This window comes from Charadrius vociferus, unplaced genomic scaffold (genome assembly GCF_000708025.1).
Source record: "Charadrius vociferus isolate BGI_N301 unplaced genomic scaffold, ASM70802v2 scaffold1413, whole genome shotgun sequence".
Classification (NCBI taxonomy): Eukaryota; Metazoa; Chordata; class Aves; order Charadriiformes; family Charadriidae; genus Charadrius; species Charadrius vociferus.
In genome coordinates this window covers 70,471-132,060 of record NW_009647827.1, presented here as the reverse complement: position 1 = coordinate 132,060, position 61,590 = coordinate 70,471, and the positions used below count along the sequence as shown (strand labels likewise).

Here is a 61,590-nt window from a genome sequence, read left to right as displayed (position 1 = left end):
TCGGGGTTGCCCCCGGGGCTCCCAAAGGGGTGTTGGTGTGCTGCAGCCAGGCCGGCCGGCCCGTAGCTCGGGCGCAGGTGGGAGCCTCGGGCTCCACGGGGCCTGGTTGGGAGTGCCGAGCCGAATTCCCTGGTTATAGATTTGCAAACGTTTGTCATAAAACTGTAGGAAGAGGAGAAAAAAGAATGCTCTATTTTCAGGAAGCAATAATAATTAATATTCTTTGTATTTGCAGAGACAGGAAAGCTTTGCTAATGAACATTTTTGGTGATTTACTATAACACACTAAAGCAATACTTTATGACCAATGAAGTAAAAAATTAATATCATCTCATGTTGATGGTCATTCGTCATTAGTTTTAAGGAACCTACTTTTAATTTGGAGATTTTTACTTAATTAGTGTCACACATCTCAAGGCTGTCTTGTGTCAACTGTTGCAATGACTTTATGTCTATGTGCAATACAGAACAGGCTGCTAATAGAGCCTCAGCTTGAGAAAAATGATCATCAGGTGAACAAAAGAAGTGTTAATTACTTTCACAATTAAAGTACCTAATACCAGCAATATTGTAACACAGCAACACTTATGTTATAGATATTTACATATTGAAAGCGTATAAATGTCAATGGAAAAACGCATGTAGATGTTCTTCATAGAACAATACAGTGGTGTAACAGAACAGCTGGAGACAACACAGAATACGGTATCTGGACCTCTGCTGCATACCAGCTCTATTAGACATTATAAAAATGTGTTTGACTATATTTACACACATCATCCGTTGATATATATTCCGTTTTATCATATTGCAGCTGGGCTCTTCATTAGAGTGCAAAAATTCGGTTAAAATAAGGGGATGGTAGGAGTTATTTACTGGATCACATCTGTAACAAGCTCTGAAATGTTGATGGAAATCCTTCCACGGCCCCCATCTTATGAATGTTTATGCATCCACACACAACCTCAGAAATGTCTATGGATTGAGACAGAATTTACTAAGTTCATGTTTGCAGCAGTAGAATTGGAATTCAAACCCAGAAATAGTTCTCAAGTCACAAATAACATGACATTTCACAGGGTTTGATGAGATTTATAACATGACACAAGTCTTTTAAAAACCAGAAAGGACTAGAACATATACTGACACCTTAACTTTTTATTTTAAACCGCAAAAAATGAAGTTTCCATCTCATTTGCAATCCATTAAGGCTTTTTAATAGATGAAGTTAGTATCAACATGCATGTTTTATTTATGATTTTGGGGTAGAAATTTACCATTAAAATGCATAACTGTATTCTATAACAACATGAAAATTTAGCTTAGAGGGCCAACATTTTCGAAGTATTTGAGCTTTTTTTTTTAAAAAAAAAATGTTATTAAATCTGCATTACTTATTCATTTTAAAGATTATCGGTGTAGGTGCGGGAGAGCAGCCAGGGTCGGGCGGTGCTGTGGAGAGCTCCCTCCGGGGGCCGGCCCCGCTCCCCTGTGTCCTCTAGGCGGAGGAGCGGGGGCTTCTCGGCCCTGACCGCGTCCTCCTGGTGGTCCTGACCGCAGCTGCTGGTGGAGAAGAAAGAAGAGGCATCCATCGAGTGTGGAAGAAACCGCCAGGCAAGAGCCAGGGAGAGGAGGAGCAGAAGTGGACTGAAGAAGGTGCAAGAGAGAGGCACTCCTGGGCAGGGGATCTCCCTGTCTTGGGCGCTGCAGCATCCCTGGGCCTTTGGGGAGGTTTTCTGTGACCCTGAAGCGGTTACTCGGCTCAATCCAGTTCCCGAGATTTGTAGAAGCTGCTCCGATTCTGCGTTAAGATGACAGGACTTCCCCAAGTTGTCTCAAAACTGCTTTTTGTACCTTGATGTTGCTGCACCAGCTGTGGGGGGCGGAAGGGCTCTGCAGACATGCAAAATGTCCTTTGAGGCTGTGTGCGTGCCGGGGAATGAGTACTCGGGAGCAGCATTTTGAGGTGGTTTCCCCTGTTCTGAAAGCTTCTCTCCCAGCACCTGCACGAGGGAGGAAGCCGCTGAACCTCAGCCTCTGTAAGGACATGTTCCTCCTCTCTGTCCCCACCCTTTTCCCAGCTATTCAGTGCTGGGGGTACCCAATAAAATGCTTTCTCCAACAATGTGTTAGTGTGTTAGCTACTTTCTTGCGCAACTGTGCTTTAACTTGTGCCGACAAAATTGCACCTCACGTGCTGCTTTAACCTTCGGCAACCACTGGAATTTCGGCCGTGTGTGCTGGTCCTGGCTGGTTGCAAGGGGAATCCCAGGGAAATCAGGTGGTGGTTTCCAGAGACGAGTTCGGTGTAGGGCAGTGTTGCTGCAGGAGCGATGTCTGTCGGTTCAGCTTTGGTCTGAGCTGTAGCTGGCAGGGCACTAGTTCAGGGCAAGGGGATGGACAGTGGTAGGGGCAGAGCTGCGGTTGCACGTGTTGTGCAATGGGACTGGTGTGCAGAGCAAATTGGGGCTGGGTTTTTGAGAGCAGGCAAGGCCCCGGCTCTCCCTCACCATCGTAGCCTCCGTCTTTCTGCCTCTCGAGGCTGAGGAGGGCCACTGCAGCATTCCCATTCGCTTCAGAGAAGCACGACAAGCTTGTGCCTTAGGGAATTCAAAAGAAAGGGTCACAATTGCAAACTGGTGACTTTGAGCGCCACTTCCACAATTAAGGTGTTCTTCGGGGTGGACTGGGGTAAAACTGCTCCCCAGTCTGGGGCAAAAGCAGGAAAGGTTCCTTGAGCGCCCGCCTAGGTATTTCCTCGCTGCTGGGTTTTTTTCCGGCTGAAACCTACCCGCGGCCCCGGATGGCCGGGGTGGATGCCCGGCCGGGTTGGCGTGTGGGCGGGAAATGGGTCTGCCCGGTCTCCCTTCGGTGGAGCTCCTCCCGGGCCTGCGGCAGCTTGTGCGTGCCCTTGCTCCTGGTGGACGGGGGGAGGAGAGGGAGGTCCCGAGGGGGTGTCTGGCAGCGATGGGTTAAGCACTTATGGCGTTGCTCCGGGATGAGGGGTGAGGATGATGGTGCTTCCTTGGGAGGGGAGTGGCATCCCCCAAAGAAAGCAGTGAATGAAACACTCATCCGTACTTAGTGCTTAAATGGCAGAGATGCAAATACGCTTGTCAGTTCCTTGCCTAGTGTCACCTTGCTACTCTTGATCTTGTTACTGAGTTTTCTTGGTGCGTATTTGTATTTTTTCTTTGGACTAGATCATCTGGGAGCAAAGCAGGACAAGTTTGGGCCCCTGAAGGATCAACAGCCTTCAAGTGTCTCATCTCAGCCAGATTCTGTGCAGCTCTCTTAAGCAACATCTCAGATTGTGATGAGACATTTAACTATTGGGAACCGGTAAGCGGCTTTGTCTCCTTGGAGGTCCTTGGGAGCTTGTAGTTGGCCTGTGCAAATGCAGATTTATCTGGAACCTTGTGCAAATCTCTGTGTTTCAAAGAGAAATTTTCTTACTGAAGAATTCAGAGATGGGAAATGCAAAACTGTCTGCTCTGTGTTGCGTATTTATTTATTTATGTAATCATTTTCCATTGTAGACACACTACCTCATTTATGGAAAGGGGTTTCAGACATGGGAATACTCTCCAGCCTATGCCATCCGTTCCTATGCTTACCTGTGGCTTCATGCCTTACCAGCTTTGTTCCATGCTAGAGTTCTACAAACTAACAAGGTAAATCAGATGCATGAAAGCTTCTTTTGTGCTGAATAAACATGCCTTTAGTCTGTGTTAAACAGCTGCTTTGTTTGTCCTCAGAGGTAAGAGAATTAGTGTTTACAAAATACTAATTTGTTTACAAACACTAACCTCCCTGTAAAGATTTGCAAGGGTTTGTCAGCTGGCTCAGGATCCAAGGCAAGGTGATTGGGAAGTTGCAGGGAAATGCTGTCAGGCTCCACTTTGCTTGAGAAGCTGTCCCAGAGGGGCTGGTAGCTCCATGGCCTTTTGAGTGTGTGCAGGCTTGGGGACAGTTACCTGACAGCCGTGGACTCTCGTTCACCCCTGTGAGTTTCACCTTGATGCTTTAGAAGCCCGGATTGTTTCCTATGGCAGCTATCAATGACTGTTTTGATTTTTTTTTCCCATACACTATAAAAAATAAATTAGTATTTTGCAAGGGATATTGTAAACTGAACTCACAGAAATGTAAAAGAAAAAGCACTGAATGTGCAGTCTGCTTGCATATCCATTGCCATACTTGGCATGTTTCTGCACAACAGAAAACAGAAGAGGGGTGGTTCTGGTAAGTTCGGTGGACTGTGTTCACTTTCTGTGTTGTAAGGGACTTCAGTCCCCATCAGGGCTAGGCCTTGAGCTGCTGGGATCTTCAGCATCCCTTGATGCAGGATCTGGGTCTACAAGAATAGGCTCATCCACCACTGCCAAACTTGCTCCATCCTGTTCAGAACTTTTGTTTTTGGGACAGACTTGTTAGTAACAGGTACATAAGCTTCATTGCAAACCTTGGTCAGACTCTGAGTATGTCTCCTAGGTTCTTATCTTCTATTTCCTCCGATGCTTCCTGGCCTTCCTGAGCTGCATTTGTGAACTCTACTTCTACAAGTGAGTATTAGAAGCTGTCTACAGTGAACGTTTTGAAGCAACGTGAGTAACATATTCGGTTATTGCCACAGGAAATACACTCTGACGCTCATTTGCAGATGGGTCTGGTACATTGGGCTACTTCACAGTGAACTTTGAAAGTATGTGTTCTCATGATAACTTAATGAAATATTGGCCAGAATTCCACTGTTAGGACAAAACTGTATTTTCAGGTCTGCCACCCACATCTCCACTCCAGCACTTTGTTGACTACACGTGTTTTCTCACTGATACCAGCAAGCAGGGTGGGAGCGTTGCAAACTGAGCTCTGTTGGAGGAGAGGCTGGTGCCGTGTTTGCTTATCATAGTGAATTTTAGTGGAATACATTGATTGTTGCTGTCTGTAATGAATCTGCCAATGGTGTTTACATTCACCAAAAGCAGTAGCCTGAACATACAATTAGCTTGTCTAAGCTGGATTTTTTTTTTTTTTTACCTGCTGCCTTTTCATTTGTGGCTTTCAAACTATTACCTTGTACGACTTTTATGCTGGCAATAGCCTGGTTTTAAGAATGTGAGCTTTGGCTTTTTGCATGATGGGATTTTGCGAGGGCTGAAAATCTGAGATAGATTGATGTTGCTACAGCAGTGCAGACTCCCTAAATTCCTGAGATTTGCAGGAGCACAACTGACACTGGCAGAAGACTAGTCTCTTCTAGAGTTTTGCACTAGTGAAACTTAGGATGTGAAATCCCAGGCCGGAGGCAGTCATACTGTTCTTCAGGTGGCCTTCAGCAGCTGGGTAATGAGAATCACCCACCTTCAAGCTCTTGGGATGCTCCACGGGTTGTTGGTGGTTCTGCATGCATTGGGTACTGTTCTTTTATGTACTGAGGATATTTTCGTATGGTCTCTAATTCTCTCTTGCTTCCTTAGGGCCGTCTGCAAGAAGTTTGGGCTACATGTGAGCCGGCTGATGTTGGCCTTCTTAGTACTCAGCACTGGGATGTTTTGCTCATCTGCAGGTAAGTTTGCTTAGCAATGATGCTAATAATTACTTTTTCCATAGAAACCAAAGACCAAGAGAGAAGCCAAAGGTCCAGAGAGAAGAAAATCCACAGCGCTAAATACCTCTCTAGCAATTGTTTGTTGTGTTCTGTTCCAAGTATTTCTCATGGCAGGTGTGATGACAGAGTAAGTGTTGATTCAAATGATGTTCCCTGTATCACTCTCTTGTATGTTTCCATTTCCAGGGCATGTTTATTTCTATTACTGCCTCCAGCCTCTCTGCAATGGGCCATGCCTTTTAAACAGGGTCTTGGCCTACCTTCCTTGAACATATTTTAATCCAAGGAAGGAGGGTCATATTTTGGCATTGTCATTTGCCTTTGAGTCCTGTCCTTTCTGGCTGGTCGCACCCATCTGCCTAGCCAACCACTGTAAGACTTGTAAAACACCTGCTGTAGGTATTGGGTAAAGTGCAAAGAGACACTTTGAGCAAAGGTTTCCTGCATTGTATGCATACAGAAACTTAAAGGAAAATACCACAGCTTATGAATGCTGAGATTTGCTATTTTACCTTTTTTTTTTTTTATGGTGAGTAGAGACAGGACTTTCCCTTCATTGTTTTTGCAGTGTCATAGGTCTCCTCGTTCTTCAACTTTCCACCTCACATTCTCTGCTGACACTTGAGCAGGTTCATTTCACTTTTCTCAATCTAGCAGAATATAGAGAGTGCAACAAGTGTTTTAAGTGGTAACCATGGACGCTGTCAACTGGTCACCACTGCGGCGTGACACCAAGGAAAGAGGCCTTCATGCTTAAAGGAAGTATTTCTGGTCTTGGCAGAACAAGAAGAAGATTCCTCTTTTTCTTTTTTGCTTTCACTGAAATGACAGTGTCCAGTATAGCATGCCAGCTCCAGTGGAACAAATGAGAGATGATTAGCCTGATCTTGGCCTTGTGCAGTTCTCCCGCTGTGGGAAAGCTGTGATAACCCCTTTCTTTCCTTGTGTTTCAGCTTTCCTCCCAAGCAGTTTTTGCATGTACACCACGGTGATTGCCATGACTGGCTGGTATATGGACAAGACCTCTGTAGCAGTGCTGGGGGTGGCCGCTGGAGCCCTTCTGGCCTGGCCCTTCAGTGCAGCTCTTGGGTAAGGAGAGGGGGGCTCAGGAGTTTTGTACTTTGTCAAGTGTTTCTTGCCTGGCTGGGGAGAAGGTAGGTGCTGGAGAGCTGGAGGAAGAAACTAGCAGGGACTGAGCTGCCCACCTAGTCCAGGATCATTGCTACAGGCTTCCGTAGCCCGATTTCTTTGCTTTTGAAGAACTTAGGTTGGGAAAATTTCCTGACCCAAACACACTGAGAGTAAGAGTAAGACTCGAGTTGGATGACTAGAATATGGAGCCCAGTGAAGTGATGGTTCTCTTTCAGCTACTGCCTTGTTTGCTTTGAAGGGGCAGGAAAACCTGCAGTGGGCAAAGACAGTCTCCAGTTGATACCTGGTCTCTGTTTCAGGCTTCCTATTGCCTTTGACTTGTTGATACTGAAGCAGAGGTGGAAAAGTTTCCTAAACTGGTGTGTGGTGTCATTGATCCTGTTTTTGGTAAGTGTCTGTAACAACACAAAGAGGGAATGGATTGGGATTGCAATAGAAGGGGTGGGTTCCATTAAGAAAGTCACATGGAGTTTTTGGGCAGTCCAGCCAAAAGTTTCTGGCACTTTAAATAATAGATACTTTTTTTCAGGTGCCCTTGGTAGTTGTGGACAGCTATTACTATGGGAAGCTGGTAGTTGCACCTCTCAACATTGTTTTATACAATGTCTTCACCTCTCACGGACCTGATCTCTATGGTGAGTTTAAGATAACAAGACAGGAAGGGAGACGGCGGTTTTCTTGCTACTGTCTTGCCACTGTGACCCACCAGGTCTTGATTGACGATCCTTTTTCTGACGTACTCCAAAGCAAAAACAGCCTGCAAGCTCCAAAGGGCTGCAGTTCCAGCATTTTGCCATGTGATGTCTCTCTCGAGCTGGGAATCCGCAGGTAACTGTAGGATTTCTCCACGCTGCGAGTTAAGCTGCTTTTGTTCACTTTCAAGTTCTGTAAACGGTCGTGAGATGTCTCAGCGTCACAGCAGAGAACTGTTAGTAGCAAACGTGTCTGGATGCTACGCAAGATGCACAAGTGATACATGTGTGTGTTTGTCAGCTTTAATTGAGTTCTTGGCTGTTGTTCCTCATAGTCAGGGTGCAGAACTTTGGGAAAGTGGGTAACAGTGGAGAATCCATAGTTCTTTCAGTTCACAGACTTCCTAAGTCCATGCTGTGCCTTGGGAATCTCCTTGCGTATTGGCAGTGTATGGCCTGGCCTTTGCTAGAAGCGGAATCTGAGGGTTACCATAAAGGCATCTAATCGGCAGGCAAATACCTGGTACTGGGCATTTAGAATACTGTGTGACCCAAATCTCAGGCCTTGATGTCAATGCTGTGTTGTTTCTTTGGGAGCTGCCGCTGCACTAAGTTGTTCATGTCATGTACTTCTAGAGCTGGAAAGTAGAAAAGTATTATAAGCAGGGTTTCAGAGGGGCTGGTGGAGACTTCAAGGAGCTTAGGATGCAGGGTCTCTTGTCATCTGTGTCATCTGTTTAAGCCCCATTGAGATATTCTAGGAGGGATTCATCAGTGGTGAGCAGCAAGGCTTTCTCTGGCAGTGCCCTGCAGGCCATATTTGTTGGTTCATTTGAAGGGCTGTTTTGGGTGGTGCTGAGTGGTGATTTGTTACTTGTGCTGTGACACAGCAAGGCAACAGCTGCTTTGCCATGGTTCTTCATCTCTGCAGGAAGGCTCTGAAGCCTGTTGCTGTGAATTTTCTGTAAGGAAACTCCAGGCTCTGTCCCTGATAGGTTTTGGCATGGGCTTGTACCTGACCTTTTCCACACTGGTGCATGAGTTGTTTCCAGAAGCCTCCAGGGACCAATCTATTCTGAAGTGTTTTATTCATAGTGACGTTCATGTAACATCCTCAGGCTAGTAAAAGAGCCTGCTTGAAATTGCTCTCTAATGCAATGTGGCCAGGACAAGCTGTGTGTTTAGAGAGCTTCAAAACACTTGGGAGAAATAGCACTATCAGGGGAGATGAAAGGCTGGCCAATGCCTTTTGGCTTTGGAACTGGGATTTCCCAGCTTTCACATGATGGGAGCAGGGACTGCTGGAGGTTGTAGGGTCATCAACCCATATCATCTTCAGTGTAAGCACCGCAGTATTTTTTCTTTTGCCTGCAGACTGGAGTTCTGGAGACAAGGTTCGACTTTTTTTTTTACCTTTTTTTTTTTTTGTCTTTAGCAATATACTTCTTCTGGATCAATACAGTCTGTGCAATGCATATTTTCCTGGGGTGATTACATTTCTGCATCCAAGGGAAAGTATCTTCTAAGTGTACATCCCAAAGCCTGATTTTGAGGCTTTGGGATGGTTTTGGGTACATATGTTCTAAGAATGCACAATTTGTGACAAAAGTTTTGTCCCACTTCCTGTGTTCAGAGCCTTGGCTGTGACTTGCAGTGCGATGGCACTTTGGGAAGCTTTGTTCAACTTGGGCAGAATGTGCTGGAGCTGTTTGTATGACACCTCTCTCTGTTGTGTCCTGGTTCTTAAATAGAGTGAAAATAAATGAAATGCAGAAAGCAGACTGTTTATTATACTAGCACTGAATCAGACTTGCTTAGAATGAGGGCTGTGACTCACGATCAAATTATTGTGGCTTAGTTACTGCTTAACAGCTGAGCTACAGTTCCTGTCTACATGCAGGCTTTTAGCCTGTGACAAACACAGGGTGAGGCACCTTAGCTTAAGCCTATTTTACAACTCCTCTGCTTTGTCCTGTGCTGCCCTCACCATTGCTGTTGTCAGCAGCATGGTAGATTCTTAATTTCTATTAAATTGTGTTTGAGCTTGATTTCTAGAAGTGCTCCTGGAGTCTGTCACAGAGCATGAAGTTTGAACCAGTTTCTGGCTCAGTGTCTGACAATTGGCAATCCCCATGGAACCATAGTGCCATGAACACATGGGCCATAGTGTTCTTCCCACTGCTTTCATCAGTCTCTCTCCTACAGCCCACATTTGCTCAGCTCTAGCATGTGGGATACTTGCAGGAAGTTAAATCTTCTGTCATGGTCTGAAGGCAATGATGTGGAAGCGTGTTCCCATCAGTGCTGTGCATGGAGAGTTCTTTACTGTTCCTCCCTGCCTGAAAGACGTTCTGGGCCAGGACTTCTTGTATGCAATGGGGTTGTTCTTTTTTTATATTGCAGTTCTTTCTCAGATCACCTTGAGTCGTTGTGGATAACAAGAATAAAAGCATTTTGCCCTGGGAGGCATTGAGACTGAATGCCCCTGAATGGGTGAGTCATCACAGTGACCAAGCCTATTGCTTTTTGCCTGGTGTCTGTGAATTATTTAATATGCCTGTGTAATGCACTGTTCTCCTCCCATACTTTTTTTTTTTTTCTCCTCACTCAGAGAAGAAATTCCCTCATTGGAGAAGGAGGGGAGGTTCCAGTGCTTAGCCCTTAAGGGCAATTCAGTCACACTACAAAAAAATCTGAGAAAGTAGCCTTTTTGTTAAAGCTGTGCTTCAGACCAGCTGACCTTTTTATTAGCAGAGTCCCACGGGTCACCTCTGGGCCTTTAAGGCTGTATCTGGATTGTGGAGGAGTTGTGCTTCATGAAGTGTCCTTCATTCCTGAGTCCCAGGCTACCAAATCTACGAGAGTAGAAAGAGCCATAATTAATTTCCTTTACTTTCCATAGCAGCCAGGGCAGGTAGAAGGGAGACAGTATCATCCCTGGTACTGTCCTTTAAAGATCTGGAACTTGGCTGTGCTGTACATCTTAATTGTAGCCAGAAAACACTGGAGGGTAACAGTTTACGTCAGTTTCAGATGCTTTCTATCTAATCCTGGCATCTTTTATGATAAAGACGTTGTTGTTTAGAGCAGTGGGAGTGGGGAAGGAGCCTACGGAACCCAGTTCCAGTCCTTTTTTATATAAGGAGAGGCCTTGGTGCTCCACAAAAGTAGTTACTAGAGTGGCCTAACCACCGTTAACCCTGATGTAAGTCTTCAGAAACCTGTAGTATTGCCGTAGAAGAAAATCTGGAGGTGGCAGGGATGGCAAGAAACCAAAGCCCCCTTTACCCACACTTTTTCTCATGTCCATTGGAAGATTTACAGTGTGATACCCCAGGCAGGTTTTCCCTCACAGGTGTATCCCAGTCAGCAGCCCTGATTTTTAGGAAGGGTAGTATGCTTCAGTCCTAAAATTATCTGCTTTCTGCACACGTTGAAGACTTGTCACAGTGATTATTTAGAATTGCTGTCCTTAAATATTGAGAGTCACCAACAGAGTCTAGAGGAGGAGGAAGGGACATTGGCACTGTTGCAGTGTTGCCATACAGATAAGTCTGTCATGTCCATCACTTGACATGATCTTTCAATCTACCGTATCCCATATTCAGCCTTTCACAGGCTGAGGATTCTGCTCATGTGCGACTTGCAAAAATTATGAAGCAGGTGGAGGGAGAGAGAAGGTGAATTTCTAATAATTCACCTCCCTTAAGGCTTCCTACTCCCCAAAATCCAAATTGCTATTTGCTCTCAGCACTAATAGCTAAAGGTTTCCTAAATGAACCACAGTTGCTTGGACTTGTCCTTAGTAACTCCAGTGACATGTTTCTGACATTACTAGTGCAGCTTCTAATCATATTTAGCTGTAGGAGCTGCAGAGGTTTCGGGTTTTCCTTGCTGCTTTTCAGTTGTCTGATGAATTTCAACATGGACCCTATTTAAGTGGCTCTGATTGCAGGAAATTGCTGCGGCATGTGACACATGTCACAACAGTGCAGTGATTAAAGCCCCCGTGTGTCATTTACTGACTGATTGAGCTAATCACACTGAGAGAGTGGCAAATGTGTGGAGAGGAACTGGCATTCCTTATTGTTCAGGATTTTAAGCATCCTGAATTAGGAGTCCAAATAAATGGCAGTTGGACTGGAATTTCTTTCAGTTTACATCCTTCAAAGCTTGCAACCAATACCCGAGTATGTCACATTAGGAGGCAGAGTTGGCTTGCTCATGCTTGAAGCTACACAGTAAGAACGAATTGAAGTAGGGACATTTTAAATAGTGCTGACTCTAAGGAGGTACCAAAACTACCCTCTGGATGAACTTTAGTGGCAGAGTCTTCTTTGGGGTGAAGTGGGAACATGAACTTTTTTTCTTGTTCCCTTTTAGTACATTTTCTGTTTCCGCCAACATGAAGTATACGTCATCACTCCAGAATTATAATGATCTCTTATTAACATCGTGTGTTTTTGTTTTATTCCTCTGTTATTTCTCTGCAATTAGAAAGAAAGAATTTAGTGTCAAATTTCCTAGTTTTGCAAGTTTCCACCTCTACTTTCTTACTGTGTAGGCTTTCTTAACGCAAGGGTGAGTTCTGTGCCACTGTTAGAGTGGCCTATGGTTCATGAGCAGCAGATGTGACTATGATCCAGTGAAAAAGGAAGGAGAAAAATAATTTCTGAAAAGGAAGACAATGAAGTTTTTGGGGCAGACCTTATTGTGGGGTACTCTGCTGCTTTTGTATGGCTATTGACTAACTCTCATGCCACTGTTATGGCAGTTTTATAGGTGAAGGGCAGAAACATGAGACTGCTTTGAGATAGCTCTGGCTCATTCCATGGGACTGCATCCTGTGTCCAGCTGCAAGATCTTCTGTCCACACCTTTTCCATTCTTCATTTCCAGTATACTTGCAATGGGGAGAATTGACGTCTGCTGCTGATTATCTCAGTCTGTGTCAGTCAGAGAAGGAACAAAGCTGCTGTTATATCTAGATCTCATACATGTTTGTGTTTAAAAACTCTTGTTTCCTTTTCTCACCCTTTAGGTACGGAACCCTGGTCCTTCTATTTCATCAACGGCTTTCTGAATTTTAACGTGGCATTTATTTTGGCGCTGCTTGTGCTGCCACTGACTTGTCTCATGGAATGTCTGCTTCAGAAATTTCATGGTGAGCACAAGACAGCTGTGAGAGCCAAACACAGACAGCCTGAATCCCAGCCTTGTTACTAAAGGGAGAGCTTGCCTGCCAAAGAGCAGCTTTCCTTTATTGGAAGTGAAACTAGGTTCAGGGAAGGCCTTTGGAATAATAGGAAAGTTCCTAGATCTCATTACTCAGTTCAGTATTGACTTCAGAATGGAGTTGCTGTGTAGAAAGAGCATGCAGTGAGATGCATCTACTTAAGTGCTGTCTGCAGAAGGGCAGAAGCATGTTTTTCTCTTTAAGGATGATTCCTGTGTTCCCTGCCTTCACCTCAAAAAAGAACAATGTGTTATCAAGGCTGAACTATCCATACCCAGAGTAAGCTGAACAAGTTGTATGGCGCATAGCCTTCAGCCAGACATGCAAACGCATTAGAAATAGCCCTGTCAGAAATCTTGAGGGGGAAAGAAACTATGAACCCATTGTTGTTTCCATCTTACCTGCAGCTGGAAATGGTAGCCTTTATAGTTATTTGGGGAACCTTTTGCTGACTCTTCCATTGTTATTTTTTTATACCACTGCCAGAATGTTTTCTGCAGCAGCTTGAGAGAACAGAGGAGTTATTTCCTTTTTGATTGTTGGGGCTGAGCATACAAATAGGCATCCTCTGGTCTCTGCTGCTGCCGCTGATATTGGGATTGAACCTGGACTCTTCTATGCATTGTGAAAGGCACTCTTCAACTCGCAGGACTGAGCTGTGGCAGGACAGTCTTGCTACCCCATGCTTGGGGAAGTGTCCACATATGTGTGGATATACTGAGAGTAGAGAAAGGAGGAACCAGAATATTCCCTACTTCACGCTGGGCTTTTTCTTAAATAAAATGACATCAGTTTAAACACATGACATTTGGCAAGTGACTCTAGAGAGGAAAAAGGTGTTGAGGAAGCGTGAATTCTTCTCTGCTGTATTCCTATGGAAGATCCATTAAGCAGCAGCAGCAGCCTTCAGATTCTTCAGTCCAGTTAGTGCTTTGCTGTCTGATTTTTTACTGAATACAAGAAACAATAACATCCTTGCTGAAAATGTATGTTAATGGGTATTTGCTTATATCTGTTCCTTGGATATGGCTGATATACTGTCAGAAACCAGTAAAAGCTCGGTAGGAGATCCTGTAAATGCCAGATTTCCTACTGTTCACTTGGTGTTCTTGTACTTAACAGCAGGAGCGATTCTGCCGAGTGCTTTGTTCTTATTGTCTGTGAAATGCCGTTAGCTTAATTGCTTAATTCTGCTGTTGGGAGTAGCAAGGGGGCAGAATAGGGACTGAAAATTGTCAGGCACTGTAGAACCCTCCTCAGCGTGACTAAAATTCAGGGTAATTGTTGTTATTTTTGAATCAGTTATTTCCTCCGTCAAGCACAAGGTGCCTGAGAGACCTCTCATGCTGTTATTTTTGTAATGAAGCAATGAAGGTTGTGGAAACATCAGTCGCTTAACAACCATTTGTAAGTGGAAGGGTAGGTCCAGAGGAGATCCTTTCTGGTCTTTGTATGTATAGCATAATACATAGCAGGAAATCTAGTACTTCTGACTACCGGTTTAGACATGTCAGTACTTGATGGGTTTTGTCTCTTGCTTGGATTCAGTAACTCAGTCCCTTGTTTTCTGCTTTTGGTCTTCTGAGGTCTGTTGAAATGGTTCGTATTGTAGGAATCTACAAAAATTCTCTTATCAAAATTCTATACGGACTGTTTGCACATGTTACTTGGATTTTAGCAACATGGCTGATCAGAACATGGTGTGTTTGTCTTTGAAGGCAATGGTTTGGGTCTGAAGAATGGGCTATTGAATAGAGAGGGAATAGGATAAACTCATTCTTACATTACTACTTTGCTGAGTGTTTTTTTCTTTCAGTTCAGAATCTGGGCCGTCCCTACTGGCTGACACTATCTCCTATGTACATTTGGATTATGATTTTCTTCAGTCAGCCCCACAAAGAAGAGAGGTTTCTCTTTCCCATCTATCCCCTCATCTGTCTTTGCGGTGCTGTGGCTCTGTCTGCTCTTCAGGTAAGTTTTAGTGAACACTTTTTTTTAATAAGCTCATACCTTTAGGAAGCATAACTGCTAGCTGACTTCTTTAACATTGCTTCCCAAAGCTTGGGAACATTTGCAGAATGTCTGTGTCTGTGACACAATCTACAGTGATTACACAATTCAGGGCTGTCCTATGCATAACTTTTGGTCATTGTCTTTAATCTGTTAGCTGGTACAGTTTTAATTTTTGAACCATGTTTCACGGGTACATGTTTAGGCTGTGGAAGCAAAATGTACAGCTGTACTAATAGTGAAGTGTGTGTGTGTGTTGCTGATTTTACGAATTAAACCATAATCTTCCTGTACAGGTTGATTGAGAGTATGTGGAAAACTATTAGCCCACTGTAAGATGAGACATAAACTCCAAAATATTTGGGATTTCCCTCCTGAGTGTCATACAGAATGAGCTCATCTAATAATTTTGGACTTCAGTGCAGACTGCTTCACAGCCCAGCAAAGAAAGATCAAATTTCATGGTTTTATAAGGTGATCACATTAGGACCTTGTCTGGGATTGTGTGAAGTGATAAATGGTTGAGCATATTTCCTTGCCACTAGTTATTTCATGATGACTTTGAGTTGTTCTCCGATCCCAAGTGGGAATTTCTGGTGAGGAGCAGTTGTGATGTTGTAGTGCCAATACAATACAACAAAACATCCAAGAGGTGTCATGAGGATTAGTAACTTGCTTATAGCATTGTGCCTCCTTTGTCTGCTGTTATACAAGCTTTAAGGGGCAGGAATGTGTGTGTGTGTAGGAAATGCAATCTATTGTATCCTAGCAGGAATCCTTCACTGATTTGAAAAAGGAAAAGTGGTCTTGTTTAGGCATTAGGAAATTGTATCAGATATTTGGAAGAGCCAAAAATTAGATGTTTAGTAAATATCACTTGAAACACTTCATAGAGTAAAGCACTACTACAGATTGCTGTAAACCTTCCCAAAGCTTAAAATTATTCATCTTGCCTCTGTTAAAGTAGCGCAGGAATGCAGTCACTAGTCCCTGTTAGAGCCTGTTCCAGCTGTTCAGCCTCATTCTGCTATTACTCTTCTGTCCTGCTATGCACCACTGCTGGCTGTTCCTGTCCTGGGCTCCCCACCAGCATTGCTTGCACCCCTCAAATCACTCTCACTCTTCTCCTGGTCAGTTGCTATTTTGACTATTGATCTCTCATCACTGGTGATGCTTTGCAGTGCTCAGTGGGAGCACCTCAGATGAGTTTCAGTCCTTGCATTCGTACAGGATCAAGCTCTCTAATGTCAGCAGTTTTATGACTGAGCAGTTCTCTGACTTAGAATTGCTACGTGCCATCAGAACATTCATCAGAGGGCAGCAGTTTAGGACCTTTGCCAAATATGGCTTTAGGAAAATCTAGTGTATTATTTCTGTCCTGCATAGTTTAACACTGTTTGATGACATTTGGTCCATTATTCGGCATTCAGCTGAGAATTTGGAACTGATTGCCCACGAGCAGTACAAGCTTGTCAGAGTCTGCTCCTCCAAACCACGTGGATCTGGCTGTTGTGAGAAAAATGCAAACAAGACAAGAGGAAGAGAAACCAGATCAGGATAGGAAATGAGTAATTGCTCCTGCAGAAAGGCAGAGCAGGAGGGAGGGACCAAGCCAAGTATTGGACGTAGTTCCTCCTCAGTATTCCCAGAAAGGCTTTTAAATTTGAAAAAACCAAAAGGCTTTTCTTTTAACAATTTCAGAGTGGCTTGTGTTTAAAACTGGATGCAGAATGTGCTGTGTGTTCTTTTATCCACTTCAAAGCTGTAGTTTGTGCAGACAGGGTAAACAACCATAGGTCACTCAGTAAATCTGGGTCGTGGAACTGAGAGGAAGTCAGTCCAGTGTTGAAAATGAGGTCTGCCTGTGTATGGAAGCTCTACAGCAGTGTCTGAAAGGGACACTTGCTGCTGGTTCACCTGGGACAAACCAAGCTGGAGCCTTGGTAGAGAGCACTTTACAGCTTGACTAGAGGCCTTCCTGGGGAAAAGAGCTGAAAATGTCATTAAATACCTCGATTATCAGTTAGGAAATGTGACTGAACTGTGTGAGTTTCTGTGCATTTTTTATGGGTCTGAATGAGAAAATGAAGACCAAAGATCTCATGGGAGATGCAGGCACTCCTGTAAGGTCCTTATGAAAAATAGAATTTTGCTAAACGTATCAGTGTGTGAATAATTTTATACTCTCTTTTTTTAAAATCTTTCCTCAGAAATGTTACCACTTCGTATTCCAGCGCTACCGTCTGGAACACTACACGGTCTCCTCCAATTGGCTGGCTCTGGGGACTGTCCTCCTCTTTGGCCTTTTGTCATTGTCACGCTCTGTTGCCTTATTCAGAGGTTGGTATTTTAGACTTGTTCTGTGCGTTCCTGGGTATTGGTCTTGGCTAGTCTTAGGGCCCGCCAAAGTTAGCACAGTAGAAATAAGGAACATTGAAACTTTGGATGTCAGTGTTGCAAGGAAATGAGTAAGTTCTAATGGTCACCATTAATGAATGATTATATGTGTGTATGTATGTGTATGCATACTCATACGTGTATGTATGAACATATGTATGTATTCATATATGTACGAATGTATCACTAGGTCAGTTAAAAATCTGCTGCCCTTCACCTTCATCCAGTACAACTATACTGATATAAAACCTGTACCCAGACTAATATTAAAGCAGATACTTCAACTTTCAAATGTATGATCCCACTTGAAAAAGCATTTTCCTATTTAAAACTTGTAATTAGGTGCACGTGTACTTAATGAAGATGGATTAGATATGGTCCTTAAGTACTTTCTTGAATCAGAGCCATGCAGTCAGCCTTCCCACCTCATCAATATTTTTTTGATTGATGGTAGCCATTGACAGGACAGGAGACTGTCAATAAAGGTGGTGGGCTACAAGGCCTTCTAAAAGGAGCAGGAGCTTTGGAATCCAGCCACATTTTAGCATAGGCTGATTCATTTATTCAAGAAGTTATCATTTCAAAAGTTATGTCTGAACAATTTTTTGTAGTCTTTCAAAAGCAGTCATGTAAATATCACCTGTTTCTTTAGCCTTATTTACAACTTTCTGCTTTCCATAGGCTACCATGGGCCCCTGGACCTGTACCCAGAATTTCATAGGATTGCTACTGACCCAAGTATTCACACTGTGCCAGAGGGGAGACCGGTTAATGTTTGCGTGGGAAAGGAGTGGCACAGATTTCCAAGCAGCTTTCTCCTGCCAGACAAGTAAGTTGTTTAATGTAAAGGGTGCAATTTGGTGAGATTCATAAGGAGGGGCGCTTCTCATAAGAAGTATTTGTGGGAGTAACCTTCAAGACCTTGTATCTCTGTTGACACCAGTATATCCAAAACAAAGGATTCTAAAGTTTGTTTTCAGCGGATTATGTTGGCCATAAGGTACTGAAAATTTGTAATGTGACTGCTACTCTAGCAGGGCTGTCTACCCTCAGGAATGAAATGTCTTTGGTTATGCTTTTGGTTTTGTCCACACAAAATGTTACTAGCTCCTGCATTTTCCTGCTGGGCTTTCTGACACTGTTCTCTGCAGCTGGCAGCTCCAGTTCATCCTGTCAGAATTCAGAGGCCAGTTACCAAAACCGTTTGCCAAGGGACCAATGGCCACACGGATCATTCCCACTGACATGAATGACCAAAACAAGGAAGAGCCATCTCGATATGTAAGGATTATATTCCTGTTTTCTTTTCCTTACCTTAGTGTATAATTTGTATTAATATAATGCCTATGATTGGGTGTTCCCATCTGGTTTCATGGGGATCATACAAGTTACAGAACAAAAATGGGCTCTCTGCAGAACTTGGAAATTTCCCCATATATTTGAGTGGTTTCTGTTCGTGTTTCATCTGCCTATTTTTCATTTAAAGACATAATGATAATATGAAAAAAAAAGAAGCAGAAGAAGGAATAATTCCTAGTTATTGCAATTTTGGGTTTTGTATAATGTGTTACCGTGATCACAGGAAAGTGAACTGAATGAGTAGTTTGAAATCCCCCACAGAAAATGTTTGTCACTGAGCAGGGATTGAAATTTTCCTTTTCTTTTTAAATGTAACTGTATTCATCATATTTTCAACTAAGGAGGAGGAACTTAATTCGGAACTTCACTGAAACAATTGCATGATTCAATGGGACTCTGTTAAGATAATGTATACTGGTATTATTAATTTGTTACTTTTCCTGGTTGTATTGTGTCACCTAAACAAAAACAGTGCACGCATATGAATATTTTAAAATGATTGTCAGCTAACTTCTTTAAAATTGTTTAGCAGGTTAAATCTTAGCAGTGCACTAAAAATTCTTTGCAGTGCCCTAGATCCTTGGTCATCCTTTCTTTTTTGTCCTAAGGGTTGAATGAGAGGAACTGCCAAGAAACGCACAGTACTTTCTTCATTCTGTCTTAGTACCTTTCAGGATAGCTTTGGTATGCCCATCAGTATATAGGAAGCACTCACATGTAACACACAAGGTCTCTGGTTTATATGAGTGGGTCTGTCCTGGCTGAAGACAGTAGATGTGCTTGTTTATGTGGCTCATTACTTTGGCCTGTTAGACATTGTACAAGGATTTGTGATCTGCTCACAGAAGTGGATGGAATGCAGTATTATAACACAGGAGCAAACTGTGTGGGTAAAAGCAGGGATCAATCTTCTGGGTTAAAGCTGTCTTATTTTGAGCCTCATTATGTAGTTACTGGAAATGGGAAGGAGGCGTGTTCCCACCTGAGAGAAGCTGTCTGCTGCAGTGCAGTTAATTTACGAAATCTTAAACTGTGGCATATTTTTAGCACAGACAGCTGGCTGGTGCACAGCCTGTGACTAATGGAGCAAAACATACTTTTGTTTCATGGTTGTTTCTTAACGTCACCCTACAATTTTGTTATTTCTCATGCAAGCAAAAGGGCCTAGGACATTAGAAATCAGCTACTAAATGTGAATTGTAAATGGGGTTTTAAAACTTTTACTTCTGACCTGCTAATAACACCAAGAGAACAAGATATTTTCTCAAGTGTAGTGATCTTATGACTGCAAGCATACCCAGATTTTTTTAAAAAAAAAAGTTAGCAAGCATTGGAAAGGACCATCATAGCAAATAAATCTAAACAGCATGAGTCTGTTGGGCATTTGAAGAGGAGCAAACAAATGGTTCAAAAGGATTATCTGAGCCATGGACAGCCTAAAACCAATTAATGGTTGCAGAAATGGGACTGATCTCTGTGTTTCAAGTGTAAGTATCTATTACTGCTCTGCTTGAAAATTGAAGAGTAAATCTCAGTGTTTCTGTTGCTATGAGACACTGGGGAAAAGAGTGATTTGATCTTCTTGTTTTGCAATTCTTCCTTCCTTAATCATGTTGAACAGCACTTAACTTGTACTTGTCCTACTGGGGAGATGCATTTGTCTCTGAAACTGCTAAGAAAGAGATAAGGAGTATGATCTCTTACAAAGATGTATCCAAGCAGGAACAGTAGATTAGGCCTAAAAGCTGAAACTGATAAAAACTCCTGATTTCAGCAGAAGTTTTTTTAACCACTTTATTTTCATTTCTTTTCCTATTCCCCTTAGCTCCGTTTTGAACTGTTGGAACCACCTGAATCTTGGTCTCATTTTTGAAATATGTGTTTGAGTGATCAGTAAAACATCTCTGGTTTTGCTCAAAACAGTTGAACTTTATCTGTGGTAAACCAGACAAGCTCCTGTTGTGCTCTGTGTGGCCAGGCTAACATCCATCCAGACACCAGTGAGAGACATGTGGCTGCAGCAGTACAGCAGCAGGCTGTGCCCTTAGCTCCACTTCTGTACTATACCGTCCCCTCTCCTGTTATTCAGGATGTGATCAAATGTAGTTCTCCACCACTTAGCATAGCAGTAGCATCAAATAAAAAAAGAGCGGGAGGAGGAAAAGGGAAGAACAGAAGAGGATAGGATGTAATTTAGAAAATCCTTGCAGCTCCATTCACTAAGACTGACTTCTTTCTACAAAGAAACATTTCAGGGGCTATACACCACCGAAGTCTTGTGTAAATTCCCAAATAAATGCATAGGTGCCATGTTGGCCCTCTGATGAGGATGAATATTATCCTTAGATTCAGTGTAAATTGTAAGAATGCACTGTGCTCTACTTGGAATGGTAGAAGGGAAATCTCTCTTTCACCTGGCAGATAATTCATGTGCATTGGAAGTGCTAGTCCTTTTAGGGGAGCGTTTAGAATGAAAGGAGTGAGATCAGTCTTAGAACTTGAGGCAGTAACTTGTCTTTCTCTGAATGATTCTACGTCATTTACAGAAAAACTTGGTTAGTGGTTTGGGAGTCTTTTTGCTAATGAGCCAGAACCTCTCTTAGGGCCTGGAATATTCTTCTCATACAGTGCAAGAAATGGATTCAACGTTCTCCTCAGCTGAGTTTCCTATGGTGTAATCTCATTTGCCACTCAGTTGTGATGCCAGGGAGCCATCTGGTATCCACCTAATTAAATTGTTTCCAGCCTAAATTGTTACAATAAACCCCAAAGGTGCTTTCAGACAAGTGAATTCAAGCATGTCCAAGGAAGTTTGCAATAAAATTTTGTGGGAGAGCAAACTGAAATGTGGGATACCTCAAGGAAGAGTTTGAGGGAGTAAGACAGAATAAGATGTAGTCATCCTGGAGAACCTCAGTTGCCTGCATTTAAGATAACTGATAGGTAGAGGCCTTTGGAAACCTGCCATAAGGGGCCTTAGCTTTTCATTTGACTTATCCAGCTATAGCTGCCCTGCCTTTTTCTTCACCTTCTCAATCTGGCAAACTCATGCAGTGACTCTAAGGAAGTTTGTTCCCTTGTTGAAACACTTGGGCGTCACACATCACGTTTTTTCTGACTTGATGACATGCATACACTTGTGCAGTCAACAAGACACAACTGTGTATGTAGTGTTCTGCCATTGTTAAGTAAAAGGAAAACTGCCACTTGGGAGAGCTGGCCTCCTAAGGAGAGTATATAGACCGCTCATGAAGGTCATGGGCCCTCTCTGTAAAAGTCAGTGAAACCAAATGGACCAGGACTTGTTGCTCCCCAAACTTGATCATGTTCCTTCCACTGGGCACATAACTTAACTAATGTGAGTCCTCCTCCCAATAGGGTCCTTAGTCTTTCCCTTCCAGCCCCTGGTGCCCTGACTGTTTGCAAAAAAAAAAAAAAGAAAGAAAGAAAGAAAGAAATCTGGAGGGGCCTGTAATTTTACAAAGGTCAGTGATGATCTAACCTTGCAAGAACTCCCTCATGGCGTGTGCATTGAAAAGCTTGTGCATGAAAAACACAAGATTGCAATCTACATTCTGTTCAGGGCCCCTGAGGGATGAACAAGGACCAAGAGTTTATGTCACCAGCTGAGAGACAATTTTTTTTGTGTGTGCACTGTTGACAGGATATGATTATGATGCTGTGTGATGCTGGGGCCATGGAGCCTGTTTCCAGACAATAATTCAGCACAACAATTTGGTTTTGTTGCTGTTTTCAGAAAAAACTTGTAACCAGTTTACACCAAGACGCGTGATGGAATTTCTTAGCCTAGCACGAAAATTTACTTAGAGGTCACTTAGCCTCCTCATTAATTTGTTTCCTGAAAGTGCAGCAGATTGCTCAGTGGCAGGTGTCCCTGTTTATACTTGGGAGCGGGAAGGAAGCATGTTAGAAGCATGCACCTGTCCTCTTGTTCATGCAGTTGGGAGTTCAAACACAGACTTGGCAGCAGCAGGAGCAAGGTGTTTGGAAGGAGCTGGCTGGACCTTTCATTTGCTTGCCAGTTTCCTTGGTGTTTGCTGATCTAATACGGATGGGATTAGATGGCAGAATGTGGCCTGACACTCTGATAACTCTGTCCTGCTGGATGCAGAGATTAGTGGCAGCTGTAAACTGAGATATCACAATTGAAAACTTGGTATTTTTCCTAAACTCCCATGTTAAGTCTCTTTCCTTTCTTCCACTATTCCACCTGGGTGAAACAACTGCACAACTAATGAGACTCATGTTACAATTTGCAAATACTTATTGATCAGAAGTTGTGCCCTGTCTTCTGTTCTATTTAACCTGACGAAAGACTCTGGTGATGCAATTTTTTTTTATATCTAAATACATGTATTCTATTTCCCTGATGTCTCCCAAATCAAAATACCTACTTTATTGAAGGAAGCCCCCAATAATTCCTAGGATGTGCTGTACTTCACTGGTGTCTTTTCTCAGAAGTTTCAAAATACTGTACTACATTTTAATGTACTATGCTTGATAACATATCAGAAGCAGAAGTGGGAATTGTTAGTCCCCTTTGGCAGCTGGGAATACTGGAGTGACACAAGGACGGCTTGCGGACCAAAAGAGCCACAAAAAGCATCTAAGAATTCTGTGTGTTCTGAGTTCATAGAAAGAAATACTGGAGATAGAACTTTCAGGTTAATCTGATTGGAAGTGGCACAAGAGCATAAGATAGTGGCAAGCATCAGTCCTGTTGACTTCTAGTGCTTCTCAGGTCACTGCTGGAAGCTTTTGCCAGGAAACTCAGCCAGTGCCAGCTGTGAGAAAGTGTGACCCTTGGCTGCCAAAACCTAGTGTCAGCAAAATACCCAACTACAGAGGAAAGAACGGGTAGGACTCGCTCTGCTCCAGTGGCTGAAAATCATTATGCCAGCAAAAGCTCAGCCTTGCTGCTGGAGGGGCTCATTTTTTCTGGTGTATTGTAATGATATAGCTACCCTGGTACAATTTAAACATGGCCTTAGGCTTGGGATTATTTCACCTTTGAAAATGTGACTTATATCACTTAAAGACAATTAGATGTTCAACAGGAGGACATCAACCGTTATTTGTAACCTGTCTTCTCCTCTAGATCTCTTACGCTCATTGCGGCGGTTTCTACATGATGTAGCCTCTTGTTGGGCTACCTTGTATGATACTTACCTCACATCTGATGGTTATTATTAAAAATAATTAAAGGAAATTTGTCCTGGTAGGTACTCAAGCCCTCTTTGTAGCTGACAGTTCACGTTTGTCTTGGCAGAGTTTTTATTCCTCAGCAGCTCAAGGGCACATCTGTAGGCGTACCTGCGAGGAGTGGGGAGAAGAGTGCAGGAGGTGGGAGCTGTTAGCCAGAAAGGACACAGGATATTCATATAAATGAATAGTACAGACTGTTCATATCCAGGAGCACTCTCCGCAGCAGGAAGAAGGTTGCATAATGTGAGTCTCCTGAGGACATGGCCCACAGCTCGTTTAACTAGGAGGTCACACACATAATGCATTTCTGTGATGTTGCTTCCTCGATTGCATTTTCATAATTTGGCAGGGTGTCACCAAACATTTTGGTCAGGGCAGAGCAGTTACTTGCGTCATAGGCAGCTGATAAAGGCATGACTGTACTGATACCAAGTTCACATGGTCTGAGAGGTGCAGTATGATGTCCATCTGCTGCAAGTGAGGCAGTGGGGGTCATCAGTGCTACAGGACAGGTTATTCATGCACGAACACCACCATAATTTGGGCCAGACAACAAGCTTACTCTACTGGAACTACTTATTGTTTTCCATGATTCTGCTTAAGCCTTGCCATGAAATGACAGGACCGGTACCATGAGGCTTGCAGAGTTAACAGGTTGTGGAGTTTGTATGATCCTTGTGGGTAACCCGTATTGGTCTGTATGTGTTCCGAGCCAAATGTGCTGGAATTGTGTGCAAATGATTGCAAAAGCACTTCCAAAGAAGGCATGAAAAATCAGATGAGCGAGGGGATTTCTTTTGCAGAAAGTTGGCAGATACACTGTTTCTTACAGGAGAATAAACGGAGGAGTGTGAGGTACTGGTTCCTCTCAGCCTGATCTAGCATGTACTTTGTTGTCTTCCTTGGGCAGTGGGTCAAGCCTTTATTGTGTGAACTTGACTTTACATTCTTTATGGCCAGGGCAGCACCTATACAAGGTGTTAATCAGCAGCGTCTTTGGATATTTATACATTACAAACAGTTCATGATCATGACAAATGAGTGCTCAGTTGGTACACTTGCCAGCATCCATGTATAGTATTCTACTGATCTACAGAAATATTCCTCTGGATGTGCCTTGACATAAGGTGCCCTTCTCACTGTTGTGCATGCGCTTTGAATGTGAATTTCTGTTGAACGTGAATTTCTGTGAATTTCTAACATGAATTGCTGGAGTAGTTATCTGTAGATCACTCAAAATGAGAGGATGTACTGGAAACTGCAAAGTTTCAGAGTTTTTATCAATGATTTGCAGGGGAGAAGGAGGAATAGGCAATAGTCTTATTAAATAACAAAAGATGTGGGAGAAAGTATGTAATAAGAATTCAAAGTGATTTTGACAAATTGGAGAAAGGATCTGAAAATAAAAACCATGACATTTAGTATGGGCAGTGACTAAACAAAAATAATCAGGTGAATACATGTAGGTTGAATACCAGCCAGTTAGGCACAAGTCCTTCAGGAAAGGATCCTGGTGTGCAACGAATCATTGGATGAATACAACTTAGTGATGCCATGCTACTGCATAAAGAGATGAGCCACATAGAGGGTTATATGCCCAGGAGCATGTTGTGCAACTGTGCTTTGCTGCTCTGCGTTAGAAAGTCCTTCATCCTGATTTGGGCACTGCATTCAGGATAGATGTGGCTAACTGAAGACCTACAAGAATGATCATAGGGGTAGAAAACATGACTATAGAGTAAAATAGGGTTGTAGAGAAGACAAGAGCCATCTTCAGATAACAGAACTCTAGTATGTAAAAACTATCACAAAGAAAATGATGTTTTTCTTGTTCGTGATGTAAAACAAGTAAGAACAGGCATGAACTGAGACAGAAAAAGATTCAGTGTAGACATCAGGAAACCTTTCTAACCATAAAGATAGTGAAGCCTTTTACCTGGGGAGCTTGTAGAGTAGGCATTGTAAGAAGTCTTTTAAGTTAGATAACCACCAGGAAAAATATCAGTCGAATTGGTTCTGCCACCTCAAATTCCCCTCTGTGACTTGACAGTTCCCTCAGTAAGAGAGCTGGCAGTGGTACTTCCTCAGAGGGGAACCCTATGACCGGTCTCTCCCTATGACCAGAGCAGTAGTGGTAGCTTGTATTCCCCCATAAAGGTTTTCTTTGAAAACATTCAAAATATTTTACCATGTATCCTGCATGAAGCATTTCACCTGTTGCTAGAAATTTAACCCTCTTCTCATTGATAAGTAATGGCCTGTATAAATGAACACATGCAAACAGAAGCCTACAGGAAATAAACCACAAGAATGTTTGTCTTTCTGCAGACTGACATTTCCAAATGCCACTACCTGGTGGACTTGGATACAGCAGCTGAAACCCCAAGGGAGCCAAGGTATTCCTCCAACAAAGAAGAATGGGTAACCATTGCCTACAAGCCATTCCTAGATGCTTCCAGGTATGTTTTACACATTTGAGAGGGAGGGAAAATGGCTGGGAGTTCTGTGAATTAATTCTGTTCAGTTATCCGCTTGCAAAAGTAGCTGTATACAGGGTGGAAAGACACATTGGCAAATGCCAGCTTGAAATCCAGTTCCCAGTAAAAGCAGCCTGCTGGCTACAGTGGAACCTTTGTCAAACTTGTACTTGCAATATTTATGACCTAGGTTGCTTTAGAGGGTGAAGTTAGCCGAGAAGGCTGGTGAGAAGGATTATTTTTAAAAAGAATCCTCTCTGTGCACTTGCTGAAGTAATGATTTTTTGGTTTGCTTTCTAAAGGTGTATGTCGTCTCCTCCCAACAGACTTTAGAAGCTTCTGTCTTGTTTCAGCCAAATTCAAGACAGGTGTCAGTCTCAAAGAGCATGAGCTCTAACAAATTTTATGAAAGCTGGCAGACAGAGAGAGGAGGCAATCTCATTGAGTGAAAAGTCAGCACAGTCACACCTTTATTAGGCATCAGAGAATCCATGGAAGAGACCTCTGTTAGAATTCATTCTTCATTAGTTCTACTGCTCACTGAACAACTTGCTTGCGTGTCTGAACAGGAATTTCTGTGAGAAGCAGAGATTGAAATTGCTCTCCTCCAGGCTAACAGGGGGTGGAATCAGGGTTGTCAAACTGGGAATGTTATTAATACATTCCTGCAAATACAGAAATCCTCAGCTGTCAGGGGATGGTTATTTAGTCATCTAAAGCTCTGGTCATGTAGCTGTCATAACAGGACAGAGAGGCTGACTGGAAAAAATTCCGTAAAAAACTAACACAGAGTTCAGTACCCTCCTGTTTTCTATGTGAGACCTTATTACTTCCTAGTGACAGAACCCTCCAGGGAGGGGGGGCTGGTAAAAGCAGTTGAACAGTGAGAAAGAGTGATAATGTTAGAGCAACTCCCAGGAGTGCTGTAATGTTCCCAGCTTGCTGACACAAACAAGTTTTCTTGGCAAGGTTTTTCATGAACTGTGTTTTCCAAGAGACCTGCTGTTAGATTTGGGCACGACTTTAGGAAGGGAGAATGAGATGGCCAGTGAGTCTTATTAATGAGGCAACAGAAGCATCTGCATAAGAGTTTTGCAAAGGACTCCTTGTGCAGAGCATATACCCCTGAATGTGCATTTCTGCTTTGAAGACACATTCGTGTGTTTTTAAAGCAGGTTTATCTTGCTGTCCTCTGCTGAACAGCCAAGCTTTGATTGTTTGGACCTGGTCTAAAATCCTTTGAAGTCAATCAGAGGCAACGAGTCAGGCCCAAATGAGCCTTTAAGACACCTTGGGTTAACCACGGGGATGTAATTTGCTACGGGTGCTTTCAGAGGTAGCAGCTGTCAGTTGCAGGGATGATAGCCTGCCTAATGAAAGCCAAGTGAATTATTCTGGAATGGCTGTACATCTCGCAGACTTCTTCAGAATGTTCTGAATTCTCCATGGCTTCTTCCCACATGTGCTCACTTTTCCTGTACTTTACTGATGTTTGGTAGAGAAGGAGTTGGTCTGTCTCATGGGACTTTTTGGATTATTGCACTTTCAGACCCACCCCTAGCCTCTGAGCTTTTGATTAAAGCTCATGAGAGACATGCCACTGCTCTCTTCTAAACCCTTTTCATATATCCTTAGAGGCTGTGCCCTGATGAATACAAACCAGCATCTGTCTGGAAGCTACAGCACAGTGTATCGGCTCCTTTTATGGGGAGAGAGTTGAGTCTGCAACTGTAGGTCTTACCACAGGATGGACACCGGTGTTTCCACTTTCACCCAGGCTTTTTTGTTCATTCCTAACTTAGCTGGAGATTTTTCCTGTAAGGTGCGTGTACATCTGATACCATCTCAATCCTGACCCTGCTGCAGCCTGCAATGCTAACTGGAATCAGTGCAAGGAGTTAAGCTAGGGCCAAACTCAGTACTGAGCTGAGTCCTTGTCACTCTCTTGACTGCTTTAATGCTTTCTGCATAAGTCACTCTATGACATTTTTCTTTCTTCTTTTTCCCCCTTCTTCTTATTAGGGGAAACTGATAGGATTAAGGAATTTCCCTATTTACAGCTAAACCCCTGCGTCCTGCCAAGCATAAATATCTGCCTGGCTTCTCAGGAAGTTGGCTGAATACATAGGTAGATGCAGTGTTGCAGCTCTGTGCTTTTAGGGGAAATGCTGTCAAAGTACTTCCTGCCAGACTGAGACTGGTAACTTATTCCCAGGCTTGGCAGTGAAAACCTGTGCAATCATTTTGGTTTGATACATGATACTGCGTGTTGCATTTAGATCATCTAAAGTCCAGCTAGATTCCCAAGCTCTGTGTTTCTCATTGGCTAAGTATCTCTGCAAGCCTGCAGCCAAACTCCAGTAACCCACTCAGTACAGGGATGCCATTTTCTGTGTGTGGTCCTTCATGTCTGGCTTGTGAAGGGAGCGTGCATGTGGCTGTTACCACTGGAAGTAATAGGTTGGCTTATTGTAGCAAAGGTAGCATCTCACCATGGAGCACCAGCTTGTTGTGAGAAGCTGGGAGTCACAGAGAGATCCCGAAACTTCAGAGCATACTGACCCTGGCAATAATGAGATGTAAAGGCAGAACACTGGGGGTGGGGAAAGGAGAGCAAACTCCCTGGTTAAGCAGTCACCAAGACCTTAGCACAGATCATCTAAAGGTGGTGGGGAGGGAAGGGGATCTTTTTGGCTGCTGTGTCCTCCTTAACAAAAGATGCTCTTTCATTAGTGGGAGACTGGAATAGAAGAGGGTTTGCAGAGCATGTCCCAAGAGGAGATCTGGCAGTCAGATCCTTAGCCCTGCTAGTCACCTGTCAGCCTCCTCTGCTCCTGTTCTTGTGCTGCATGGAAATTCTCCATGCTGTTCCTTATCAACGCCTCACAGCTGGAGCAGAGGGGTGGTGTGGTGCCTTCATCAGTGGAGGAGGCCAGGTTGCCATAGCAGCAGGTCTGATTTCCATCCCTGCTTGTTAGTACCTCCAGAGCTCCCACAGTTCAGAGCGCTGGGCTCTGTCCCTTCGGCAGACCTTCAGCAATCAGCAGGTGGGGCAGCTCGAGCGCACAGTGCTGATGAAGGACTAGAAGGGCATGTATCTGGCATGTATCTGGGGGGTATCACAGATGCGGAGGGATGAAAGAACCAGCAGTGTCTCCTCATCTTGTCACCCTGCTTGCCTGACAGATTCTCTGTTCTCTGTGAAGAAGAACAGTAAGCCAGGAACCATGGCCTGCCTGGCAGGGGAAATGTGTAGTCATGGGCACAGCTTCCCAAGACAACTCATGGTACAGTGAAGAGCTGAAAGAACAAACCATTCAAGATCTGATCTTCCCTGGTTTTAGCCAGTGTGTTATTTAAAGGGATCACATTTAAAATTGGATGCTACAGACAAGGTTAAGGCCCCTTTTGCCAGCCCATCCACAACAGCATGAGGCTCTTTTTGGATTGCCTGCTTCATAGTTTTTGTCATATATTTTTCATTTCTTTCTGTAATTTGGCCCTTGGAGAAGAGGTAGGGTAGATGAGTGATTAAGGGGCTCAGCTGGAATTTGGTGCTCCCATTACTCTGTCCAGGTGTCTTAAACCCTCCCTGTGTTGCAGTTTCCCATTTGGACCAAAAGTTTGTTAGCTCCTCGCTTATCTCCAGGAGTTTGTTGGCAATGAATGAAAGAGTAAGGAGCTTCAACTTCATAATAGCGGTGGCAGGTAAATGGTTTTGCATCCAACTATTGGAATTTTGCTGCAAAATCTATATAAAGGTTTCCCATGGCAAATGTTCATAATCGGTCTGTTGAGCTCCTTCTCTGAATGCGTCATAGCATTTCTAAAATAAGACAGTGTTGTTTCGTTTGGTTTTTTTCCCCTGAGTGTGACTGAGTTGTAACTTGCATAAAATAATGGGGCTCAAGCAATTCTCAAAAGGGGATATGACACAAGTTTTGCAGTCGATTGGCAGCTGACAGATGAGTTAGCTAGTGGCAATTGCAGATCTGCCTAGCATTTGAGTGAGATGTGAGGGTCTGTCTCACCCTGCAGACCCACGCATTAGCTATTGTCCTTTTGTTGAGATCAGAAAACCTAATTTGCAAAGCAAGTACCACTGGTACATCTTTCAGTTTGTGGCTGCAGCAGTCTCCCTTGCTGCTAGTCAGCCCTTGCTTTGCTTCCTTCTGTCCTTATCCCAGTCTGTCGGGTACCAAGCCCACTGGAGTGGGCGCTGGAGACCCTCAGAAGGAGGATACTGAGAGTTGCCACTCCATCCAGCTAGAAGGTTCTCCGAGGGCATCAGTGATGCCCTGAGATGGTTTCAGGGATGCAACAAGTACTTCTATAGTCCAGAAAATTGTTGGCAGGCCTAATAGCAGAGAAGGTATGGAAATCCTAGGAAAAACACTTGTGTGTTTTTGTTTCCTTTTCATTTGACACAGCATATCTAGGTAGTGCTGTCTCTCTTAGAGTTGAGAAACTGATCATTCTGGGGAGTTTAGCTGCAGGAGAGCAGCAGTAACACAGTTGTAACAGCATGTTAGGTGCTAGAAATTGGTAAGCTGAAAGGATCCCAGAGCTAGTAGGTCTGCGGGGAGAGTTCATCCCAGGGTCAGACACACAGGTCCGTGGGTAGAGTTAGTGAAGGTACATCAAGAACTCCTATGATGATCCAAGCTGCTCACATTCCTGGGCATGTACCTTCCCCACCCCTCCCCAGTTCAGCAGAATGACACATCTCTCAAACCTGGCGCCTGCTTCCACACAATGATTTGGAAATGTCCCCTGCTACCTATGAAATAAGCGTAAAGACATGATGAAAATGCAGCTTTTTTTATAACAGGGAAGGAGGAACAGAACTGGTGTCCCTCTGAACTGAGCTGTGAGGGAAACTGGCAGTGTGGATTTGAAGTCTGCAGCTCAGTGGCTGCAGTGCAAGGAGCATTTGGGGGGAAAAAAACCATCAAACACCTCCCCACCCAAAACCAAACTCCAGCTCTTGTTCTTTGAAAATAAATGACCCCAGCAGTTCAATTCACTCCTGCCGAACTGGAGGCTTCTGGGACTTACTGTGAGTCTCAAATTGACGTCAGCAAGTGCAAATGTAAATCTCAGCTGGCTCTGATAAATGGTGCTGCTAATTGAATTAGAGAGCACTCCAAGCCACCAGCTAATTATGCTCCTCAGGAAGCTGCTTTGTCCAGGTCCATTTAATTCTATATTGGCTGAGCACTCCGAATCTGGCACAGAAGAAGGGAAATATATTACAGCTCCCCACTGAGGAGCACATATTTTCCAGCTCTTTAGGCTGAGCCGTCTGCTTGCTCCAAACACTTGGGTTTTCCATCAGAAAAAAATATACTTAGTGCAAAATTAATGATTTGGTCACCTTGTTCTAGCATATCATGACCCTGGTTTGATAAGAGACTGTCTCATTCCCTTTAATGGTGCTTTCCTCCATGTTACATGAAATGTTTTCCCTACTTTTGTTTCACAAGTAGCTAAATTACTTCTTAGGTGCATGGTTGGTACAAAATTTAACACCTAGAGGAAGTGCAAACGTTAACAGGTTTTCAGAGAGCTTTGATGATGAGCTTCCTGTGTATGCCTGTAGCTAGAAGGTACTATGTCATGCCCATGTGGCAGAGGTTCAACTTCCTCCTGTCTCTTCTTTGTGCCATTTCCTTCTCTTCTTCCTTCTCATGCTTCTTTCTGAATTCTGCTGTCACTGGGATAAGAAGTTCAGGTTACAAGATGCAGTTAGGAAGAATCTCCCACCACTACGTTTAACTGCTTCCTTTGCATGTCAATCTATGATCCTGGGAGGGGGGGACTTGCACATCTTCACTTAGCAGTCCTTGCTTCCATTCCAGAAAAGCCTCCACTGACATTAATAGAACTGGACTGTTGAGTTGCTTTCTCCTAAAGTCTAATAGGTAATGTACAGGAACATGCTTAGCACCAAATGGCACTGTGGTTCCAGCTCTGGGCCTCCTGGTAACTGTCCTAACTGGGAGCTGCTATGGGTGCTGCAGCAGTTGTTCCCCTAAAACCCAAAAAACTGGAAAAGAATTCAGATACTCCCTGGAATGTGGGATACCTCCCATGTCCGGAGCACAGCAAGAGCTGGGCAGAATTTGCCCACTGAATGAGCCTTGCTGCATCAGTGTTCCAAATAGCACTGCAGTAGATCCTTGGCTACCCAGCTTGGAGTGATTGCGGCCTTGATCTTGCTACCAACGTGCTGCTTGGGAGCTCTGTGCTGTTTAAGGCTACACACACTCACAGTCTCTGGGGGACAAATTTAGAAGCAAATGCAAATAGAACATTATATATATTCACTGTCATCTGTCATCCCAACCCTTTCCATGTGCCATCTGTTGTCTGAGGTTGCTGAGCCTGACGAAGCAAGGTGACAGGAGGTGAAGATTCGCTGTCTGAATTTAAAGCTCTATCAATGACTTCCTGAGCTGTAGGTGCATCATCAGCCATGGTTCTCTTATGGCTACTGCTGAGAGCAGGCATCCAGGGCTTGGTTACCGTGCAGTTACTGGCAGCAGAGAGAGCCGCCTGGTGCCTGTGTCTGGTCTGAGTCTCTTTTCAGTGAGAAAGTTCTTGCTGAACTAATACAACGGCTGACCTTATAGCTGTGGAGCAGATGTGTTGGTGCTACCATTTACCATGCCATATTCAGGATTTCATGGTTTTATATCTGAGATGTGATTCTCTGAGCACATGAAAGTTACTATTTTTAAGATGCCACCTCTGTTATATTCTGTTGCCTTCTTTTAACCTGTGTCCTTAGACTGGGTAATTGAAATTAATGTAAACTGTTCCCTTTTCACCTTTGTAAGTCTTGTTAGTGAAGAGCCATTTTGCTATCACACCAGCAGCCTGACTAACACCTGGTGGAAACCAAGGGCTCCTTGTGGACTTGACAGTTTGAGTAATACATCATTTCACCTTGAAGAGCAGGGTGAACTTCACTATTGGGATATCCTCTGGCCTTTATACACCAATTCGCTGTATTGTTATTTGTCATGAGTGCCGTGGCATCATGTATGACATCCACTGGTGGGAAGAGCAGCTATCTTTCTGCTCTGCGTTTCTCATCATTTTCCACCCTCGGTATTAGAGTCATTCCTGCCTCTCCTTTTTTGATCTTTTTTTTACCAACAGTATTTTCACCTCCCGTTTCATTGCTGATATAAATTGTGAAACAGTGAACACTAACATTTAAACTGCTGCTAATAAGGGCTGAATTGCCAGCAAAGTTAAGAGCATGTGGAGAACTTTTGTTGCTCAGAGTTGTTGTTTCAGGCTGTCTGCAAACTCAGGATGGTTAAACTGAGCTTGCTTACTTGGGAGAAAGTTTTTGCTCCTACTAACTCCTGGAATATCCTTTTGTTCTAAAAAGCAAAGCTGAATCCTGCACATTCTGAACACATAACATAAAGAGCATGTGTGAACAACCATGTGAGCTGCATTGGGCCTATATTTCAGAAGACCAACAAGTTAAAGGTATAGGGAGTGTTTCTCACAAAAGGTATAAAGAAAGGAAGTACAGAAAGGATAGTAGTGTTTCTGCAGAGCTGTGAGAGGCACAGCACTGAGGGTAAACACAGGCGCTTAGTTCTGTTGCTCAGCAATCAGACCCACCGTTACAGGGTGCCCCCTGCGTGGTACAGTGCTGGCCTGGGCAGGCTGTCAGTGTGTAGATGCATCCATGTCAACTGGAGGATGTGAACTGGGTGCTGTTGTGTGACTGTTGTCAGCTCTACGTCTGGACTGAGCGACTGAAAGCATTTTCAGCCATCAGCTGAAGGTGCTACTTTCCTCTCTGTCCCTGAGCTAAACCACACAAGGCTAATTCAGTGAATTACTTCATCTTAACCCAAGCACATACTGTGAACTCTGAGGAATTGTGCTAGTTTCTGTCCCTTTCTTACAACGTAGAAGCAAGCTGGTACTCCACCTTATTTTTTTTGTTTTCCTTGTTTTAAACAGTATCCCAAGCAGCTTGATCACAGTTGCTTTTTTCTTGGTTTTGTTTCTTTTCTTTTTCTTTGCTAAAGGGAATTGAAGTGAAACCACACCATTCACAGAGAGCAGCCATGGTAGCGATGGTGGGTTGTCAGGCTCAGAGGAGAAGATGTCAGAATAAGTTCAGCAATGGCACGATGTTCATTAGCCGCAAGAAATGGAGGAGGAAAATCAAGCATATGTTTTGAAGGGGATGTCTTTGCTTCTAGTGACTGAAGGGAGGGCTGACCTCCAATTTCCAGGCACAAGGAAATGACAGCTGCAAAAAATATTCCTTGTTCAGAATACGCCAAAATTACCATCTTTTGCCTAGTTATTTGCTACTAAGAGATTCTGCTTTGAACATGTTCCCTATCCCAGCACCTCGGGAATTCACAAAGAGCAACCATTTCCAGTGATTCTTTTATTTAGGGACTTTGCTGGGTGCTTTACAATTTGTAAAGGGCCTAAGTATTATCACTGAGCTTTGTGTTCTTCGAAGTGAAGCAATCAGCATTTTTAAATCCTAAAGCACAAGCTAAGTGTTTGGCAAAAAGCAGGCTTACAAGATGCTGGATGTTGAAAGGAGGCAGAGTCTCACAGTTAGAAGGAGGACTTGTAAATTCTAGGAATTCAAACTTGCTCAGTCTCTCTGAAGGTAGACAATACTTTCTGCCTCAGTTTCCCCTCTCCAGTGTGGGAAGAATACTGCTTTGTCTGTCACTTTCTCTGTTTAAAGAGGGAACATTTCAACTGAAAAATGTCTTGCTTTGTGCTTGTATGTCATCTTATGTAACAGGACCCTGCTGCTGAGTGGTGCTATGCCATTGCAAGTAGATAACCCCAATCTTTTCCTGGATGGTAACTTTACTCCAAGTTACATGAGATCAGGAGCTACTTGTTCTCAGATGAATTACAGTAAGGCTGTCTAAGAACCCAGGGAGCCTCCGGGGAGATGTAGTTCACAGTGGCAGTTCCTGCCATTGTTTTTTAGACTGCATTTTTGAGAGGTATCCAGTGCTGCCTTACAATAAGCAAGCAAAACACAATTAATCTTTTTTCTGAAAAAGTGACTTGAATTGGATGTCCAGAACCTTGGCTGTATTAACAGCAAAGCTTTGTGAATTGCAGTGACCAGCAAGTATGTGCTGGATCTGTGTACCATCCCTGACCGCTTAGCATGCTGCAAATCAAATTTGAGTGCTGCTGCTGCTTTTCCAAGCTTTATGTGGATGGAGTTAGACTTAAGTCTCTCAAGGGTTGATAGTTTACCAACAAGTTGATCTTAAAGATATAAAGAGGTAAGATGCAATGCTGAGGAAGCAAGACTCTGCCCCAGCCCTAATTTCAGTAAGCTGCTCAAATTTTTGAAGCTTCTAGCAAGATTCAGTGCTGCTGCTGCAGGACATTATATTTGTCTGCTTCACATTTAAACCTGGATTTTACTATTAGTTTGCTCAGTAAGAGAAGACGTGCATTTAAAATGTACGCAGCTAGCACAGCTCCAGCAAGTAGCAACCAAACAAAAGGTACTAATTTGATGCAGCCATTAAACCCTCCATGCTTGAGTACTCTATTGGCCCAATTGTTGCGAAGTGCTGTGAAATGCCAGCTCCCAGCACAAGCAGGGCATGGAATGAATGCTGGCAGCCTGCAGCAAACTGCCTTGTAGGCTTTACAGCCTTTAATTCAATACCCTCCACAGAAGATCAGCTCAAGAGCAAAACTTCAAAACGCCAGTGCCCATCAAAGCTTCTGTCTGCCCTTCAGACATGTGAAGGAGTGTGAAGGAATAGACGGCCAGAAAGATTGGATAGAAAAGAGGACATGCCAGGAGCTAAATGCAGCCTTGCTATCTTTCACCTTCACAGTGTGCCCCGAGGAACAGGAGGCCTGCCTGTCTGTGTGATACCAAAGGCCCACAGGCCTGTACTGTTTCTTTTGATAATTACAACACCTTCCTGCCCTCTCTCTCCCTTAATCCTACTGGAATGGATAGTGGGCATGCTGAAGAACTGGGCAGACTACTGCTTTTAGACTGGTGATGCTGGCACAGCTTCGTCCTGCAGACAAGGAGAAAACAGGACTGGGCTTCATATGCCTGAACAATTAGCGTTCTTCATGTCACTGACTCAGCAGCCCAAATCTTTTGCAAAGCTTCATTTGTATCATTTTGAACATACTGGCTAATGAACTCTTTACGGATGATTTGTTTTTCCTTTCTGGTTTCAGGTCCTCAAAGCTGCTGCGTGCATTCTACATCCCTCTCCTCTCAGAACAGTACACATGGTATGCAAACTATACTATTCTGAAATCCCGGAGGTCGAAGCAAACGAGGAAAAAAATGGGAGGCTAGCAACACACCTGGGCAACAAAACCAAAAGCATCTGCTGACACTCTTGGACAGCTGCCTAAACCATCTTCAGTTTCTTTTTTGAAAGTTTACTCTTGTAGATTCACTAATAAAGATTTGCCATGAAGTGATTTTCATCTGCAAGCTTCCAGCTGTAAAAAGGGTGCATCATCTGCTTTCAGTTCTCAGTGTCAGGCCTCTGCTCTGCCTACACAGAACATATTGGTAAGAAACCATTTGAAAATCCAGCAGCCACCTACAAATGTATTATCCCTGCTGCTCCATGTTATTATGTATTACACCAGAGAAGAGAAAAATGGAAAATAAAAAGGAATGACAGAATGAGGTTCTGCTCCAGGTTGCAATCTGGAACTGGGAGAATCCAGCTCAGCCTCTCTCTTTCTCTCTCCTGCGCCCCCCCTCCACTGTCCTCATCTGCTTAAGTATTGCTCACCTTCTCCTAGGGAGTTTCTTCAGGTAACAACGTTTAGGAATTTCTATTTTTTTTTTTTTTTTAAGAAAAAGGAATTGGAAGAGAGGAAAACACCTGAGAGACAATTAACTGAAATGCACTGAGTCTCAAGGAATGAAGTAGCCTGCACCACAGAGAAATAGCCTAAAGTTGCTCTGTCCAGAAGACACTTTCAAGGATTAACCTCTGCTTTTGGGAGAAGAAACCCCAAACTTAGGAGTTGAGCCAGTTACTTGTTTCAGTGGGGTCAGAGTGTTTTTGTTATCTGAGAAACCAAGGGTTTGTTTGCTATTTATAATAATTTTTTAAAGATACCTATAACATCCTTTGAATTCTAGACTATGGTATCTTAAAATTTCTGGAAACATCCAGAGAGGAGAAGAAGGATTAATTTTTTTTTTTTTTTGCAGTTGTTTCCCAGAATAGACCGTATGTGTTACATTGGTCCAATATGCTTCAGAGCAATGCTGTATTTATTATATTTCCATTTTTAAAACATGCAGTATCACAAGCTAGATGAAGGGAGTTGTTTTCACTCATATCCTTGGAACTCAGTGGGGATGGGATGGCATGAGATGGAGCAGCAAGGAAGTTTTCTTTTGCAAAAAGGCTGCACAAGCTCCGTGCCCCACTGTGCTTGTGATGAGATTCGTCTGTGTGTGCAGTGACAGAGCGCCAGAGCAGGTGGATCAAGCAGCAGATTTGTATGTTTGGAAGCTGTTGGGATCTGACCAGAAAAGCATGTGCCTCTGAGGATACATGTCTTGGTCCAGGCGCAGAATGCAGTGCTAGGCAGGTCTCTTGGCCAGTCTGCAGGTTTACAGCTGAGCAGGGTGGGAAAGGCAGTCTGTACCAATGGAGCTGTGATCTAAGATGAGACTACTGGGACAAAACAGGAGGAGCTGGATGAGGAGCAAGGCATGGGCTGAATTGGAAGGGCAACTTCAGAAACATAGGGAGAGGTGTTGTGAATCACCTGCTTTTCATTAAGGAGTTTTTTTAATGGCATTGTCATCTATTGGAAACAGCTTATAAAGTGTGAAACACGGTAAGAGTGAACAGTGCGCTGCTTCGTTGACTGGATGATTACAGCATGGGGAATGCAGTTCTCTTCCATTGCACCCCCACTGTATGGAGGAGCAGTTTGAAGCTGAGACTCTTAAATTCAAACTTTGATGGCTTAGGGAACCATCTGTGGTGTCTAAGTCTTGGCTCTCTTCAGAGAGATGGATTTCATTCTGTGCAAATATCACCCTTCCTAAGTCAAGTGTGGAGCTTCAAGGTTTTCAGCCAAGCAATTGGTGTCTTTGGGTGAGTTGGTCTGGAAGGTCAGAGTCACACTGCAGATCAACATTGTAGTGTCTGTGTTCACAGTATTCCCCCACCTCCCTCCAGCTGGCTCTACCCCTGATAAAAGTTTACATGTGTTGAACAGGGCTCTACAGTGCCAGTAAATCAAAACCAAAACTCTTGCCGTGCTTGTTGCCTTTCCCCTCGCTAATCTCTGACCTTAAATCAAATAAAGAAACAAATGCAGTTAAAGAACCAATTGCACCTCTTTCTGGTGCTGTTTGTGTGACTGTTCCATGTTGTCATAGCCTGTAACCTCATGTTTAATGTGAAAAGACAGTACAGTAAATATCCCTTTTAAATGACTGTGGCTGCTCCAACTTCCTCTCCAGTTTGATTTCTATTTTGAGGTGGTGGTGGGAGCCTGATAACTTGACAATAATTTGGAGTTATCAATGTTTTCCAGAGGCATGTGGCAAATGTTTGGTTCCTGGTATTAAACGCAGGTGCGGCTACAGGTAGTGGACAGCTGGACAGCTTTTCATTTCAGAGTTTCAAATCAAGGTAGGAACTCCATTTTGCTGCTTACCATGCAAACTGGGGAGTCAGTCCTGCCGCCTGGAGAATTTGCAGGCTAAAACGATGAGGCAGAGAAAGGGAAGGTTTTTACTCATGTTGATGACAAGAGCAGATCACATGTTAATGCTGATTTCAGGGAGAAGTTGGGAGTCTCAGTGCTGCAAAGATCTTGACCCTGCAACTCATTTAAGGTCACCCATAGAGTCTGCCTACAAGTTGTTTCTCATCTAGTGTCTTTGGCACAGAACCAGCCCTCCTGGCAGCAGGTAAAGGAGCCAGGTCCTCTCTTCCTTTAGGCCCCTCTAATGCGTAATTGTTGTCGTGGGTACTGCTACCGGGCAGCCAGAATATAGTACAGAGATAATCTGTCAATCCTAGCTGAGAGCACTGGGAATGAGAAGGTGAAGTTGCTTCTGATGGTGTTGCTATCATAAAGACTGAGCCATAGGTGAGATTTCTGATAGGAGATGCTAAGGCTGCCCTCATCTTTTCATAATTCACAAGTCAGGTCTGTTGCAGTCTTTGCAGTGCTGAGGTTAAGCAAAAAGCCATCAATACTGAGAAGATAAATAAACAGACTTGATGAAGGGAGCAGTTCAAGGAGTATGTGCATCGGGGCCTGAGGAAGAGACTGCAAGAACTGCCGACCTGGCTTAGGTTTAGCTGGATGAAGGCTCTTGCTTTTTGAATGTAGATGTGGATGCAAAGAGGTTTGCGCCGAAGGTGGAGCTGCATCCAAAACAAAACATTTTTAATGGCATTTTGTAGTTTCCTTTTCTGGTTTCGTTTGCAAGCTTGAGGGAGGGGCTTCTGATTTTTTTTCCTTTTTTTTTTGCTTTGACCCTAATTAAAGCAAACGTATGATCTCCTTGTGAGGAGGCAGGTTTGGAACAGCTTATTTATGATCTCTATTAAAAAATAAATACTTTCTTGTGGTTTGTGAGCTTGTGGGTAAAGGGTCAAACCACAAATTGCTGATCTGCCTGGCTGGATTCCCTGCCTAGAGTTGCTTTGGGCAGAGAGGGGTGTTGTGACCAAACCTGCTGAGTAGCACATCAGGATTGTGTAGGCAATTCACCTTTGGCTCCTTTCTGTCTTTGGAGAAAGGGCTCTTCGTATCATGCTGGCTGGTTCTGGAAAAGAACCCAGATGGCTTTCTTCAGTGCTGCTAGTGTCTGACCTGACACACTGACAGAAGCTGGTTTCTTGACAGAACCATAGGTGGGCACAACCTTGCGGTCAGGACTGTGGCTAGATCCGGTGTCTCACATGAAGCTGAGAGATGGTGCAAGACCTTTGCAGTTGGTTGGAGAACATACAGAGGCTACAGTGTTCCTAACCTCTTTGCTGGCAGTACTTCTCCACCTTTAAACTCAGGCTCAGAGCACTGCAGATTGAACGAGTGCTGCTGTGAAATACTGGGGCCCAGTAAATTTCATCTTGTCTGAGCTCATCTGGTCTTTGCAACAAGGAGCACTGAGGTGGTGAGTCCCTGAGGAAGCGCCAGCAATGAGACAGGTTGACACTTTCAGAAATAGGCTGAGGGAAGTCACGATTTCCACAGAACTATTTTTTTTCCTGCTTCTCTGCTGCAGTGAGATTTAAGGTCCATTTCAATTTTGCTCCGGCTTTTTCTACCTGTTCCTGGGGTTCAGCTGCAACCTTGCTCCAAAGGCAGGCATATGTGTAAGCTGGTCATCTCCACCTAGGGCTCTGCCTGGGCTCGGGGGCATGTCAGAAGAGGGCACTCCTGGATTTGGGCATGTTTCCAAGGATGTTCAATGCAAATTTGCTCTTTTTTGGAAAGAAAAACAAAAAGGACACTGCATCTCAACAGCAGTGATACTTAAGCTTTCCTTGACTCAGGGTTTTTTTCCTGTTCAAAGTTTTATTGTCTTCTTTCTGTAGGAAATTTATTTGAAATAAGGTGCTCTCTGAGACTCCAGGAGCTGAGAGTGTTTGAAGAAGTCATGGCAAAGGTGTTGAGGTGTGTGGAGCATATACCTTGGACATGAATAAGAGTGAATAAAATGTTGGGGGCTGTATGTAGGCTGGGAAGGCTTCAGGCTGGCTTAGCTGGGAATGCCACAGGCCAGCTTTCAGGTGTGACTGGCAGATCTGCACGGGAGCTGGTTGTTCTAGGACAGATTTATGGCATGTTGGCAGCTGGGCTCATATCAGAGTGCAGCTGCTGTTTGACAACTCTTCTCTCCATAGGAATGGGGAAGTGCTTTCACTTGCCACATTGCATTGCCAATATACAGGAGATTTCTGTAAAGCATGGTGGGGGGACATTATTTCTAAAGCAGACTGTGCATCCTCTGAGAGATACTGAAGGGACTGGACCAAAGTTTGGTACCTGGGACAGTGATGGCCAGTGTCAAATAACAGCTGCTGTTTCCTGTCCCGTATTCTGCCTTTTCTCTAGTGAGCCTAATGCTTAGACAGTTCTTAGTTGGGGCCTTACTGGTAACAGCTGTTTCCTTGCTATTTGTACTTACCTCAGAAGCAGGGACTATCTTGGTATTTGAGTCCACTTCACATAAAAAATAGGATACCAAGTGATTAGGTTTTATGTTTATTTTGTTGCTGTAAAAAGGGCTCAAAGTAGCAGTGGAGAGACGCCCCAGTGATGAAATGCTGTGTTTTTTAGTTCCTAGCCTTCCAGGCACTGCTGGAGGAAAGAGCTGTGAATTTCTTTCTCCTCCAGCATCTGTCAGAACCTGAGCATCATCCCAGGCCTGCTGAGGATCAGTGCGCATGCCCATGAATAACTGCATGTCTCTATCTGCTTGCATGAAAAGGTACTAATGAGGGCCCATCTGTCCAGCTGCATCTGCTAAGCAGCAAAGAAAGGTCAGGGTGGATGTGCAGGGTGAGAGAGCATCATGGCCTAGTAGGACTCCTGATTAATGCAGTCCTCTGCCTTCTTGCCCAGTTCCTCATCCAGAGGGCAACTGCTGTGCAAGACTGGAGAACTGCAACCAGGACTGGACAGAGGTGCATTTTGTTTTGGGATGAGTGAAGAGGCAGGGCCTGAGGCTAGATGAAGAGGTGGAGACTCCCTGGTCTCCTCCAAACAAGCGCAAGTCACTGGATGCCTGACTAGAGAATAGAGACGCAGGAGACTGGGTTCTCAGGCAATACTGTTGCTCACTTCTCCTGTAACTCCATGAATCCTGCTTGGGAGGTGAATTGTTTGGTGAGAGTTGAAACATGATTGACAAAACAGGCTTCAAACAACTTTTTCTAGAAAAGGGCAAGCTTCTCTGTGTTCCACCCAGCACAGAGAAGGCTGCTCTGGCCTTCTCTGGATTCTAATAGTCCACTTGACATTGTTGTAGCATTTGTCCTGCCTGGAGTGAGCAAAGAGGCATTCTCTGGGAAGTTTCCTGTGTCCTGTGTTGAAATGGGCTGTTGGAAAGACTGCCTAGCAAAGAGCAGGGTGGAGAGCTGATCACTGCAATTATTCTGCCTCAGAACATGCTGTCCAGGTGCTGCCCTGTGCTGCAGGGCCCAGCCCTGTTTTCTCCTTCATACAAAGAGGAGGCTGTGTTGACCTTTCCTGTTTTTAATCCTCCCCTCCTACTTGGCTGGGGAAGCTGTACTTTCAACACAGTGTATCTGAGTCAGCAAGAAACAGCAACAGGGCCACTGGTTGTGTTTTTTGTGGTGAATTCTTAAGCAGTTGTCCATACTACCAGGTCTGGTTTGAGACCAGTGCAGTGGTCAAGGCAAAGTAGCGGCAATCTGCAGGCTTGGGTTTTTGCACTGATTTTGGGGACAGGTAGCTTTATACATCCCTGACATTCTTTCCACTGCTGCAGAATCTTTGAGGCAGGTGCAGTCCTTGCCCGCATTTCACAGTGCATAGCACCATGGCTTCCTGGACTCTGCTCAGTGCTGCTGCAGGTGTGAGAAACCAAAGAGTCAAAGCAAGAGGTGCAATTATCAGGCTCCTTGGCTTCTTACCTCACTGTTTCAAGACAGGGAGTGGATGGTTGGCTTTCCTTGGGAGGAGGCTTTTATACTTCTGCACAGCCTGGTTTGCTCCAGCACCTCTGCTGGCTCTGACTGCACCTCTGAAGAAACAGAACCTGCTGGTACCCTGCTGGCTTGAACCCACTGCAGCTGGGCTCAGGCCCTCCTCTAACTCACAACTTCTCGGGAATGTGCTCTGGGGACAGGCAGGAGGTTTCCAGCAGCTTTATGCAATGCTGTCTGAATCACACAATAAACAACTCCAAACCCTATTATTAGACTTTGGAAACTGCTGCCTTAGAGACAGGTTTGCTTATAAGTATCCATTATTTTCTCTCTGGCTCTTCACTAGGGAAGCTGGCAAGAAAACTGTATCTCTGCTTCTCCAGAATCTGCCTGTCCCTGCTGTTGTTGTTGCTTCTTCCCACCTGAGCTCATCCTCCTCGCTGTTCCAGCCTCCCAAGTTCTAGCTCTGCTAATGAGACATCCGCTCCAATGTCAGCAGGGTGGCAAATACCAGCTATTTTGGAGGGGGACAGGAAAACACAAGTAATAAGCAACTGGGCAGACCACTTGCCACAGTCACCACAGGGTGTGGGTATGCAATCCAGCTGCTTTGGTGGCCGAAGCAGAAGTACTGGGTCCAGTTCCCTACTCAGCTCCAACAAAACCCTGCATAACTGTGAGAAAGCCGCGATGCCTCAAGAAACAGGGATGACAGCACTTCCTTTCTCTGCCATGAATGAGGAGGGACAGATCTAAGGCTCGCCAAAAGTCAGTGGAAATGCTGACTTCAACAAGCTTTGCAGCAGGCCTCTGGACTGCACAGGCTGTCTTGTGACATGTGAATACCTCTGCCCTAACAGGACCGCTCTCATTCAAGGCTGTTAGCTTTCCCATCCAATGAAATAGCAGTCTTCTCCCCATGCCAAATCTACCCAGCACAAATTTCTCTGACCCTCCCTCCCACCTGCTTGTCCTGCTGCTCTCTCTGCCTCTTTCAATTGTTTGGCATGAGTACTTTTAGCTGTAGGGTGCTTTATCTTCACTTGCAAAGCTGATTTTGTATTTTGTGCACTCCGTATTTGCTCCAGAGAATTGGGTTCAGCTTTCTGTCAGAACCCAGGGCTCCTCTTCTTACCTTCACTTGTTAGGTAATGCCCTGTTGTACATAAAAGCCCCAAAGCTGCCCAGACTGCACCCTGGGTCATTCTCTGTGTAAACTGGAGCAGACACAAAATAGCCAGGACATGCTGTAGGCTTGGAGAAGTGATAAAGGAGGTATTTTTAAAACAATTAAAGAAATGGCCAGCTCCTCTCCAGTGGATGTTGCTGTTAAGGGTGTGGGGAGTGTTGGTGTGGGAGCTAAAATATCAAAAACATTTCTCCTTCTTTCTCTAGGTGACTGCCTTGCAGCCCTGCATTACCTCTGTTTCTTCTGGCCAAGCCTGGCAAAACAGGTCTGTCTACCAGGTCAGGCAGTAGACTACAGTGCAAATGCAGCACTCGTCATGTTGCCGCGCTGCCCACACCCTGTGGCTTGCTCTGCAAATAGCTAGAGCCAGTGTCTGGTGCTGCATCCCTAGTGCAATGAGGAGGTGAGAGGGAGGAGACAATATTGCATGTCGCCAGTCGGCCATCTGTGCATCTGTTTGCTGGGGCCCCCTTTCCACATACCTTCTTTGCCTGCAGATAACCCTTCCTCAGGGGAGTGTTCAGAGAATTCACAGGCTTCTCTCGTCTTTGACACAGGGATGGATGCAGAGGGCAACGGGTAGTGTCTTTAAGGAGACAGGATGCTCAGATCACTCAGCTAGTGACACCAGGGAGATTTAGAGAGAAATGTGTACAGCTTTCAGGTCTAAGCCAGTTATACTGGGTACCAAAGATACTAACAGCTTCTATGATGAAGGAGAGTGATGTATGGCTATGTCTCTGCCTTGGGCTTGGTGGTGAATTCCAGGGAGTGGCAGAACAAAGGGGGTGGCAGAGGTGAAAGAGCAAAGGGAACATGTGTGTAGGGGTGTAGCATTGGGAAGAGGCATTTGTAGTTTTCCAGCCAGTTATATACAGTGAGGGTGGCATAAGGCGTAGAGACTGTAAGGGAGACATGAGAGGACAGGAGATGGAAGCAGAGGTGTGCTTGCATGAAGAAATTATGTTGGCTGAGGCATCTGAGGGAAAGATTTGGAGGACCTGCTCTCCAGAAGACATGTACATTTCCTCTCAAGTTCCAAGCATTTTTGTGATCTTTCAGCTTTTCTTGCTTTCCATACAACATCCTCTGCAGTCTGGTGGTCAGTGGTGGCAGGTCTAGGTGATCAGGACAGCAGTTTGCAAATGGAGAGCTTTATTCTTCTTCAGTTCTGTTAAGCCTTTGGAGTTTATATGAGACAGAAGCTCATATAAAGAAGTGGGATCACGGCTAACAGCTGGGAATCTTTGTTTTAAGCCCCCATTCCTCCCTTCCAGCCCCAAGGCACTGAGTCCCTGGTGGGAACCTTGCTGAGTTTCACCCTGCTCCGGCTGGGAAACGCTTCTCCAGGCGCTTCCTCAGGCGCCCAGGAGAGGGCATCGTGCTCCACGAGAAGTGAGGAGAGACGGGGTCTTCAGGGCTGCCTGCTGGGCTGAAAGTCTTGGGGATGGGGTGGGGAATTGGGATTTTTGCTACAGGTAAGGCCTTGGGGTTCAGGACTGCATCCTTGCAGTTGTGTGGCAAGGCTGACTTTGCTGGGATCCCACTGGGAGGTCAGCAGCTGATGTCTGGGTGTTTTCTCTCCGGAGGCGCAAATTGTAATATAGCTCCCTGCCCCTGTGCTCTGATGACCTGCTCCTGGCCTCCGACACCTTTGTGCTCTGGCCCGAGGAGACATCACAGGAGGGTGCAAGATGCTCCTGGAGGGGCTCTTCCTACACAGGAGGGCAGCAGGCTGTGCCCAGCACGCTGGGCAGGCAGATTGTGGCACTCTTCTCTCTGCTTCAGTGGGGATGTGAAGGAGAAGGTGATGCTGACTGTTGTTCTTCCTCCCTACAACCACAGTTGTGTATCCCTTGTTGCTATGATTGCAGCAGAGTTTCAGTTTAGTTGGTCCAGGTGGCTTTGTGGCAGCCAGACCTGAGAGAAGGGGACGCACCAGCCCCTCCACAGGGTGTGCAGCAGTGCTCATAGCTGGAGAGGGGGAACATCCCTCTCTTTACATCCCTGGGGTATTTCCCTGCACTGTGGTCAGTGCTTCAGCTTTCCAGAACATGCTGTTCCTCCTTGTTGTTTCAGTAGCTTCTGTAAAGTCCTTTGCTTGTGATGATCCTGTCAGTGAGGCCCTCGGGTTGTAATACAGCTAGCTTGTGTATGTGTGTCTGAGCATCCCACCAAACAGCCACTCAGGTCTCTTGATCCATCACAGGAATGCATCTTCGGCCCTAGTTGGTGAAGGTAAGTAAGCACTGTGTGCTGCCTTCATGGGGCAGTCTGAACCCAGCCTGCACCTGGCACATGTGAGGTTAGAGGCTGCAGACTTTGCACCTTCAAATCCTGGGTGCTGGCCTGAGAGAAAACAGAGTGTCCTGTCTGAAATCCTGCAGTCAGTGGAAAAGTTTTGAGCGTTTGTGTGTGTGCGTGTTGAATTCCTGTGCAAGTTGGACTACTGCCCGGCTGGGGGAGAGCCTCCTACAGTGCCTGTGGAGTGTGTGGTGTGCTTTCCAGACTTCTACAGACATTTAAAGGTACACACTATTGATAGTACGACCAGGCAGGGTGGGAGATGGAGGCGCTGAACAGGCAGGGAGTGAGGAATCTTGATGCCACCCCAGCATGCTGTTTCCCTTCTCCCTTGCTCAGGGATTGCTGATAGTCCCTTTGCTACTGTGCACAATAAATGAGAAGCTGAACCAGGGCCTTCTGGCAAAGCAAGTCCCTTCCCATTCTTAAAGCAGCCCAGAAAACTTTCCTGCCTAATTGGGATTATTTCTGGATCTCATTTTCTCTAGAGACTTGACACTTATTGACAGCTAATCCATGTCTGTAAGGAAAGCTAATGCTTAATTGCTTCCTTGCAATTAGGCTCCCTGTCCTCTATCTTGCAGAATTTACTAACAAATATATTATCTTTCTGGCAGTCCAAAATAAATAGTTGTCCTCATGTGGGAGCTGGTGCAGAGTCCAAGGCTGTACTTGTCTTTCCCAGCAATAGCATGCCTGGAGATGGGAGTCATTGTGAAGGAGTAGATGCAGGGACTGCATCTTTTTTGGCCACAGACAGGTGAGAGGGAATAGTAGTAACTTAGGCAGGGAAGAAATGGGTGGTCTGATTTCTACATTTTCTGAGAATGTGGAGAACAGGGCAGAACTGCTAACTGTAGGACCTTTCCTTTTTTTCTTTTTTTTTGACATCATAAAAACTCCCTGGAATTTTGGCCACAGCATATATTCCATGGTATTCAGGCAAGGAGGTATTTTCTCCTAAACACAGGGAAAGAAAAGATTACAGGGTGCTCACCAACAGCCTCAGGGTTAATGGGACTGCCTCTTAAATGTCAGTTACGGTCTAACATGCCTGCCGCATTAATGATTTACAGGAATAGCAGTGTGTGTGTGTGTGAGAGCTTTCATTGTGAGAGTGGCTGTGATGTCTGTGAGAGTCAGATGACTCTAGAGCTGTGTTACAGCCCCCAAAAGCTGCCTTTTTACTTTGGCTGTCTGGCAGTCACCACGTAGGGCACTCCAATTGCACTAGTAAAGGACTGCGCATGAGAAGGACCGTGAATTATAGTGGGTTCACATATGCATTTCTGTGCACTTTGTACCCAATAGTGGGGGGATGAAAATCGTTGATGTTTTTGTGCTTGGTCTTCATGCCCTAAATAGCTTTGGCCAGTTCTCCATTAGCTGACTGAAATGGTGATGGTACTTGGACAGCAAATACTGCTGAGAAGGGCTGGTGCAGGCAAAAGCTGAGTCGCTCAATGTTTTGAAAGGAGTCCTTGACAAAAGAGGGCAGACCGTTGTCCAACATCTCCGCAAGAGGAGCTGGGTTTAGTTTCCTGCTCTGCTGAAGCACTTGCTGTTTCTGGCAGTCTGTTCTAACTGCGTGGCCATCCTTCTTAGCTGGGACTGGGAGGTGTGCAGAGAACCCAGCCCTACTTACTCTTAATGTCATGTGAATTCCTTGTATGTTTTTAGCTTACTTTGTAGAGGCTGCAGACAGGCTCTGGGATTCCGTTGTTCATGAACAGAGCCATTGTGCAGATCAGCTGTCCAGTACCACCTTCCAGAAATATTTGCTAAAAAACTTCCTTGTAGTGTTTTGTAAGCCCAGTGTGCTTGCTAACTTGTGAGGGCTCCTCCTCTGTGTTAGAACTGCCCTCACCAAAAAGGAGGATGATCTGGCTTTTTCCAGTTAACCGGTCAATATTTACTCTTCCAGGCAAGCTGTTAAAATGCTGTTGCTCTCTTGTTTTGGTATTTGTTTCTCCCGTCTTGCTGGAATATTGCCCCAAAGTCTCCCACACTGGCAGCTCTTGTTTGTGTAGCAATAACATGTGGGCGTTCGTAAAAGACAAGGTTGTGGGAGCCTTCCAATGATTGCCAGGTCATGTTTTCATTTTCTGTTCTGAGTGTGGAGTGTGTTTCAGCCCATCTGCTTCAAGAAAGGCTGGAGTTCTGGAAGAGAAAGCCACAGGATCATTTGTTCAATCCCAAGGTGAAATGTTACTTCCTACCTCCCCTAAAATCCATGACAAAACTCCTGTTGACTTCAGTGGAGTTTATTTGCAGCCTCTGTTATCAGGACAAAGGCATCCCAGGTCTGGTTTTGGCAATTCCTGCCTCCCCAGTTTCCTGTCTGCCTTTTTGTGCTGTATCACTGCATCCTGGGGCTGCAGCCCTAGTGCTCCTCTGCACCTCCCAAACAGCACGCTGAAACAATGACTGAACACATAACAAAAAGTGAGATGTTACCTCCCTGGTGAGAATGAGGGGTCAGCCTGTGTCAGGGGCATCAGGAAAGCCCTGTCCCCTCTGTCCTTCGGTACAGTGATGCTGGAGTGTGGGTGGCTTGTCCCTCTGGCCTTTTGCTGAGTTCAGTTCAGCCAAAGCAAGAGTTATGAAGATAGTTCCACCTTAGGCTGACAGAAATTAAGACAGCACTCCTCTTCCATCTCCCCCTCGCCCTAAGAATTATAGCATGGTTTTGATCTGTAGTCTTAGCATGATTTTGTATTTGCTAGATGGAAGGATACGTGACATTGAAAGGATGCACAACTTTCATATGATGATAAATCTCAACCTAAAGCTCTGTGCCACAGATCCATAATTCTCCCACACTGACCTGTACCTGGCAGGATACTGGGGCATTCCTTGTTAAAACCCCAGGGCACACATGTTTTTCAATGACATTTATTAAAGCTGTTTGTGTGTTAATGCACTCATACAGAAAGGGAAGGAGTCTTCGGACTTTCAGATAACCATGAGTCTTCCTGGTGTAGAAAGGGAGCAGAGAGGCCCTACATTAAGAAAAACTCCTTTGAACATGTCGGAACAGACCAGTGCAGACAGATTCCCACTCTGATACCATGTTTCTGACAGTTGGCAGGTAAGCCAGCTCCCATACAGAAAACATATATGGAGTTAGCAAAGTGTTGCACCTGTAGTTTGCTGTCATAGAGTGCTTATGACAGTTCTGGAATAGCAGTGGCTATTCCAGTGCAGGCACTGGAAAGGTCAGTTCTGGCCACATTTTTGTTTGCCATCAAGTCCTTTGCATGTGTACTGTAAGAGTGCTACGCTGGGCTCTGGTGATGACAGTCCACACTTCCATTACTTACTTGCAGTGTAGAGGTAACAAGGATGCTCTCTAGCAATAGCTTCTTTGGAAGTCCTGATAGACAACCTTGGCCAAAGACTTGTCTTAATGGATTTTTCGTGTGTGCACCACTTGGATATAGCTTGTGTGTAACATTAGCTGGAGCTTTGTCACTGCAAGTCCTTGGTCTAGCAGTCCCCTCTCTTTATTTTCAATTATTGCAACAAGTTAATTTCCTTATTATTTCAATTTCCTATAATCCCCAAGAATTTTTTTGAGAGGAATTAGATTTGCTGCCCTACCTTAAAGTGCACTTGCTGTTGCCTTTCTGATTCACTAACAAGAAGCTTGAAGATCTTCACTGTGCGAATTATTTAGTTTGTCAAAGTTATTTGGCTCCAGTAAGAAACCTTTCTCCTCCACTAGTAGGGGAGGGCTGCATGGTCCTTAATTGCATTCTGCAACTTAGCCAAGTGAAATCTATCTTTATGCCCTCGGAGCTGAAGCCAAAAAAAATAACCCCTACTGGTCCCTCATGCTTTGCAACTCCTCACTGAGTGAGCCTGTTTCCAAGTGCTTGTCTCTCCTGAGATTTATAGCCACTGGAGTAGTTAGCTTTATGGAGAAGATTTAAAGCTTTTGTGTGCAGGAGAGCACCATGTTGGTTTGAAGGGTGATTTGCACTAGTTTGTCTTTGTTTAAAAGTCCAGATAGACAAGGCTGGAAAGAATTTTATTGAGAGAGGAAGAGCCTGCCCTGGACAGTTCTTGAAACCGTATCTCACTGGTGTGCATTACGTCTGTGTTGGTGGCTAGATACAAGCCCCTGGCTTGTGACTAAAGGCACTAAACTCACTGAGGTCTAGAGTTTAAGACACAACTTTCTTCCTATGATACTGGTTGTAAGTGTAAATCCACACTATCACCTCCCATCTGTCTGGATGTACAGTAGTGATGGCATTCTTCCTTGTGATTGAGTTTGAAAGCCTGACCTGAGATGTTTCTGCCTCCTTGAGCATTGTAGCTCCAATGGACTCCCCAGAAGTCCTCTACAAAGTCACTTTAGTGCATCAGTCACCCCCCATTCTGTCCTCCAAAGTCCACTATGCTGTAAGGTCAAAAAACCTGTCCAGTGGTGGTGTTCTAACCAGCAGGGCTTCTTGTCCTTTGGCCAGTCTCATTGTCTGTCCCCAGCTGTGGTCTCTGGCCTCAGAGAGTGAGCTCGGGACAACTTAGTTCTGTGTCTGTGTGGGGTAACAGGTCTGGGATGGCCCTGCCTAACAACTGTGAAAGTAGAAATAATTCATAAAAAAGGTGTTCACCTGGATTCGTCTGTCTTGTTGGTAATTATTTGCTCAATTCATACCGATTTTAGGCTGGCTTCTGTTCTTCCCTTCTGTCCTTTGCACTTTTAACTATTTTGAGAAGTTTATTCAAAATCACAGTACCGTAAATTCTTACCCCTTGCTGATGGAGTCAAAAGTACAAGCTACACAGATTGGAGCGTGGGGAGAATAAATCCTAGGAAGCCTTGAAGAGAGACCTAGAAACTGTGTGGAAAATCATGGAACCTTTTCAGGTACTATTTATACCCTTGCAGGGGAGGGAGGGGATTACAACTCATCCAGCCCCGAAGACAGGTTGTCGTGGTTTTGTCTTTCAATAGTGCACCTGGGATTATGTTTGCCTAAACCTATCAGAGTAATAAAGCCCTAATTAGACTGAATTTTAAGAACACGATGAGGACCATTTGCAGCAGCTATGGGGCAAAGTGAAATAGGCATTGTTTGTGCAGCTGTGGAGTACACAGTTCTCCTCTTGCACAACTCCTGTTGCTTTGACTGCTTTATTCCGGAGAGCTTGTATACCACAGCACTGGGAGCAATTTCACAAGCTAGAAAATCAGCCTCCAATGCCTGCTTTCCTCCAGCTACCCTGGCAACATGGGGCAGATTGGTTTGGTTGGAGGGAAATGGATTCTCCTGCTCTTACAGGTGTATAGCGTCAGGTAATAACTTAAGAAATGCTGTGGCACACTTTTCTTGAAGGCAGACTTTTGGATGGTTACATTCCTTTGACCGATGATAATTTACAAAGTTAAGTGGAATTTTTCAGGTGATTGTAGGCTGACTTGGTGTGTGATTAATGAGCAATTATGAGTAGATATAAATAATAGTGGATTTAAGTATGTATAGATGCTATAATTAAAAACTCTATTATAATATTTATTAGTATTTAATTATAGATGACAAAGGTTGCTCTATAATTCTGTAGGACTTGACTGATGTTCTTGGAGAGGGAGCAGCTCCTCTAATTAAAGCAGCGTCTAGGGAATAAAACCCTGCCCAGACCACTATTGGTGTCAATGTGCGATCTCAGCGGCTGAAGCCTAGTTAGCTTGCTGGGAAGTGACTGGCTTTCATGATGGTTTCTTTCTGTAAGGTGTCTTCCCTAACAGAAAGGCGGGATGACTCCGTAACAGGTCAGTGTGGACACAAAAGGCAATCTTAGAGCCTCTTTGCTCATAGCGTCTAGGACTTATTCATGGAAGTAGGTGCTATGCACTCTACGATGTCAGACCCGGTCCTAAATGAAACACAGCATCTTCAAAAGTGAAACAAGACAGTAAAGGTGTAGCAATGGGTAGAGGAGATCAGTAAGAATCTGGTTAGTAAATGCAGAAGATCTTTAATGTGATGGGTGTTTTATTCAGGCTGTGTGAATTCAGGTTGCTTGTTCTCTTACCTCTAGGTGGAGGGAAGAGCTCAGGATCTTCTGACCCTGTTATATTGCTCATTTCACATGACAGGAAGGATGGGTTTTGCAGTTAAACCGTGTCTCTGAGCCTCAAGGTCATGTTATCAGTCGTGTTGCTGACAAAACTGGTAGCAAGCCATGCCAAATGGAGCAAATGCTTTCTTTGCAAGGAAGGTTGAAATAGAATTTGTTCATGTTTGCAAAGCTCTTTGCACTGCTGGCTAGAAAGCAGAGAGTTTCAGTTTCTAGCACTAGCTCCTTTTCAAAGGTGGTTTCCAGCGTGCTGGCTGGAGGGGAGGCAGCTGGTACTTCAACATCAGCGGGAACATACACCTCAGATGGGGCCAAACTATAGTAAATGGAATGGGGCCTTGTGTGTATGATATGTGTCTCTCTGAATTCTGCCATGTACCTATTGAGAGCTCCTGGCATCTCCTAGCTCTGGGATCTTGGCCAGAAGGGCACTTTGTATGAGATACAGCACAGGAGACGTGCAGATTAGCAGCATTCTGCTAGGTGCTTCCTTTAGCAGTCAGGCTCCCCCAGATATTTAAAAACTTGTTATGATAAAAGAAGTAGGTAATTGCCTATCCAGAGGGGAGAACAGGTCGGGAAAGCAATGTCAAGAGAGGTTGTTACTGTCTTCAGGAGGTAGGCTGAGCTACAAAATGCCACGGTCTCCAGCAAGCATAATGGCAAAGTTGAGAAATTAAGTGCATGTCTCTTGAGTCCCAGCCTGGAGCTTTCTTGGATGAGGCCATTCTGTGTCCTCCTGAACACAACATCCTGCCTTACAAAAGAGGGGCAGCAAGAGGATTGCACACTGCATGCATGGGAGATGGCTTACTGACTGCAGATGGTTAAGTACCTCTGGGGGAAGAGGCATGGTATTTAGGTGGTTGCTGTAGTCAAGGAAGCAGGACTACAGAAAAGATTCCCTGCTGCTCCGGAATGCTGCTCCCTACTTTCTTTGGGCTACTGGGGCCCCATACAAGGCTCCAGTTGTCTCCATGTTTTCATATTGCTGATTGTCTCTAAAATTGGCTTCTCCAAAGTCTTTTTGGAAAGAGACAGTCCTAGATACTGCAATCCTTTTCCTAGATGCAAAAAATATATAAGGAAGGCACATGTATTTGCCTGTGTGCAAGCATCAATGATTTGTGAATGACAGAGCGCTCCACCTTCTGAAGAGACAGGAGCTGCAGGGAAGCTGAGCTCCGGTGCCCTTTTCGTAAGGACACCCCTGCAAGACTTTTTTTTGCACAGCACCTGGCAGAGCAGAGGCTTTGGCGGGGCAGCTGAGTGCTCCTGTGGCATAAACATGCAGCTGCAACATTGCAGAGCTGCTGGGCCCCGGGTTGCTGCAGCTTTGTCCCCTCGCCCAGCTGTAATTTGCTGGTACAATGCTGTATTGTCAGACATCATGTCCTGGGACAGTGAGATTCCCAGATGGGAAGTTCATCAGGTGAAGGCTTCAACTCCAACACTCCTATACTGGGGAAACAGGAAAACCTGTAGTACTAAACAGGTTGGAGAAAACTGGCTTTCACCTCCCTGCAATTGCAAACACACCCTGGGTTTCAGCACAGGGTCTCCAGGGTCAGAACAACTTCTCCCTACAAGAAAGATATTTCCTGAACTGCTGGACTCCCAAAGACCACCTGAAACGCTTCTTTAGAGCCCTTTATAAGAATGGATTTGGCTTGGGACCAGCTCCTGAGATTATGGTTGTGTTATTGTTGTTGGAGTTTTGTTGTTGTTTTACCATAGCAATAACTATTATCAAACAGCAGCCTTTTGGTCAGGAAAGTAAGCAGGAGAAAGGCTGAGCAAACAGACTCCCTGTTTTAAGTAAATGCTGATACCTTCAGTACTCACAATCTACAAAGTAACACAGAAAATGCGTTGCTGGGCCCCATCAGGTGTTCTCCTGGCTTGTGTAAGTTTGGCTTTTTAAAGTAAAAAATTACATTCTGAAGGGTCAGGCAAGCAAGCAAGGAAGAGTTTGTAACTTGTGTGTTTTCCCCCTTCCCTTGCAAAGCAGCTGCCAAAGTTGGATTTAAATGTTGATGCGTGAGTTTATAAGAAACCATGAGCTTATTCCTGGGGAATCTGATGGCATAAAGGACCAGCCAAACTGGGATTTCCATGGTGCCCTGTTAACAATGTGCCTGACCCAGAGCTCCCTGAAGGTTTTCTGTTTGCTCCGGTGCATCCTCCCTTAGATGTGTCTCTAAGGGGATCCCAGGAGATGCTTAATTTCCAGTTGGTGAGAGAAATGTAAAAACTGATTATTTTATTATTATTGTGGAAACATGAGAAAGTCTTGTTGGGCAGGGAAAACTGGGAAAGTCCTAGCCTGGAAAAGATCTATGTAGGTTTTGCACACACCAGCAGGCTGATGTAAACCTCTCACCTATGTGTTTATCTTGACCTGCTTACACATGTAGAAGGGACAGCATCTCTATCTCCACTAGGATTTCTACTTGCTTTGAAAGACACTTCTCTGAATGAGAAATTCGTGTCAATAAAAGACAGGCCTCCATGCAGGCAGCATTGCCTAAACAGAAAAGGCAGCAAAAGGGCAGGAAGGAGACTACTTGTGAGGGCAGGGAGGAGCCGTGTCTGAGGTCCCTCCAAAGGAGTGGTGGTGGCAGGGCTTGGAAAGCTGCCTTCTGTTCATCATCCTGGTCATGACAGCACTGCGCTTCAGCTGTGGTAGGCCAATGTCTGCTCAATTCAAGTGCTTTGGTTTTGGTGAAATTTCAGATTTTTCATGGAAACTCTTTGGGTTTGTATGGAAATTGCCTCAGAAAACTGCCCTTGCACCCCACAACCTACTGTGTGTGAGAAAGGAAATACTTACCTGAATCCCTGCTCTGGGACTCTTCACCTGTCTCTGAGACAGCTACCTTATTTAGGAAAAGCTGTGAACACCCATGTGCTCATTTTGCTTCAGTTCTCTTGTTCTTGCCTTCGTTTTACTGAGCAACAGTAAAGACAAAATGTCTTTATGCTTCTTTCTTTCTGGGAACGGGACAAAACGGCAAGTGCTCTCGAAACAGCCCCGCTTCCAAAGTCTGCACTTCCCTAAAGACAAAGCCTGAAATCCTTGAACACTAAAGCGCCTAACTTCAGTGGAGCCAGAGTCCCGCTGCTGAGGACTTGAGCTTTTGTTCTGCTTCTAAAGGAGTGTATTTAAGCTGCTGTGATCGCTTGATTTAGATGGATATTCTTAATAGCCACTAACTGATTTGTTTCCCGGAAGGTACAACAGATACAAGTCGTTCAGCATGAAAAGGGAAACCAGGCATGTTTATTTTAGAGGCTGCCTTGTCTACCTGTAGTTGACTGCTATTGGGCAGCGATGTCATTGACAGAGCAAGGGCTTGGTGAAGGATCTGCTGGTAAAGCAGACTGTGTGATGGGAGTGGATATTGCTTACAAACAGCATTTTAAAATGAAATTGATAATCAAGGCTGAGAAATTTTAAACTTCTCTCTGCCTATGGGCAGAGCAGGCAGGAAACTTGCTTTCCAGAGCTGGAAAATGTGTTTCATGGGGTTTATCCTTTCAGGTTGCTCTTCCCTGTTCCAACTGGTGCTTTGTTCCTGTCTGTGTTCTCTAAGGAATAGTCTTTCAGGCATGACTATACTGCCTCCGGCAACTCTCCTGCAGGCAGGTCAATGCTTTTAGGCCACTGCAGAGAAGGAACAGTTGTACAGCAAGCTAAAGGAATCACCGGTTCACCCATGAAAAGTTGGAGCTACAGGATAATTCCTAAGTGAACCATCCAGCATCGGGTACTGCAGCTTTCCAGAAATCCCCAGAAAGCATTTTGCCCTGAAGTGAGAAGCAGTTTCTCTCTGTTGGGAACTGACGAGTTCATCCTTCAAGTCCTCAGCTGCAGGCCCACAGAACTGTGTCAGTGTTTCAGAGCCAGTACAGCAGAGTACATGGTTCTCCCTGCTCTCATCTAACATTCACCTTGCTTCATGAATAAATTGGGGGATTGGTGGACCTTCTCAGGGAAGACCCTCAGAAACGTGTAGCTTTGCCAGATTAAAGTGCCGTGCAGTAGTGGGGAATGTGTGACTGCTAAATTTACCCACCACCTCACTTGTTGGGTGTTTCTGCATGACCTTGGAAATACCCTTGGTGCCTGGAGCTAAGCTTGTCACTAACGACTGAGGCCTTATCCTCACAATCTGGTTAGAAAAGTCAGATTTTTTCCCAGTTATGTTTTTAAAACCACTCAGAGCTGGTGTTGAGGTTTTGGATATTTTCTTTTACTATGAAATAGGGAGTGATACTTTCTGTTTAATTTTTTTTTTTTTTTTTTTTTTTTTACTATATAGAGAATTTCTGTCCTTTGAAACTGCAGACTTGGTAGTACTGTCTCCAAAATCCCCTCTGACAGAACAAATTCCTCCCGGCAAACCTTTTAGCCTTGCCTGTCTTGTGACTGAGACCTACTTCAAAAAACACGGAGAAGGGCACTACTGAAAACAGAATGCAGCAGCTGATCCTGGCCCCAAACACCCTGGGTGCTTGAACTGCCTGTTGGCTGCTGGAGCTCAGATGCTACTGCCCATCAGCTGCCTTTCCTCTTAAGAAATGTTTTTGCCATTTTTCTTTGTGTTCAGATACAGCCTGAATTGATGTGCTAGCCCCTTAACCCCTCACACGGTGTCTTCACTCCAGAAAAAACACTGTAATTCTAGAGTGCTCTTGTGTGAAACCCAGCATGCCCCAGATCCCGGGGTCCTTGCTGATTATGGGAAGGCCTTTGCGTATAGGAACAGTGTCTGTGAGGGCAACATCGTGACTTTTTTCTATTTTATGAACCAAGCCCTAGATGCCAGCATGCCACTTTGAGGAATACTCTCCACAGGCGAGGGCATTTGGTACTAAGAGCGAGCTTTTTATGCGCATTACATTGTCTCTCCCTCAGCCTTTGTTCGGTGCTTCTGGAGCACCTGTGGCTGCCTGGCTGCTGCTAACGAGCCCCCTGATTGCCACCACCTGGGTGGCACTGAGAGCACAAAGAAGTTTCTGGGTGGAGGAGCTGGATGCAGGTAGAGCATGTGGTGGCTGTGTGGGTTTGTTGGTAGCTGGTGACGTGGAGGTAAGACTGGGGGTGTGAGGGGGGGTTTGGCTGTGGGGTGGAGGTGTGTTGGGAGGAGGAAGCTTGCTGGCTGGAGGAAGGGTGGGGAGGGCAGCCAAAGTGTGGTGGAGCATGTGCTGTGTGAGACGTGGCTGTGCTCGGCAAAAAGGACAGTGGCTCCACAGCACTAGTGGCTCCCTATAACTACAATTTGTGATTCTGGTGCAATGTTTCTGTATCCTGTTTGTAACCTGTCGTTGTTGGGCACTGCATAGGCTGCAGAGTCTCTGCCCTGAGTGGTTTCTAGCCTTTCCTAGGAGGTGGCTCCTGGAAGCCTGCAGTCAGATACCAATAGCCACTGCTCTCTGTTCTGGGAAAATAAGATGCCTTTGTTTATGCAGATGACTTGATTTCTGAGGTGAGGGTTGCTGTGGAAAACTAGACACTACGTATAGGTCCTTTTGGTTACCAGGTGAACTGTGTAGCTGTTTCCTTTTGTTGCTTTATAACTGAATGCCTCTGAGCTGCTCAGCAACTCCAGGAGGTCTCTTGGCCTGTAAAGTAGGTTTCCCTCATCCCCCAGTGACCCAGCTAGGAACAATGGAGGCCACACAGTACAGAGTGCTGTAATAAAGCTGCCAGAAGCTGACGTTGCTTTCCCCTCTGAGTTTTTCCAGGATTATTTTTAGGCCATTTACAATTAATTCTTTTGTAGAAAAAAAAAAGCCATTGTGGCTTCTAAGAACTGTTGATATAAAAATCAGCCCTTTTAAAGACTGGTATTCTGGGATGACTACCCCAGGGAAAGACAAAAATCTGGATATGTCATGCCAGGGCTCTAGGCAACATGTTCAAAATAAAGCAAAAATGCATGGGTATTTCTTGCACTTTGTACTTTTTACTCAGCCTCCAGTTCTGAGTCAAGGGTAATACATGTATGAGCTGCTTATGAACCCTTGGGTTTTTTTTTGTTGCTGTGTTTGTGTTTATCTTTATCCAATCATGTCATCTGAGCAGGTCAGAAGAGAGTTATCAGGGCTTCTTGGAGCTCAAGAAATGCTTGCTCGGGGAGCAGACTGTCTTTGTGAGCTCTTTAAAGCAGGTTGTGTGAACTTCCCTGATGGTGATTTTGGAAAGCCTTTCCCAAAATTCCTGTTGTGATTGTAATGGCTTCTGCTGAAATTAAGTGAATGGCACTCAAAGTGTTTGCTTTGTAACTCCTCCTTGCGCTATGGAGTATTAAATGCACTAGTTAATTGTCATTCATCAGAAATATTTAGCCTAAATATTGGGGAACTGAGAAACATCTAATCTCTTTGGACCGGCAGTACAGAATCGGAGCTCTGGCCTCTCTTTAAATATGTGATTACTTTAAGTAAACATTAATAAACCAAGGTGAAGTGCTTGGGGCCACACGAGTGTCTTTGGAGCTAGAGGTTAAGGGCCTGGGTTAAACTAGGAAGGCTAAAAGTTGAAGCCATGTGGTTCTAGGTGCAGGTCAGGGTCTTGCTTATTTAATATCAGAGTGATATGTGGCAACCCGAGGTATTAAGGGGAAAAATAGCCTCTGGCTTTGTGGTGCCTTGCTTGCTGTCATTCATGTTAGAGGCTTTATGGGGAAACAGTAAGTGTGTTGTGACTTTTCACAGACAATGCTGTAAACATGCAGGGTTAACTTGTCCTGTCCTGTTCAGCTTGGTAGAAGCCTCAACACTTATTGCTGCTCCTTCAGGGTAGTACGGTCTGTCAAACAGGTCCAGGGAGGAGCAGGGGCCCATGTGCATGTGTGCTTGGTTCAGGGGTACACAGCCGGCGTTTGACTTGGGCTGACCCAGTCCTTGAGCCAGGCTTGTCTGGAGACGTGCAGGCCACTGGAGGTTGCTGGGCTTGGGTCAGTCAGAGCAGAGGGTGAGGGTCCAGACACCACAGCACCATCTTGCAGCTGGGGGCTACTCATGGAGACCCTCAATGATCTGCTGTATTTGTTGTAAAAGGCTGATTTACCTTGTGACTAGAAATGGGGAATCCTGAGTTGATACCCCTTGTAGCAATAAGCCTTGCTGTGGTGCGAGGCCTGTGTGCAGGTGTGCTGGCTGTGGGTGTGTTTTTCTAAGGTTTAGAGTAGGATGTGCAGAGTGTGCCTGTCTGTGAGCCGGCCGTGTATGCTGAACGGGAACCATTTGCTGCTGGGTACAAGGCTATCTGGTTTGTGCCTCAGGCTCTAGGTAGTTGCTGCCAGACCAGGACTCCTAGTATAGAGCTGTTGGTTTATGGGGGTTTTGCGTGTGTGGGTGCTGTTGTTGTTTGGTTTGTGGTGTTTTGGGGATTTTTTTGATTGTTTGTTTGGTGTGTGGTTTGGGGTGTGTGTTTTTGGACCTTACTGCATCCAGAGGAGTTGGTGGATCCCTTGGCAGGGGAAATTTGGCAGCCATTTCTATTTCCATCAGCAGCTCTGCAAGTTCTCTCTGGCTTGCCACCACTCCAGCCATCTTCTTGGGGAAGAGCTTGCTCAGTGCATGAAAAGGGTTAAAGCACTTCAGAACCTTCCTTGGCTTTCTGCACTAAATTACCTTAAACTTTTGACAAGTAGGATGGCCTAGACAGATGTGTTGACATGGCAACCGCTCCAAGGAAACGCTTGTCGAGAAAGGAGAGCAGCTGGCCTCCAGTCCTGACAAGGTAGTGCAAGCAGGAATCTGCAGCCACTGCCCTGGCTGTGCCCCCAGATCTTGCTGTCAGCACCCTGATTAGTGTGAATAATTTATGTGTCTCTCTAACAGCCTTTAATGCAGCTGCAGTGACGTGAGCAGTGCTAGCAGGACTCAACCACTAATTTGCTGCATTAATAATAATGTCCTCCTGCTTTTGCTCATAGCAAGTATATCCAGGGAAGGCAGTTAAAGCCAGGTTTTCTGTGTGGCGGTTCCAGTTGCTGTTCCCCTCTTCACCCCAGACGAACAGATGCACTTGGAGCTTATGGTCTGCAAACCTGGGGTGGGAGCGCATGCCTGAGCTCTGACAGGCAGGACCACTGGCTTTAGCTCTTTCTCTGCGTGGTCTGAAGGCAGCAGCCCCAGCTTGCTGGAGAAACAGTGTGGCCTAGAGGCTAGGGTGCTGGGCTCGGGGCTGGGAGATGCTGTCCACTCACTTTCCAGCCTTGGCGCTCTGAGTGGAGGTGGGGGGGATTCTGCCTTCATAGGTATTTAAAGAGTTACTTGCCTGCAGTATCTGCTGTTGCTGTACCTACCATTTTCTGGATGCTGTGGTCTAAGATCCTAACAGTATTTGCTGGCCAGCACTCTTGTGCAGTTCGCTTTGATTGCTGTGAGTCCCTCGTGCAGACCAGACTCGGTGGGCTGGCTTGTTGAAGGAGAAGACCTCAGGTCTTGCAAGCCATAAAAAGGAACTCTGCTGCCTTTGTGGACATGTAAGCTCCTGATTCCCCAGACCAGAAGCGATGTGGCCTCTCCAAGTGACTAAGCTGTAAGCTGTTAATTGCAAATAGAACAGCCTGTCCTAGAATAGGGAAAGGTTGCCTTTAGTCTCTTCTGAGAGGTTTTGCTATTTGGCATCTGTGTATCATAGTACTTGGCTCTTAGTACATGAACGGAGCAATGGTGCAGTGTACTGTGCTTTCAAAGAAAGAGAACCCTGAGCCCTGAGAAACTTGATGTATTTATTTTTTGTTGGGGGGTGGTAGTCCTGGAGAATATTTACTTGATCCGATTTAGCATTTTTCATGCAAGCAGACATCTGGGCTTCCCAGGCTGCTTTGCAGCACAGTGTGCTCCACAGGCTCTGTGGAAAGGGTAATGCGTACCCAGGTGATTTCAGTACATGGTATTATTTACCCTATTGACATCAGCAGCTGCACCCTCTCAGCTTCTCTCCACTATAGCAGCCTGCAGGAGACAAGCTGCAGAGAGCTTCTGAACTCCCTAAATGTGCCTAACCTTTCCAGAACTCAGCATATAATTCTCAGCTAAGTAAATGTTCATTTGTGAGTATTTTGGGAACAAACCTCCTATTAGCTTTCCACGGGCAACTCATTTTGCTCCTGTTCTGCAAACCAACACCACATGG

General features: G+C 44.8%; 1 protein-coding gene across 1 annotated transcript; it reads left to right on the top strand.

The window, feature by feature from the left end:
- The first annotated feature begins 5,379 nt into the window (after positions 1-5,379).
- On the top strand, positions 5,380-36,666 carry ALG9 (ALG9, alpha-1,2-mannosyltransferase). Its single transcript, XM_009882442.1, has 11 exons — positions 5,380-5,569; positions 6,565-6,700; positions 7,063-7,150; positions 7,293-7,398; positions 12,496-12,618; positions 14,507-14,661; positions 16,911-17,040; positions 17,779-17,926; positions 18,249-18,378; positions 26,011-26,141; positions 36,402-36,666. Exons 1-11 carry the CDS (start codon positions 5,380-5,382, stop codon positions 36,523-36,525), a joined length of 1,461 nt encoding a protein of 486 aa, XP_009880744.1. The 3' UTR covers positions 36,526-36,666.
- Positions 36,667-61,590: the final 24,924 nt, after the last annotated feature.

What these genes read in the sequence shown, in the direction of transcription:
- ALG9 (XM_009882442.1), top strand. Translation starts at nt 5,380, where the DNA reads ATGCTCCACGGGTTGTTGGTGGTTCTGCATGCATTGGGTACTGTTCTT. An exon ending in GATGTTTTGCTCATCTGCAG is followed by an intron (nt 5,570 to 6,564) that starts GTAAGTTTGCTT and finishes CTTGTGTTTCAG; the next exon opens with CTTTCCTCCCAAGCAGTTTT. An exon ending in TGTCATTGATCCTGTTTTTG is followed by an intron (nt 7,151 to 7,292) that starts GTAAGTGTCTGT and finishes ACTTTTTTTCAG; the next exon opens with GTGCCCTTGGTAGTTGTGGA.